The 72,089-nt window shown below is 41.5% G+C and overlaps 2 protein-coding genes, 1 long non-coding RNA gene and 1 pseudogene across 8 annotated transcripts in view; 1 reads left to right on the top strand and 3 right to left on the bottom strand.

Moving 5' to 3' along the window:
- Nucleotides 1-11,185: 11,185 nt before the first annotated feature.
- On the bottom strand, nt 11,186-15,647 carry LOC127556818 (uncharacterized). Of its 6 annotated transcripts, XR_007952523.1 has the most exons (4): nt 15,433-15,647; nt 13,659-14,127; nt 12,940-13,282; nt 11,186-12,846 (listed from the first exon to the last, which is right to left on the bottom strand). It is a non-coding gene; the product is annotated as an uncharacterized LOC127556818 (long non-coding RNA). The 6 variants fall into 6 exon arrangements; XR_007952522.1 differs by lacking the exon at nt 13,659-14,127 and having other exon boundaries at nt 12,940-13,531; nt 15,494-15,647; XR_007952521.1 differs by lacking the exon at nt 13,659-14,127 and having other exon boundaries at nt 12,940-13,470.
- Nucleotides 15,648-23,912: 8,265 nt separating this feature from the next.
- Nucleotides 23,913-33,638, bottom strand: LOC127556810 (zinc finger protein OZF-like; annotated as a pseudogene).
- Nucleotides 33,639-45,905: 12,267 nt separating this feature from the next.
- LOC127557680 (small ubiquitin-related modifier 2-like) lies at nt 45,906-54,026 on the top strand. The gene is made up of 2 exons (XM_051990987.1): nt 45,906-46,119; nt 49,542-54,026. Exons 1-2 carry the CDS (start codon nt 45,906-45,908, stop codon nt 49,829-49,831), a joined length of 504 nt encoding a protein of 167 aa, XP_051846947.1. The 3' UTR covers nt 49,832-54,026.
- A 1,944-nt stretch (nt 54,027-55,970) lies between these two features.
- Nucleotides 55,971-72,089, bottom strand: part of LOC127556803 (zinc finger protein OZF-like) — a 66,221-nt gene continuing 50,102 nt past the window's right edge. Inside the window, exon 5 of the mRNA XM_051990245.1 lies at nt 55,971-59,200. Coding sequence (XP_051846205.1) covers nt 57,231-59,200 — 1,970 coding nt within the window. The 3' untranslated portion in view covers nt 55,971-57,230. The remainder of the gene's footprint in view (nt 59,201-72,089) is intronic.

Raw genomic sequence — 72,089 nt, forward strand, 5'->3', positions numbered from 1 at the left:
GTGTGATGCAGAAAGGGAAGCCTCTGAAACAGGGACTGTTTTTTTTTTCTTCATAATCTGAGAAATATTGGTCCTATTGGGTGGTTCTCTTGCCCCTCTAAATTCAGCTTAATTCTCTTTCCTCTCCCTGTTTAAAGTCCTCTAATATCTGTAACTTTTTTCTCGCTTCACTCCCCCTTCATTTTATGCTATTTCTGCTGGACTTTCTTTATACCTCTTTACTGAGTAGATAAAAATACATGTATCATATGGGACATCAAGAGAAAAATGGAAAAGTATATTAAATAAATTTAGTGTTTGAACACCACCACAACCTCTTTCCTGTATATCTATAGGTCACTGCTGGTTTTATACACTATGATCTAGATCAGTGCTCTTTGGAGGACTACGTTCCAATGGCCTTCACTTTCTTACCTCATAATTTTTGTTAACCTTTCTCAAGTTCCTTGTAACAATGTCATCTGTATCAAAGTGAATCATTAGAAATAGTGATCATCCAGTTTGATAAATCTTGGGAAGTTCTTGGTTGTAACTTGACTATGTGCCTCAGGAAGACATAAATCTCTTCTATGGTTTTGAGTTTGAGAAATAGCTGCCTCTGTATGCCTGAGAAAGGATCCATGAGCTAAAACTATTCTTCCTTCTGTCTCTGACTCTTACAGCATGACTTATTACCTAATGATTTCTCTGGAGGAGAGAAATTTGGATGACAGAATAAAAGGAGCTCCAGGTGGGAAGACCACAAGCACTTATTATGCATCTACTATGTGCTTGCGCCTGTGCCAAGCTTTACTGCTATTATCTCACTTTATTCTCACAACAGCCCTGAAAGATAGGTGCTATTATTATCTCCATTCTACACTTGAGGAAACTGAGGCAAGCAGTGACTTTCCAAGAGTCACACAGCTAGTAAGTATATTTGAGGGCAGATTTGGATTCAGGACTTCTGGATTTCCCAGTAGACTATCTCCTACATCACCTAGTTATCTCTATGTGAAAAAGATAATGGTCCCACTAAAGTACATTTCCATGGAACTTTGTGCAAAGGGCTATAAAAGTATACATACCCTTTGATGGAGTAAAACCATTTCTAAGTCTGAATCTCAAAAAGACAGAAAAGGGAAAGGACCTAAATGTATGGAAATATCTGCAACAGCACTTTTTGTGGTGGAAAAGAATTGGAAGTTGAGAGTATGCCCATCAATTGGAGAATTTCTGAACAAATTGTGGCAAACGATGGTATTAGGATATTATTGGGCTATAAGAAATGATGAGCGATATTTCAGAAAGATCTAGAAAGACTAACATGGCCTGATAGAAAGTGACCATAATCAGGAAAACATTGTATACAGTAAAAACAAGATTGGACAATGAAGAACTATGGATGGCTTAACTATTCTCAGCAACACAATGATCCAAGACAATCCCACAGGACTAATGATGGAAAATGTTATACACCTCCAGAAAAAGAATTAATGTTGTCTGAATACAGACAGAAGCATACTATTTTTTACTTCCTTCCTCTTTCCTTTTTTCCTTCCTTCCTTTTCCTTTTTTCCTTCCTTCCTTCCTTCCAGATCTTTGTGGTAGCAAAGAATTGGATATTGGGGATGTCCATCAATTGGGGAGTAGCTGAACAAGTTGTGGTATATGATGGTAATGGAATATTATTGTGCTATAAGAAATGATGAGCAGGATGATTTCAGAAAAACCTAGACTTATCTGAATTGATAGAAAGGGAACAGAACTAGGAAAACGTATATACTATTAACAACAATATTATACCAGAAAGAATTGTAGATGACTTCACTATTCTCAGCAATACAATGATCCAAGACAATCCCAAAGGACAATGAATGAGAAATGCTATCCATTTATTAAAAAAAAAAACAACTGATATAAGCTGAATAGACATACTATTTTTCACTTCCTTCTTTCCTTCCTTTCTTTTTTCTTCCTTCCTTCCTTCTATTTTTCTCCCTTCTTTCCTTTCTTTTTATTTGCATCTTCTTGCAAAAAAATTACTAGTATGGAAATGTTTTACATGGTTGTACTAATATAACCTATATCACACCGCTAACCATCTCAACATGAGTTAAGGCTCAGCTGCTTTATCATTTTTGAATATCCCTCTGCTGCTGTAGTCCTTATCTTCAATTGATGAAGTCTTCCCAGGACTTCCATTTTCTTTTTTACATTTTTGAAGGCATTCCCCTATATTCGGTGTTTTCCATTTTGTAGCCCTATGCCTGTCATTTGTCCTCATTTTTAACTTTTTTTTATTTTGTTGTGATTTTAGCTTATTTATTTATTTTTTATTCATATGATTTTTTGCTCTTTTTTTTAATCAGATTAGCTAAGTGTTCATCAATTTCATTAGTTTTTTCAAAAAACCAAATGTTAGTCTTATTCATCAATTTATGGGGAGTTCTAGTTTATTTTTCTTCTAAATTTTTGTGTCTCCTCTTTTGTGCTTATTTTAGATTTGTTGTTTTTGCAATTTTGAATGCATGTTCATTAGCCTCTTCTTTTTCTATTCAGTTAATGTATGATCATAAGGATATTATTTTTTCCTTGATGACTAAATTAACTGCATCCCAAAATTTTGATAAATTGTTTAACCCTATCATCCTTCCCAATGGATGGGCATCCCTTCAATTTCCAGTTCTTTGCCACTACAAAAAGAGGTATTGTTTTTATAAAATGGAGCCTTTTTCTTTTTAATCTCTTTGGGGTTGGTTATTGTTGCCCTTAGTTCTCAAAGATCAAAATGATATCACTAAGTTAGAGTGAAGTTATAATGTGTCCAACTGTGGCTGATTGGACCAATACCAGCTCAGAATCATCTACCACAGGTCAGATGGAAATAATCCCTATGACCATTTGGGGTGGATTCCCTAACTTTACACATCTCCCATTTCTTCTGAGCTAATTCAATTTGACTTTAAGTGCGTGCACATTGCATATAGGAATGGTGTGTAGAATCAACTTTGCAGTTTTTGTACAATTTTAGTGTTTTGACCCCAGGATGGAGATATGCATCTGCAATGGTAATTAGGCCATAGTTGGGTAAACAGACATTTTTAGGGCAACTTTTGTAGCACTTCCCTTATGCCGGGAGGTGAGCATGTGATGCTTAAAAGGTTGTTCAGATACCCAGAGAGTTGCTGAATCCCACTGCTGCTTCCAGCATTAGATGATTTTATGGGTGATCACACATGGGCTTAATCCCATGGGACTATATATGACATGAGCTGTTAAATGTTTATTAGCCAAGCCAATGGAATCCTTCTGTAATCTCCTTGCCCATTTCCTAGCCCTTGATATGTATTCATCATTTACATATTTTACAAGTTCTGTGTGTGTGTATGTGTGTGTGTGTGTGTGTGTGTGTGCATGCACAAGCAGTTGTGTGCTTTCTCCCTTATAATAAACTGTGGAAGAGTATAATCAGTGAATTCCATGTGGTGTGTATGTGAGGAAAACCAGGAATCATTTGCAGGCAATTAATTCTTCAAGATATTGGATAAAAAATCTTTTTAAAACTAATCTGCCTGTGGAGTGGTTACTAAAAATAACTACTCTAATAGGGACTAACAAATAACGTTTTTGTGAGGATGCTGACCCACATCTCATAGCCATGCCTTGAATCATAAAGAGATTTTGATGGGGAAAATGTAAATAAGTGATGCCCCAGAAGATACACATTTTTGCTATTAAATTTCACTTTCTTTGATTCAGCCTAATATCTGAGCCTGTGAAGCTCTTTCTAAATTCATTGGGTTGAATCTCATAAAATGAAATTAAATATAAAGTCATAGACATGGAATCTAAATTGATATTACATGAATTTAGGAGGGAAGCATGAAACAACTGTGTGCAGAAAGGAGTGTGTCTAGGAAAAATGTGGGGGTATTATGGATTGTAAGTTCAAAATAAATTGGCAGGGTCATAAGTCAACCAAAACCAGTTCTGAGAAAAACATCAGGTAGGGAGTTTGAGCCAGAACAGCTACCAATTTACAAAGTAAGTTTCCTTAAGTGAGATCAGGAAGAGCAGAAAACTGAGTCAGAAACAAAGCATTAACCACTTTCTCTTAATTTGTTGTACAAATCAGACCACGAAAGTTGAGCCTATTCATTTTAGCTAAAAAAAAAAAATGATATTATGATCCAATAATGTGTAAATGACAGAAGGCATCCTCAAGTCACACAAGCAGAGTCAGTGCAGAGAAATCCCTGACTTTGTCTATAGCACAGAAGGAGTCATGTCTTGGGCTCTTCTCAGGTGAGAATAAGATGACATAAATTCTCTCCAGGTCCCTCAGGCTCAGATTGAAATTCTGCTCACTACATCAAGAACATGATTCCTATGGATATTTTCCTGAGCATTACCTTCTTGGCCCAGACAGAAATCGGGATTCAGGGAAACCTCTTCCTACTTTATCTCTACAGCTTCTTGTTCTTCACTAGTCAGAGGCTGAGGTCCATAGATCTCATTCTTATGCAGCTGACTTTGGACAACTCCTTGGTATTTCTGTCCAAGGGCTTCCTTCAGGGATTGGTAACTTTGGTAGTGAAGAATTTTCTGGATAATATTAGCTGTAAAATTATATTCTACCTTCATAGAGTGGGTCAGGGGTTTTCCCTCAGCATAACTTGCCTCCTGAGTGGTTTTCAGGCCATCATCATCAGTCCCCAGAATCCTAGGTTCACAAAGCTTAAAACCAGAATCCCTTCTATTCTCCTCTCCTGGATTTTCCCCATGCTGCAAAATAATATTATACTTGAGAAACTTAAAGGACCAAGGAACACCAGAAACACCTCAGAAACAAAAGAATACAAGTTATGTTCAATTGTTATGATTCTATTAGTGCCCAGCTCTATGCAGTTGTGTTCTCCCTACCTAATGCTGTATGACTTTCATCAGCTTTACCAGTGGCTACAAGGTTTATCTCCTGTACAAGCGTAAGAGAGTCCAATAGCTTCCAGATTTCTCCCCAGAGACCAGAGCCACCCAGATGATCCTCCAGCTGGTGAACACCTTTGGTCAATTTTTACTTGCTCAATTTGATCTTGGCAATGTGTAAGCCCTCAAGGACACCTAGACCTTGCTGCTGCTTAGCTCTGCTTTCTTAGCTTCCTCTTTGCCAAGGGTTAGCCCCTTTGTGCTGACCAGCAGTGGCTCACAAATCCTGAAGTACTACAGGGTTGTCCATGGAAGAAAAAGTCCTCATAATGAACCTGACTACAGAAATACCCAGTCCCTAATTTTGTTCAGCATAGATTTTTGGCCATTCGCAAGCAACATTACCCCTGTGAAACTTGAGCCTCAGCTCAATTTTCCAAAATTGCGTCCAGCACTCCATTAAATTGATAGTTTTTTTTCTGTTTAAAAAACCTATTTATTTGTTTTTAACACACATTGCTTTGTGAATTCTACTGGGAGAGCAAAACCAGTGTAAAAGGGAAAACTATGACATTGTTTAATGGATGGAAAAACTTTTCAACCTGAAAATACCTGAAGGTTTCCAGGAATTCCTGAGCTGTGCTTTACTTGAGGCCTTTTTGGGGAGCTCTTTTGCTGGGATATGAGCAAAACTTTATTTTCACCTAACCCTTCAGCCCTCGCACTCAAAACAGCCCCAGCCCCAGCCCCTGCCCCAGGTAGGGATGTACAATTAGAAATTTCTTTCTCTAGGGAACGTAATTATCATGATTTTATCTGTATAATATGTATATTTCAATTTTACCAAATGAACTGTTGAATGAATATTGAACAAGCTACAGGAAGCTTGACATTCTGAAAATATTATATGGGAAATTAGTCAATTGTCTAAGATACAACATAAAATAGCTGATTCTCATAATGACAGTATTGATCCTCATGATATTGCAAACAGGTTGTTGAACTGGATCAATCAACTTTATCCTCTTAATAATGTATCAAGCTTGCTGTTACATTTTTTGTCTTGGATGTTTTGTTACCTTGGCATGTTTCCTTCTGCCCCATTTTCTAAGATACACTTTAAACTCCTTAGATGAGCTTCAAGTATTCCTTCTGTATCTCAAGGTAGCACAAAAGAATAGGGAGAGGTTGAGGGCCAGCTCCGAGGAGGCAGAGGATTCAGACCAGCTCAGGTTTTCCCTGTGGCTTGTGGTGAAGATATATAAACCCTTATCCTCAGAAGAATAAATGGAGTTTGCTTTTCTCTCCCACCTGACCTGCGTTTCATGTCAGCTTGTCCTCCAATCCTTCCTGTGGTGTTCTTTTTCTTCTTTAAAATATATAATAATAATAGTTCTCTCTGGGAGAGAGAGGGTTTCTCAGGGGAGGTTTTCTGGAGGCAATGTTGCCTTAGTTGCAGTTCAGATCAATAATTACCCCCAAATGCAGCCAGGTGATAAAAGTTCAGATCTTTTATTATCTCCAATATAGCCCAGTTAGCTTAGAGACCTATCTTTCTGCTTAGTTCCAAGATCTCCCTCCGAATGTCTCCAAATCCAAAGGTTAGTCCTTCAGCCCAGCCAGCCAAGTGGAAAATGGAATGAATCTCTCTCTAATTGGGCCTCTTTATATATCATTTCCCAAAAGTTGACTCCTCCTTCTAGAGGCACACCCAAGGGAGGTGTGAATTCACAAAGTTACAAAGTTTACTTTGTGAATCTTCCATACTTGTGAACTCCAATGAGTAAAGGTGTGAACACAAGCATTGTATCAATTAGTTCTACTTAGTACCTTGTTTCAGGTTCTGGCCCAAAATATCTTTTTGTAAGATCAGATCAATTATCTATCAACTCTAATGAGTTAGCAGTTTGTAAAGATTCCAACATTTCCTGCTTTCTTTTGTTTTAGAACACAGGGTGGTCATGACCTCCCTGACTTCTCAAGGAGGTGAGAACCCCCCCCCCAAAAAAAAAAGGTGATCACACCTTCCCTGACACCTTAGGAAAGGAGATGAAAACACCAAAGGAAATAGGAAATCAAATCAGGTTAGCAGGTTTCTGAAGGGGCTCACTTGAAACAGGTACGCATAAATCCATCAATATGGGCCAGAACTTTGAAACAGATATACATGGTATACATAAATCCATCAATATGGGAGGCATTACAAATAATTTACATAAGCACATAGCAATATAACACAGGCTGGTAGTAATGTAACAAATAACATGAATCAACATGAAAATGTAAGTACTTCAATAGTCTCATCAACAATTTTTCATCTCAAGAAATCCAATGATTCTTGCAATTTACATAAAATGTGTAAGCACATAGCAATATAACACAGGCTAGTAGTAATGTAACAAATAACATGAATCAATCTGAAAATGTATACATGTCCATAAGTCCTAGAAATAGTCCAAAAGGAATCCATTGTCCATTAGTTCATGTGCCAGGAATCCAATAGTTCCTGTAAGCTCTGAAGTACTGCAATAGTCTCATCAACAATTTTTCATCTCGAGGAATCCAATGATTCTTTCTGGTTTTTCAAGAACTAAAACAGTTTCATCTTGTGTTAGGAAAACTAATGATTCCTGAAGATTTTAAAGTTCTTTTAACAGTCTCATTGTCAGCCATGCTCTTTCAGTGTCAGATGTTTCTTAAATCTCCTTTGTTTTGAAGTTTTTCTCTTTCTGTTTCATCTCAGGGAATCCAATGATTGTTGCTGGTTTTTCAGGAACTGAAAGCTGAAGATTTTAAAGTTCTTTTAACAGTCTCATTGTTAGCTCTTTCAATGGTGAGCACAATCAGCAACAGAACCACCCGATATTTCTTGGGTCTTCTCCTTCGTTTCAAGGGTCTGCTCCATCTCTCTGCAATGGACAAGGCGAATGTGGCTTGTTGGCACCCAACTGATTCCTTCTCCACCTGTAGAGATACAAGCAAACCCTCTCCCCCAAGCAGTTAGCCTATCTGGTCCCTTTCATTCACCGCTTTCTGGATCTCTCCATATCACCTGGTGATTATCTAAAGATAGTGGAGCTGCTCGCACTGGACACTGCTCTTCTGATGGGTTATAAAACCTGTCTGCTGGAGCCAGTGCATCTTTATCAAAGATTTAAAAATTAATGGTATAGAGAACTAAATTTAGAAGTTCTCTAGGGTTCCCCATGGCTCCCCCTTTCTTTTGTTTTTGGAGGAGTGTCTCAATGTCCCTGTTTCTTCTTTCTACAATTGCCTGACCTTGAGAATTAAAGGGTATGCCAGTAGTGTGTAAAATCTTATACTGTGCACAAAAGTGTTCAAAATGTTTGGAGGTATATGCAGGTCCATTATCTGTTTTTATTTCTTGTGGCACATCCATAATTGCAAATGCTTGAATGAGGAATTCACTGACCACTCAGACTGTTTCTTTTGCTGCTGGTATTGCAAAAGTAAATCCAGAAAAGATGTCTACTACAACATGGATAAAAGACAGACGACCAAAAGATTTATAATGGGTCACATCCATTTGCCAGATTTCATTGGGTCTCAAACCACAAGGGTTCTGCCCTGGGGGGAGTGTAGGAGGGTGGAAAGGAAGGCAAGCTGTACAGCTTTTTACTATGCTCCTAGCTTCCTCTTTTGTTATCCCAAATTGTAAACGCAAAGCTCGAGCAGCCTGATGATATTCAGAATAGGATTCCTGGGCCTCCTGAAATAAAGGCGTACTGGCTAACATAGTTAAAAGGCTATCTGCCTTTGAATTTCCATCAAAAATGGGACCTGGAAGTACACTATGTGAGTGGACATGCAAGATATAAATCTTACCTGGATGCTTTCTCACTTGCTCCTGAAGTTCCTTAAAGAGCTAATATATATTAGAAGCTGCAAATTTTATTTGGGCTGTGGCAATTCTTTGTACCACACCTACTGAATAGGCTGAATCAGATATTATATTTATGTCTCCTAGGTAATAAGTGAGAGCTAGCATGTTCGCATATAATTCATTCTGCTGAGTGGACTGAAAAGGAGTTCTGACTACTCTTTTAATGGTTAAATCATGAGAGCATACAGCACAAATATTTTGTTTGGCTGCATCTGTAAAAATAGTTGGTCCTTTAAGAGGAACCTTAGAAACCTTCTCCTCAAAAATCCATTGCCAATTATACAGTAGTCTGGTTATCTTTAATGGAGATCCATGTGCAAAATTTGGAGCCATGGCCAATAAAATTTGCCACTCTGGGATGGTCTCACAGCATACATTAATTTGTGTGTTTGTATAAAAGGTGTATATTTTGTCAGATCTTGTCCCAGATAATTGTACTGCTCGCTTAATGGCCTTTAATAAAATTCTAGCCACAAGCACTGGGTAAGGAGTAAGGCTTTGTTCTGGTTGTGCTGGGAGGTTCACCCACTCTATCACACTGTCTCCTTGATGAAGAACTGATGTGGGTGCCTCTTTCGTAGCAAAAACTGATATTTCCAAGGGTTTTTGAGCTACTCTTTCAACCACATTGGATAAAGCCAGTTCAACTTCTCTCAAAATCTCTCGAACTTCTTTTGTAAGCTGGCATGGTGAATTTAAAACAGTGTCTCCCCTAAAAATGTCATTTAGGGGTTGCAGTTGATTGGTAGTTAAATCTAATACTGGCTGCATCCATTGGATATCTCCTGTTAATTTTCAGGAATCATTTAAGGTGTTCAACCTCTCTGTTCTTAAAGACAGTTTTTGTACTGTAAGTGCCTTAGGATATATTTCATATCCTAAATATTGAAAAGAAGCATGCCTTTGAATTTTTTCTGTAGTGATATGAAGTTTGTAGTTTCTTAGTGTTTCTATGGTCTTTTGTAGACATGCTTCTAACATTCGCTCCTCAGGTGCACATCCCAATATATCATCCATATAATGTAATAACATTACTTTTGGAAATGCTTTTCTTACTGGAGTAAGAGCAGCAGCAACATACATCTGGCACATAGTAGGGCTATTTTTCATTCCCTGTGGCAAAACTGTCCATTCATATCTTTTATAAGGCTCAGCTAAATTAACACTGGGCACTGAAAAGGCAAATCTTTTCATATCCTCCTTATCCAGAGGAATGGAATAGAAACAATCCTTGATGTCTATAACCCAGAGAGGCCATTCTCTAGGCAACTGTGTAGGAGATGGAAGTCCAGGGTGAAGAGTTCCCATAGTTTCCATCTGTTCATTTACCTTAAATCACTTAACATCCTCTATTTTCCAGGTTTCTTTTTATAATAAATACTGGAGAATTCCAAGGATTTAGTGAAAGTTCTAAGTGTTCTTGGTCAAGTTGCTCTTGCACTATATCTACTAAGCCCTGAATTTTATTTCTTGTTAAGGGCCACTGTTCTACCCACACTGGTGTATCAGTTTTCCACTGAATAGGAACCGGTGAGAGTGCTGGCAGGCCTTCAACAGTAGCCCTGCCTAAAAAGCCGAAGTACTTAATTTTAATCCTATCTGCTGTAAAATGTCTCTTGCCCACAGATTGATGGGGATTTTTTCAACCACAAAAGGAGTAAAAACATCACAGCTGCAGTCCAAAATATTCCTGGACTCTGCTGCTTGAAGTCAGAATCTGGGCAAACATCATCAGATTGTCTATGAGGGGTATGTAACAGTAAACCAGATGCTACTACTTCTCCTGGTTGATAAATCACAGGTTGTCTATCTGTGTTAGTGACTGGGATATTAGCTACAATTTCCCCAGTTTCCCACATCAGTGTGTAGATGGCCACTGTTTTGTAAGCACCCTCAGGAGGTGAAATGGTCAAGCCTACTGTGTCTGGAGGCAAGGGATCCATAGGCTGGACAGGAACAGATTTCACCTCTCCAAGGGATATCTCAGTAGTCTCTACTGCATACAACTCTGTTTTTCCTAATTGCAATCCCCTCTTCCCCTCCAGAAGATGATTGGGGATCCTCATGTCCAACTCGGGGACATCCACCAAGCCCCACATCAGGAACCTCAATTCAAATAGGACAACAGCATATCTTTCCATCTTATATTGAGGACTTTATTGAAAGTAATGCCTGTATCCCTCAGGAAAACAACTTGGACAAGTCTAGGAAAACAGTCATGGGGCATCAAAATAAAGGGATCTTTCTTTAAACTACCAATTACAAATTATTGAAGATAGCATGCCTAATGAGAATTACTCATTAAAAGAAGCCAAAATAAAGAGAAAAAAAGATAAAAATGTAAAAAGAGCAAAATCATAAACTACAGAGATATCAAAGGAACAGAATGTTTTTATTCATTCAATTTTTCCAGAGAAACTCTAAAAAACAAATGAAGAGCCCCATACCAGGAACCTCAATCCAAATTGGGGAATTTGACACCTTTTCGGAAGATGATTGGGGACCCTCAGGTCCAACTCAGGGACATCCACCAAGCCCCTCACCAGGAACCTCAATCCAAATAGGACAACAGCATATCTTTCTATCTTATATTGAGGACTTTATTCAAAGTGATGCCTGTATCCCTCAGGAAAACAACTTGGGCCAGTCCAGGAAAACAGTCATGGGTCATCAAAATCAAGGGAATCTTTCTTTAAACCACCAACTCCAAATTATTGAAGATAGCATGCCTAATGAGAATGACTCATTAAAAGAAGCCAAAATAAAGAGAGAGAAAAAAAAAAGAAGAGATAAACAACAAGAGCAAAATGATAAACTACAGAGACATCAAAGGAACAGAATGTTTTTATTCATTCAATTTTTCCAGAAAAACTCTAAAAAACAAAAGAAAAGCCCCATACCAGGAACCTCGATCCAAATTGGGGAATTTGACAGCTTTTTGGAAGATGATTGGGGACTCTCAAGTCCACCTCGGGGACATCCACCAAGCCACGTAGCAGGAACCTTAATCCAAATTGGGGAATTTGACCTTTTCGGAAGATGATTGGGGACCCTCATTCCAACTCGGGGACCTCCACCAAGCCGCGCACCAGGAACCTCAATCCAAATTGGGGAAATTGACACCTTTTTGGAAGATGATTGGGGACCCTCATGTCCACCTCGGGGACATCCACCAAGTCACGCAACAGTAAGCAACAAGCAAATTGGCGAATTTGACTCCTTTTCAGATGGATTAGGGACTCTCACTACCAACTTGGGAAAATCCACTGAGCCCACCACCAGGAACCACAATCCAAATTGGGGGATTTGACACGTTTTTGAAAGATGATTGGGGACCCTCATGTCCACCTCGGGGACATCCACCAAGACACGCAACAGTAAGGAACAGGAAAGTTGGAGAATTTGATCCTTTTGAGAAGGATTGGGGACTCTCACCACCAACTTGGGAAAATCCACTGAGCCCACCACCAGGAACCTCAATCCAAATTGGGGAATTTGACCTTTTCAGAAGACGATTGGGGACCATCAATCAAACTCGGGGACCTCCACCAAGCCCCGCACCAGGAACCTCAATCCAAATTGGGGAATTTGACCTTTTCAGAAGACAATTGGGGACCATCATTCAAACTCGGGGACCTCCACCAAGCCCCGCACCAGGAACCTCAATCCAAATTGGGGAATTTGACCTTTTGGGAAGATGATTGGCGTCCATGGATCAAACTAGGGGACCTCCACCAAGCCCTGCACCAGGAACCTCAATCCAAATTGGGGAATTTGACCTTTTCGGAAGATGATTGGGGACCCTCATGTCCACCTCGGGGACATCCACCAAGCCCCGCACCAGGAACCTCAATACAAATTGGGGAATTTGACCTTTTCAGAAGACGATTGGCGACCACCAATCAAACTCAGGGACATCCACCAAGCCCCGCACCAGGAACCTCAATCCAAATTGGGGAATTTGACCTTTTCGGAAGACGATTGGCGACCATCAATCAAATTCGGGGACCTCCACCAAGCCCCGCACCAGGAACCTCAATCCAAATTGGGGAATTTGACCTTTTGGGAAGACGATTGGCGACCATGAATCAAACTCCGGGACGTCCACCGAGCTCCGCACCAGGAACCTCAATCCAAATTGGGGAATTTGACACCTTTTTGGAAGATGATTGGGGACCCTCATGTCCACCTTGGGGACATCCACCAAGCCACGCAACAGTAAGCTCCAGCCAAATTGACGACTTTGACACCTTTTCAGAAGGATTGGGGACTCTCAAGTCCAACTCAGGGACCTCCACCAAGCCCTGCACAAGGAACCTCAATTCAAATTGGGGAATTTGACCTTTTCGGAAGATGATTGGGGACCCTCATGTCCACCTCGGGGACATCCACCAAGCCCCGCACCAGGAACCTCAATCCAAATTGGGGAATTTGACCTTTTTGGAAGACGATTGGCGCCCATCAATCAAACTTGGGGACCTCCACCAAGCCCCGCACCAGGAACCTCAATCCAAATTGGGGAATTTGACCTTTTCGGAAGAAGACTGGTGTCCCAGATCAAACTCCGGGACCTCCACCGAGCCCCGCACCAGGAACCTCAATCCAAATTGGGGAATTTGACACCTTTTTGGAAGATGATTGGGGACCCTCATGTCCACCTTGGGGACATCCACCAAGCCACGCAACAGTAAGCTCCAGCCAAATTGACGACTTTGACACCTTTTCAGAAGGACTGGGGACTCTCAAGTCCAACTCGGGGACATCCACCAAGCCCCGCAACAGGAACCTCAATCCAAATTGGGGAATTTGATCTTTTCGGAAGATGATTGGGGACCCTCATGTCCACCTCGGGGACCTCCACCAAGCCCCGCACCAGGAACCTCAGTCCAAATTGGGGAATTTGACCTTTTGGGAAGAAGACTGGGGACCCTCATGTCCACCTTGGGGACATCCACCAAGCCACGCAACAGTAAGCTCCAGCCAAATTGACGACTTTGACACCTTTTCAGAAGGATTGGGGACTCTCAAGTCCAACTCGGGGACATCCACCAAGCCCTGCACCAGGAACCTCAATCCAAATTGGGGAATCTGACCTTTTTGGAAGACGATTGGCGCCCATCAATCAAACTTGGGGACCTCCACCAAGCCCCGCACCAGGAACCTCAATCCAAATTGGGGAATTTGTCCTTTTGGGAAGAACACGGGTGTCCCAGATCAAACTCCGGGAACTCCACCGAGCCCCGCACCAGGAACCTCAATCCAAATTGGGGAATTTGACACCTTTTTGGAAGATGATTGGGGACCCTCATGTCCACCTTGGGGACATCCACCAAAACACGCAACAGTAAGCTCCAGCCAAATTGATGACTTTGACGCCTTTTCAGAAGGATTGGGGACTCTCGAGTCCAACTCGGGGACATCCACCAAGCCCTGCACCAGGAAACTCAATCCAAATTGGGGAATTTGACCTTTTTGGAAGATGATTGGGGACCCTCATATCCACCTCGGGGACATCCACCAAGGCCCGCACCAGGAACCTCAATCCAAATTGGGGAAATCTGACCTTTTCGGAAGATGATTGGAGATCCTCATTCAACTTGGGGACCTCCACCAAGCCTGCACCAGGAACCTCAATCCAAATTGGGGAATTTGACCTTTTCGGAAGATGATTGGGGACCCTCATGGCCACCTCGGGGACATCCACCAAGCCCCGCCCCAGGAACCTCAATCCAAATTGGGGAATTTGACCTTTTCGGAAGATGATTGGAGACCCTCATTCAACTCGGGGACCTCCACCAAGCCTGCACCAGGATACTCAATCCAAATTGGGGAATTTGACCTTTTCGGAAGATGATTGGAGACCCTCATTCAACTCGGGGACCTCCACCAAGCCTGCACCAGGATCCTCAATCCAAATTGGGGAATTTGACCTTTTCGGAAGATGATTGGAGACCCTCATTCAACTCGGGGACCTCCACCAAGCCTGCACCAGGAACCTCAATCCAAATTGGGGAATTTGACCTTTTTGGAAGACGATTGGCGCCCATCAATCAAACTCGGGGACCTCCACCAAGTCCCGCACCAGTAACCTCAATCCAAATTGGGGAATTTGACCTTTTGGGAAGAACACTGGTGTCCCAGATCAAACTCCGGGAACTCCACCGAGCCCCGCACCAGGAACCTCAATCCAAATTGGGGAATTTGACACCTTTTTGGAAGATGATTGGGAACCCTCATGTCCACCTTGGGGACATCCACCAAGCCACGCAACAGTAAGCTCCAGCCAAATTGACGACTTTGACACCTTTTCAGAAGGATTGGGGACTCTCAAGTCCAACTCGGGGACATCCACCAAGCCCCGCACCAGGAACCTCAATCCAAATTGGGGAATTTGACCTTTTCGGAAGATGATTGGGGACCTTCATGTCCACCTCGGGGACCTCCACCAAGCCCCGCACCAGGAACCTCAGTCCAAATTGGGGAATTTGACCTTTTGGGAAGACGATTGGTGACCATCAATCAAACTCCGGGACCTCCACCAAGCCCCGCACCAGGAACCTCAATCCAAATTGGGGAATTTGACACCTTTTTGGAAGATGATTGGGGACCCTCATGTTTACCTTGGGGACATCCACCAAGGCACGCAACAGTAAGCTCCAGCCAAATTGACGACTTTGACACCTTTTCAGAAGGATTGGGGACTCTCAAGTCCAACTCGGGGACATCCACCAAGCCCTGCACCAGGAACCTCAATCCAAATTGGGGAATTTGACCTTTTCGGAAGATGACTGGGGACCCTCATGTCCACCTCGGGGACATCCACCAAGCCCCACACCAGGAACCTCAATCCAAATTGGGGAATTTGACCTTTTCGGAAGACGATTGGTGACCATCAATCAAACTCGGGGACCTCCACCGAGCCCCGCACCAGGAACCTCAATCCAAATTGGGGAATTTGACCTTTTCGGAAGTTGATTGGGGACCCTCATGTCCACCTCGGGAACATCCACCAAGCCCCGCACCAGGAACCTCAATCCAAATTGGGGAATTTGACCTTTTCAGAAGATGATTGGAGACCCTCATTCAAATCGGGGACCTCCACCAAGCCTGCACCAGGAACCTCAATCCAAATTGGGGAATTTGACCTTTTTGGAAGACGATTGGCGCCCATCAATCAAACTCGGGGACCTCCACCAAGCCCCGCACCAGGAACCTCAGTCCAAATTGGGGAATTTGACCTTTTGGGAAGAAGACGGTTGTCCCAGATCAAACTCCAGGACCTCCACCGAGCCCCGCACCAGGAACCTCAATCCAAATTGGGGAATTTGACACCTTTTTGGAAGATGATTGGGGACCCTCATGTCCACCTTGGGGACATCCACCAAGGCACGCAACAGTAAGCTCCAGCCAAATTGACGACTTTGACACCTTTTCAGAAGGATTGGGGACTCTCAAGTCCAACTCGGGGACATCCACCAAGCCCTGCACCAGGAACCTCAATCCAAATTGGGGAATTTTACCTTTTCGGAAGATGATTGGGGACCCTCATTCAACTCGGGGACCTCCACCAAGCCTGCACCAGGAACCTCAATCCAAATTGGGGAATTTGACCTTTTTGGAAGACGATTGGCGCCCATCAATCAAACTCGGGGATCTCCACCAAGCCCCGCACCAGGAACCTCAATCCAAATTGGGGAATTTGACCTTTTCGGAAGATGATTGGGGACCCTCATATCCACCTCGGGGACATCCACCGAGCCCCGCACCAGGAACCTCAATCCAAATTGGGGAAATCTGGCCTTTTCGGAAGATGATTGGAGACCCTCATTCAACTCGGGGACCTCCACCAAGCCAGCACCAGGAACCTCAATCCAAATTGGGGAATTTGACCTTTTCGGAAGATGATTGGAGACCCTCATTCAACTCGGGGACCTCCACCAAGCCTGCACCAGGATCCTCAATCCAAATTGGGGAATTTGACCTTTTTGGAAGACGATTGGCAACCATCAAGCAAACTCGGGGACCTCCACCGAGCCCCGCACCAGGAACCTCAATCCAAATTGGGGAATTTGACACCTTTTTGGAAGATGATTGGGGACCCTCATGTCCACCTCGGGGACATCCACCAAGCCACGCAACAGTAAGCTCCAGCCAAATTGACGACTTTGACACCTTTTCAGAAGGATTGGGGACTCTCAAGTCCAACTTGGGGACATCCACCAAGCCCCGCACCAGGAACCTCAATCCAAATTGGGGAATTTGACCTTTTCGGAAGATGATTGGGGAACCTCATGTCCACCTCGGGGACCTCCACCAAGCCCCGCACCAGGAACGTCAGTCCAAATTGGGGAATTTGACCTTTTCGGAAGAAGACTGGTCTCCCAGATCAAACTCCGGGACCTCCACCGAGCCCCGCACCAGGAACCTCAATCCAAATTGGGGAATTTGACCTTTTCGGAAGTTGATTGGGGACCCTCATGTCCACCTCGGGAACATCCACCAAGCCCCGCACCAGGAACCTCAATCCAAATTGGGGAATTTGACCTTTTCGGAAGATGATTGGAGACCCTCATTCAACTCGGGGACCTCCACCAAGCCTGCACCAGGAACCTCAATCCAAATTGGGGAATTTGACCTTTTTGGGAGACGATTGGCGCCCATCAATCAAACTTGGGGACCTCCACCAAGCCCCGCACCAGGAACCTCAATCCAAATTGGGGAATTTGTCCTTTTGGGAAGAAGACGATTGTCCCAGATCAAACTCCAGGACCTCCACCGAGCCCCGCACCAGGAACCTCAATCCAAATTGGGGAATTTGACACCTTTTTGGAAGATGATTGGGGACCCTCATGTCCACCTTGGGGACATCCACCAAGGCACGCAACAGTAAGCTCCAGCCAAATTGACGACTTTGACACCTTTTCAGAAGGATTGGGGACTCTCAAGTCCAACTCGGGGACATCCACCAAGCCCTGCACCAGGAACCTCAATCCAAATTGGGGAATTTGACCTTTTCGGAAGATGATTGGGGACCCTCATTCAACTCGGGGACCTCCACCAAGCCTGCACCAGGAACCTCAATCCAAATTGGGGAATTTGACCTTTTTGGAAGACGATTGGCGCCCATCAATCAAACTTGGGGACCTCCACCAAGCCCCGCACCAGGAACCTCAATCCAAATTGGGGAATTTGTCCTTTTGGGAAGAAGACGATTGTCCCAGATCAAACTCCAGGACCTCCACCGAGCCCCGTACCAGGAACCTCAATCCAAATTGGGGAATTTGACACCTTTTTGGAAGATGATTGGGGACCCTCATGTCCACCTTGGGGACATCCACCAAGGCACGCAACAGTAAGCTCCAGCCAAATTGACGACTTTGACACCTTTTCAGAAGGATTGGGGACTCTCAAGTCCAACTCGGGGACATCCACCAAGCCCTGCACCAGGAACCTCAATCCAAATTGGGAAATTTGACCTTTTCGGAAGAAGACTGGTCTCCCAGATCAAACTCCGGGACCTCCACCGAGCCCCGCACCAGGAACCTCAATCCAAATTGGGGAATTTGACCTTTTCGGAAGTTGATTGGGGACCCTCATGTCCACCTCGGGAACATCCACCAAGCCCCGCACCAGGAACCTCAATCCAAATTGGGGAATTTGACCTTTTCGGAAGATGATTGGAGACCCTCATTCAACTCGGGGACCTCCACCAAGCCTGCACCAGGAACCTCAATCCAAATTGGGGAATTTGACCTTTTTGGGAGACGATTGGCGCCCATCAATCAAACTCGGGGACCTCCACCAAGCCCCGCACCAGGAACCTCAGTCCAAATTGGGGAATTTGACCTTTGGGGAAGAAGACGGTTGTCCCAGATCAAACTCCAGGACCTCCACCGAGCCCCGCACCAGGAACCTCAATCCAAATTGGGGAATTTGACACCTTTTTGGAAGATGATTGGGGACCCTCATGTCCACCTTGGGGACATCCACCAAGGCATGCAACAGTAAGCTCCAGCCAAATTGACGACTTTGACACCTTTTCAGAAGGATTGGGGACTCTCAAGTCCAACTCGGGGACATCCACCAAGCCCTGCACCAGGAACCTCAATCCAAATTGGGGAATTTGACCTTTTCGGAAGATGATTGGGGACCCTCATTCAACTCGGGGACCTCCACCAAGCCTGCACCAGGAACCTCAATCCAAATTGGGGAATTTGACCTTTTTGGAAGACGATTGGCGCCCATCAATCAAACTTGGGGACCTCCACCAAGCCCCGCACCAGGAACCTCAATCCAAATTGGGGAATTTGTCCTTTTGGGAAGAAGACGATTGTCCCAGATCAAACTCCAGGACCTCCACCGAGCCCCGCACCAGGAACCTCAATCCAAATTGGGGAATTTGACACCTTTTTGGAAGATGATTGGGGACCCTCATGTCCACCTTGGGGACATCCACCAAGGCACGCAACAGTAAGCTCCAGCCAAATTGACGACTTTGACACCTTTTCAGAAGGATTGGGGACTCTCAAGTCCAACTCGGGGACATCCACCAAGCCCTGCACCAGGAACCTCAATCCAAATTGGGGAATTTGACCTTTTCGGAAGATGATTGGGGACCCTCATGTCCACCTCGGGGACATCCACCAAGCCCCGCCCCAGGAACCTCAATCCAAATTGGGGAATTTGACCTTTTCGGAAGATGATTGGAGACCCTCATTCAACTCGGGGACCTCCACCAAGCCTGCACCAGGATCCTCAATCCAAATTGGGGAATTTGACCTTTTCGGAAGATGATTGGAGACCCTCATTCAACTCGGGGACCTCCACCAAGCCTGCACCAGGATCCTCAATCCAAATTGGGGAATTTGACCTTTTTGGAAGACGATTGGCGCCCATCAATCAAACTTGGGGACCTCCACCAAGCCCCGCACCAGGAACCTCAATCCAAATTGGGGAATTTGTCCTTTTGGGAAGAACACTGGTGTCCCAGATCAAACTCCGGGAACTCCACCGAGCCCCGCACCAGGAACCTCAATCCAAATTGGGGAATTTGACACCTTTTTGGAAGATGATTGGGGACCCTCATGTCCACCTTGGGGACATCCACCAAGGCACGCAACAGTAAGCTCCAGCCAAATTGACGACTTTGACACCTTTTCAGAAGGATTGGGGACTCTCGAGTCCAACTCGGGGACATCCACCAAGCCCTGCACCAGGAACCTCAATCCAAATTGGGGAATTTGACCTTTTCGGAAGATGATTGGGGACCCTCATATCCACCTCGGGGACATCCACCAAGGCCCGCACCAGGAACCTCAATCCAAATTGGGGAAATCTGACCTTTTTGGAAGATGATTAGGGACCCTCATGTCCACCTCGGGGACATCCACCAAGCCCCGCCCCAGGAACCTCAATCCAAATTGGGGAATTTGACCTTTTCGGAAGATGATTGGAGACCCTCATTCAACTCGGGGACCTCCACCAAGCCTGCACCAGGAACCTCAATCCAAATTGGGGAATTTGACCTTTTTGGGAGACGATTGGCGCCCATCAATCAAACTCGGGGACCTCCACCAAGCCCCGCACCAGGAACCTCAGTCCAAATTGGGGAATTTGACCTTTGGGGAAGAAGACGGTTGTCCCAGATCAAACTCCAGGACCTCCACCGAGCCCCGCACCAGGAACCTCAATCCAAATTGGGGAATTTGACACCTTTTTGGAAGATGATTGGGGACCCTCATGTCCACCTTGGGGACATCCACCAAGGCACACAACAGTAAGCTCCAGCCAAATTGACGACTTTGACACCTTTTCAGAAGGATTGGGGACTCTCAAGTCCAACTCGGGGACATCCACCAAGCCCTGCACCAGGAACCTCAATCCAAATTGGGGAATTTGACCTTTTCAGAAGATGATTGGGGACCCTCATTCAACTCGGGGACCTCCACCAAGCCTGCACCAGGAACCTCAATCCAAATTGGGGAATTTGACCTTTTTGGAAGACGATTGGCGCCCATCAATCAAACTTGGGGACCTCCACCAAGCCCCGCACCAGGAACCTCAATCCACATTGGGGAATTTGTCCTTTTGGGAAGAAGACGGTTGTCCCAGATCAAACTCCAGGACCTCCACCGAGCCCCGCACCAGGAACCTCAATCCAAATTGGGGAATTTGACACCTTTTTGGAAGATGATTGGGGACCCTCATGTCCACCTTGGGGACATCCACCAAGGCACGCAACAGTAAGCTCCAGCCAAATTGACGACTTTGACACCTTTTCAGAAGGATTGGGGACTCTCAAGTCCAACTCGGGGACATCCACCAAGCCCCGCACCAGGAACCTCAATCCAAATTGGGGAATTTGACCTTTTCGGAAGATGATTGGAGACCCTCATTCAACTCGGGGACCTCCACCAAGCCTGCACCAGGAACCTCAATCCAAATTGGGGAATTTGACCTTTTCGGAAGATGATTGGGGACCCTCATGTCCACCTCGGGGACATCCACCAAGCCCCGCCCCAGGAACCTCAATCCAAATTGGGGAATTTGACCTTTTCGGAAGATGATTGGAGACCCTCATTCAACTCGGGGACCTCCACCAAGCCTGCACCAGGATCCTCAATCCAAATTGGGGAATTTGACCTTTTCGGAAGATGATTGGAGACCCTCATTCAACTCGAGGACCTCCACCAAGCCTGCACCAGGATCCTCAATCCAAATTGGGGAATTTGACCTTTTTGGAAGACGATTGGCAACCATCAATCAAACTCGGGGACCTCCACCAAGGCCCGCACCAGGAACCTCAATCCAAATTGGGGAATTTGACACCTTTTTGGAAGATGATTGGGGACCCTCATGTCCACCTCGGGGACATCCACCAAGCCCCGCACCAGGAACCTCAATCCAAATTGGGGAATTTGACCTTTTCGGAAGACGATTGGTGACCATCAATCAAACTCGGGGACCTCCACCGAGCCCCGCACCAGGAACCTCAATCCAAATTGGGGAATTTGACCTTTACGGAAGATGATTGGGGACCCTCATGTCCACCTCGGGGACATCCACCAAGCCACGCAACAGTAAGCTCCAGCCAAATTGACGACTTTGACACCTTTTCAGAAGGATTGGGGACTCTCAAGTCCAACTCGGGGACATCCACCAAGCCCTGCACCAGGAACCTCAATCCAAATTGGGGAATTTGACCTTTTCGGAAGATGATTGGGGACCCTCATATCCACCTCGGGGACATCCACCAAGCCCCGCACCAGGAACCTCAATCCAAATTGGGGAAATCTGACCTTTTCGGAAGATGATTGGAGACCCTCATTCAACTCGGGGACCTCCACCAAGCCTGCACCAGGAACCTCAATCCAAATTGGGGAATTTGACCTTTTCGAAAGATGATTGGGGACCCTCATGTCCACCCCGGGGACATCCACCAAGCCCCGCCCCAGGAACCTCAATCCAAATTGGGGAATTTGACCTTTTTGGAAGACGATTGGAGCCCATCAATCAAACTCGGGGACCTCCACCAAGCCCCGCACCAGGAACCTCAATCCAAATTGGGGAATTTGTCCTTTTGGGAAGAACACTGGTGTCCCAGATCAAACTCCGGGAACTCCACCGAGCCCTGCACCAGGAACCTCAATCCAAATTGGGGAATTTGACACCTTTTTGGAAGATGATTGGGGACCCTCATGTCCACCTTGGGGACATCCACCAAGGCACGCAACAGTAAGCTCCAGCCAAATTGACGACTTTGACACCTTTTCAGAAGGATTGGGGACTCTCAAGTCCAACTCGGGGACATCCACCAAGCCCTGCACCAGGAACCTCAATCCAAATTGGGGAATTTGACCTTTTCGGAAGATGATTGGGGACCCTCATATCCACCTCGGGGACCTCCACCGAGCCCCGCACCAGGAACCTCAATCCAAATTGGGGAATTTGACCTTTTCGGAAGATGATTGGAGACCCTCATTCAACTCGGGGACCTCCACCAAGCCTGCACCAGGAACCTCAATCCAAATTGGGGAATTTGACCTTTTTGGAAGACGATTGGCGCCCATCAATCAAACTCGGGGACCTCCACCAATCCTGCACCAGGAACCTCAATCCAAATTGGGGAATTTGACCTTTTTGGAAGACGATTGGCGCCCATCAATCAAACTCGGGGACCTCCACCAATCCCCGCACCAGGAACCTCAATCCAAATTGGGGAATTTGACACCTTTTCGGAAGATGATTGGGGACCATCAAACTCGGGGACCTCCACCAAGCCCCGCACCAGGAACCTCAATCCAAATTGGGGAATTTGACACCTTTTTGGAAGATGATTGGGGACCCTCATGTCCACCTTGGGGACATCCACCGAGGCACGCAACAGTAAGCTCCAGCCAAATTGACGACTTTGACACCTTTTCAGAAGGATTGGGGACTCTCAAGTCCAACTCGGGGACATCCACCACGCCCTGCACCAGGAACCTCAATCCAAATTGGGGAATTTGACCTTTTCGGAAGATGATTGGGGACCCTCATTCAACTCAGGGACCTCCTCCAAGCCCGCCCCCAGGAACCTCAATCCAAATTGGGGAATTTGACCTTTTCGGAAGATGATTGGGGACCCTCATTCCAATTCGGGGACATCCACCAAGCCCGCACCAGGAACCTCAGTTCAAATAGGGGAATTTGACCTTTTCGGAAGATGATTGGGGACCCTCATTCAACTCGGGGACCTCCACCAAGCCCCGCACCAGTAACTTCAATCCAAATTGAGGAATTTGACACCTTTTTGGAAGATGAATGGGGACCCTCATGTCCACCTTGGGGACATCCACCAAGCCACGCAACAGTAACCTGAAGCCAAATTGGGGAATTTGACACCTTTTCAGAAGATGATTGGGGATTCTCAAGTCCAACTCAGGGACATCCACCAAGCCCCACGTTGGGCGCCAAAATGTGGTGTTCTTTTTCTTCTTTAAAATATATAATAATAATAGTTCTCTCTGGGAGAGAGAGGGTTTCTCGGGGAGGTTTTCTGGAGGCAATGTTGCCTTAGTTGCAGTTCAGATCAATAATTACCCCAAATGCAGCCAGGTGATAAAAGTTCAGATCTTTTATTGTCTCCAATATAGTCCGGTTAGCTTAGAGACCTATCTCTCTGCTTGGTTCCAAGAGCTCCCTCCGAATGTCTCCAAATCCAAAGGTTAGTCCTTCAGCCCAGCCAGCCAAGTGGAAAATGGAATGAATCTCTCTTTCAGCTCTTTCCTTTGCTTGTGCCTCTGCTTTCTTCAGCCTCCAAACCAGCTGAACTCTCTTCTGCCACTAGCCAGCCAAGTGAAAAATGGAATGAATCTCTCTCTAATTGGGCCTCTTTATATATCATTTCCCAAAGGTTGACTGACTCCTCGTTCTGGAGGCACACCCAAGGGAGGTGTGAATTCACAAAGTTACAAAGTTTACTTTGTCAATCTCCCATACTTATGAACTCCAATGAGTAAAGGTGTGAACACAAGCATTATATCAATTAGTTCTACTTAGTACCTTGTTTCAGGTTCTGGCCCAAAACATCTTTTTGTAAGATCAGATCAATAATCTATCAATTCTAATGAGTTAGCAGTTTGTAAAATTCCAACACCTTCCCCCACACCAAGGTCTAGCAGCTCACAGGCTGCCTGGCTGCTAGGGCTGGATGGGCAGCAACATGAGATAATTCTAAGAAAATCAACTGAATTCATGTTATTTGGCAATTTTCTCTCATATTTCAAAAATAGTATTCATACCATTATTTTTAGTCTGATTTTTCTCATTTGGGAATTTAGGGGAAAATATTTTCTTAGAAATACTGATATTTGAAAAAAAAATTTCTAGAGAATTATGTAAATGTTCCTTAGAAAATGAACACCTCTTTTGATCTGGACTCTGTAAAATTAATGTGAAAAATTGTAGCTAGAATGTTTGAAAACTTAGCTGTTTGATATATCTTCCTTTAAAAGGAATATTAATTTTTTAACCAAATAATAAATTCTTATGCCCAATTCTTTACTTTTTACATTTGTCAAATGCAAGATTATAATTTATATAATATCTCACACTGTGTGGGACAATGACCACCAACCCAAAATAGTTCAAATAGACATTTCTCAGAGTCAGAGCAGAAAGCAGTTGATTCCATTTCTGCAGGAATGGGGCATCACCTCAAATAGTGCAGTCTAGTGAAGGGAGTCAAAGTACAGGAGACGGAGCAGGACTTTTTACACTCTGGACTGAGCAATTTTACCACACAATGCACTCCAGGTATCCCAGATTTTGTATCAGAGCTCGCAATGTGTCATAGGAACCCACTCCACTTAAGAATAGTAACTATACATTACAAAGCTTGTTGATGTAGCAAAATGGTTTGTTCAAGACTAAGCAAGGGTACAAGGGGAAGAGTTTTTCTGGAACTACAGCCCTAAAGTATGGCATTCTTCTGGGGGTCAGCTTTCTGAAAAGGCCTCACTTCCCCGGGAACCCACCTGATACAATTCAGCAAGATAAGATCAAAATGGAGACGCTTCTTTCGACACCAATCTTGGGATTTCAGAGAAAAACTCCAATCTTTTTCTGCCCTTTATACAAAGTATAAAACTGCAATGTCTAATGAGATCTGTGCTGTACAAAGAAGCCTTCCCTCATTCATTATATTCACATCTTTCATCCGCAGCAAGATTTCTACAAAGGATGAGATCCAGGTAAAAGCCTTTCTGCAAATACATTTTGTATCATGCTTCTTTCCAGTGTGAATATTGTGATTTATAATGACCTTTATGTTCCAGGTAAGGGCATGTCTTCCTTCAGCACATTTGTAAGTCTTCTCTCCACTCCATATACTCAGATATAAACTAAGAGATGAACCTGGGCTATAGACTTTCCCATGCCAAGTCCACAGGAGATTTCTTCCCAAGCAGAAAATCCCTGCTGACTAATAAGCTCTGTTCTCCATCTTTATATCTTTATCCATGATTGCAATCTTCTACGAATTTTCTGGAGACAATTCAGGGATGAAGTGAGCCTGGATTTTTTTCCACATGAATTATATGAATGTGGGTTTACATGTAGTATAGGATCTTCCATGTTTAGTCAGGGACTAATAGATATTGAAAACTTTACCATGATCCAGACACTCAAAAGTTTTCCCCTAATGTGCACTCTCTGTTGTTAAACAAGATTTAAGCTTTGCCTGAAGGTTTTCACATTCATGAGGTTTCTGTCCAATTTGGATTTTTTCATGTTTATCAAGACTGTTGCATCATGTGAAAGTCTTTCCATAGTCACTACATTCATAAGGCTTCTCTCCAGTGTGGATTCTGTGATGGGAAGTAAGATTGCTGCGCTGTATGAAACCCTTTCCACATTTATTACATATATAAGGCTACTCTCCAGTGTGGATTCTCTGATGTTTAGCAAGACTGGAGCAATATGTGAAAGTCTTTCCACATTTGTTACATTCATAAGGCTTCTCTCCAGTGTGGATTCTCTGATGGATAGCAACATGGGAGCGTTGTGTAAAAGCCTTTCCACATTCATTACATTCATAAGGCTTCTCTCCACTGTGGATTCTCTGATGGTCAGCAAGATGGGAGCGCTTTGTGAAAGCCTTTCTACATTGCTTACATTCATAAGGCTTCTCTCCAGTGTGAATTCTCTGATGTTTAGCAAGACTGGAACAATATGTGAAAGTCTTTCCACATTCATTACATTCATAAGGCTTCTCTCCAGTATGGATTCTCTGATGGTCAGCAAGATGGGAGCGCTTTGTGAAAGCCTTTCTACATTGGTTACATTCATAAGGCTTCTCTCCAGTGTGGATTCTCTGATGGTCAGCAAGACTGGAGTGTGATGTGAAAGTCTTTCTACAGGTATTACATTCATAAGGCTTCTCTCCAGTGTGGATTCTCTGATGGACAACAACACTGGAGTGTGATGTGAAAGTCTTTCCACAGTCATTACATTCATAAGGCTTCTCTCCGGTATGGATTCTCTTATGTGTATTAATATAGGAGCGATATGCGAAAGCCTTTCCACAGTCATTACATTCATAAGGCTTCTCTCCAGTGTGAGTTTTCTGATGTTCATGAAGACTGTCATTCCGTGTAAAAGTCTTTCCACATTTGTTACATTCATAAGGCTTCTCTCCAGTGTGGATTCTCTGATGTAGAGCAAGTTTAGATTTGCATCTGAAACTCTGTCCACACTGATTACATTCATAAGGTTTTTCTCCAGTGTGGATTCTCTGATGTTGAGCCAAGTTGGAAGAACATTGGAAATCCTTTCCACGTTGATTACATTTGTAAGATTGTTTTTCTGGGTGAATTCTCTCATGTTTAGCAGGAGTAGATCGCTCTCTCAAAGTCTTTCCATATTTCTTACATTCATGAGGTTTCTCTCCAGTATGGATTCTCTGATGCTTGGCAAGGGAAGAGAGTACAAGAAAAGTTTTATCACATTCATGACACTCAAGTGTTTTCTCTTGAGGATATATTTTCTTATCTTTAGAAACACTGGAACTCTTTCTTAAAGCTTTTTTGTGTGTGTCCCATTCACAATATTCTTCTCCAATGTAGTTTCTTTTCTGTTCAGCAATAACAGCCCTGTATTCACTATATTGAAAAAGATCTTTCCATGAGATCATTTTCAGATTTGCACTCATCTTCTTCATATCAAACCATGTCTCTGCATCAGAAAGAAACAGACACACACATGTATAAATATACCCTCTAATGCTGGCTGATAATAAAATCCACTTTTAATTGATCCAGGCAAAAAGTTTCAAACTGAAATGGACAGATTCAATCATTTTTAAATGCTATTGGCTCACACCAATAAAGGCATTCAATTAACACAAAATTTCACCTATAACACAATGACATTGGACCCCCACAACAAAGCTGAGACAAAGGCAAGGTGAAGTTCTCATAATTTAGAAACCAGGTTATGAGCTCTGAATGGCTGAATAACCTGATCCAAATTCCTACAGCAGAGATTAAAACTCAAAATTGGAAACTGAGGCTTCTCAAGCCATTGCACTACATAGATGTGCTCCATTTTGCTTCCAATCATTTTTTTCAAATTTAATCTCAAGCACCACCTAGCTGTGCACCACTGGGAATGTCTTTCTTTGCCTCAGTTTTCTTTTAGAGTGAAGGTAATTATTGTATCCACTTCCAGGTTGTTGTGAGCCTCAAAAGAGATAATATCTATAAAACTCTTGTCACACAGTAGGCACCATATGCTTGTTAATTACTATTATTGTCACTATGATTTTGATTCTCTCCACCTCAACTCTTCCCTCATAAACTTCCCTTCCCTTCTGTCAATATGTTGAACATGATGCATTTCCATTAAAAAACAAAAACAAACAAACAAAAAAAAAAAACCACTTTCCTTTCCCTGGATTAGCTAAGAATAAGTGTCATAAACTGTTGCTTATCTTCAAGCCATCTCCAAGTTTATATGCTGGATTTAAAACTTCGTGACAGCTTCTCTTTGTATACCCAGGGCTTAATGCAATGCAGAGAATAGACCAGGTGCTTAATCAATGTTTATTGATTGGTTGACATTACCCAAGGCTAATCATATGGCCTAACCACACTCAGTGCTTGCATGCTGGTCCCTCTGAGATAACAAAACTATGTTTCTATTTCTGTCTCTTTCCTGCTCCCTCTCACCTATGAACAAATTCCATAATGAAGATAACAAGGGCCTAGGGCTCCTGGTGCTTTTATGGAATAACCGGAGTCTTTCCCTCCATATCCTTAACTTAAGGAAAGCTATCAGTTATGTAGTGAATGACTTGGATTTAAGAAAGGGGGGCTGCTTAAGGTCTCCGACCTTACTTTTCCCCACAGAGCCATCTGCATCCCGTGGCCAGATACAGATCACGATTACTGCAGATGGCTTTGGATGCAGATGGCCAGGGGAGACCTGGCCTTCTTAAGGTAAGGTCTCCAACAGGTCTCCTGTGACTTAGGCCCCATCCAGTCATTAAGGCTAGAGAACAATGTTAGCAAAGAATCTCCTCTCTTACCTGGGCTAAAAAAACCTCAACAAATAAAAAGGAATGAATGAAGATTCGGAAGAACCTCAGGGGTTCTGGCCAAAGCAGAAATTACTCCAATTTAAACTCAGTATGAGTCAATGAGGATCCAAACAAAGACCAAATGAATTTAGCAAGGGATCTATGGGTAGAGTCAATGAGAATCAGACTGATTTTGATTTAAGATTTGCTCATTAAGAAAGGAATTGGGGCAGCTAGATGACCAGTGGATAGAGTACGAGCCCTGAAGTCAAGAGGACCCAAGTTCAAATTTGACCTCAGACACTTCCTAGCTGTGTGTCCCTGGGTGAATCATTTAACTCGAATTGCCTCAAAAAAAAAAAAAAAAAGGAAAGAAAGAAAAAAAGCAAGGAAAGCAAGAAGGAAATCTATTCAGGGCTGGTTCAGTGGTGAAAAAGGGGAGAGGGTGAAGAATGCTTTTAAGAACATTTGTAGGTAAAGGTATATGATATCCTAGGTGAGCAGAGGGAAGGAAGGAAGGAAGAAAAGAAAGAAGGAAACAGGAATGAATGAATGAACAAGAATGGGAAAGAGAGAAAAGGGAGGAAGGTAAGGAAGGAGGCAGGAAGGGGGTCTTCCAATTGATCAATTCTAGCCTGTGGCCGGCTTTACTCAGAGGTTGCTGCTTTTCCCATGTATCTGTTTAACTGTAGCCTGCTTGGGGGAGTTGGCAGAGGATGAAAGGGGGGAAAAGAACAAAGTAAAAGCGCATAGCAGAGAACAGAAGAAAAGCTACAGGAAACCAAAAAGTGATAGATGGTTCTGAATACAATATCTTTCATTTATGGCTTATGGAAATTTATTATTACACATTTCGAATCCTCCCTTAGGTTCTGCTGAACATAAAACATTATTAAAATTTGTTCTTTTCTTTCTTTTTCTACTTTGTTTTTAGTTTTAAATAAATATCAAAAAAGTAAAAATAAATGCTTTTTGGCTTAAGGAAGGCCTAAGAAAAGTCATATTAGACAGCCTGAGCCCTCTTTCTTTGGTTGTAGATAGTTGGATAGCCCCAAATTTCCAACAAAGACTTTCACGAGGATCGTTAATGCTTCATTAGAAGGGAACTGAAAGGCCATGGAGTTCAACCCCCTCATTTTACAGATGAAGAGACTGAGGTTCAGAGGTTCAGTGAGGTACTCAGGATCTCACTCCCACAAGAATCTGAAAAAGGATTCCAAGCCAGTTTTCCTACCCACATGCCCATCATATAAAGAAGCCTCCTGGGACAGCAGCCTGCACCCCACCATGCAACTCACTCACCAGGACAGGAGTTCCTCAGGTCTCCTCTCTCCACATTAGAGATGAAATCTTCTCTGGGAACTGGAAGTCCTGGGGAGGGGGAGGATAGTGGGTGTGAACCTTGAAACTTGTCATTATTCCTCATTAGAATAGGGCCAAGGTGTGAGGCCCACTGGGTGGATCCAAGGGCAACTCAAAGATGATTTTCAGGGTGCTTATTGCCAGGGAAAGAGGGCAGAGGGGAAAGGAGACCATGCAGGCAATCTGGAATCAGAAGATCCTGATTTTGCTGCCTCTTTCTCAGCAGGATGGCCACATCCCATGGCTTCCATTTTCTGGACATTAGAAGCAGCTGGTAGCACAGAGAAAGGAGCACCAGGCCTGCAGTCAGGAACCCCGAGTTCAAATTTGGATTTAGATAAATCCTGACTGTGTGACTCTGGGGAAGTAATTTCATCTTTTTGCTTCAGCCTCCAGACTTATAAAATGGGGATAAAGATGGTGGCCAAAACAAAGGGTTTTGGTGGAGATCAAGTGCGATAATGTGCATGAAGGAAGCTCTGAGCATAAGGCCTGCAACCCAGCTAATATATGGAAAGACCTCCTCCCTTCCCTTTCTCTCCCTGTATCTCTAAAAGTCTTTGGGGAATGTATGAAGGAAGAACAAGGGCCCACTTGCTGTGCTGGGAATTTATGAGTTACACCGGGGGCAGTGGGGTAAAAATGTTTGATTTTTTTTTTAACCAAAAGAACCTTGCAAAGACAAAATGGTTTCCCCAAGAGGAAGGGGTTCCTTCTCCTATCCCACGTTCAGTGAAAAGGGGCAAGATCAGTTTTTTCAGTAGATTTGCAGACAAAATTGCCAGGTTGTCATCCTATAATGCAAACACCACACATACAACAACCAGGAAGCAGGAGGACCTGTCTCTTGGGGACAGGAGGCAGCCCTTGGGCCTTTCTGAGAACTGGTAAAAGCCTGACTCTCTGCCCCCTAGGGAGGGGATGGTGACATTCCTGTTGATGGCAGTTCCAGAGTTCCAAGGGAAGCACTCCTTACCCAGGGAGAGCAAGTTCTCGGCATTCTCCAGCATGACCTCCTTGTGCAGCTCTTTCTCATCTGGGTCCAACAGACCCCACTCCTCTGGGCTGAAGTCCACAGCCACATCCTTGAAGGTCATCAATTCCTAAAACACCAACACCCAGAGGACTTAAGAATTGAAAGACGCTTCATAACTGACCTAATCCAATGCTCCTCAACATACAGAAGGGACCTGAAGCAAGGAGGAGGGATCTGCTCAAAGGTGACAGCTCTTACAGGATTCAGAGCCAGCACTGAAACCAAAGTCCCCCAAAGACCAGTGGAATATAGAGAAACACATCTTATATTTTCTGGTGGAATAAAATTGAAAAATGTCTTACTAGGAAATGGTATTGCCTGTGGAATCGGGGAAGTTATGGGTTCTATCAGAGAGAGAGGATTTTTGGAGGTGAAATCAGACAGTGCTATGTTGAGAAAATGGCATGAAATGTTTGTGTGAAGCTACCAAGTATTATGTGCTATAGCGCTAAAACATTTCCATGATGACTGAGGAGGAAAAAAAAAAGATCCCGTGAATTTTCCAAAAGCCAGAAATTAAGTCTTATTCAGATGAAAACAAGATGCTTCCTCCCCAAGAGTTTTTTATTTTTCCAAAAGCAAGTACAGATAGTTTGCAACATTCATTTTTCTAAGATTTTGTGTTCCTTATTTCAGAATCACACACTTGGTAAGGGATCTGGCCCAATGGTCATCAATTTACAAAAGCAAACTGAAGCAGAGAGAAGGGATTTACTCAAAGGTCACATCCCTTACGAGAACTCTTGGAAGCCTAGTCATGCAAACTGTACACAGCTGCTGACATATTGTCTTCCATGTTAGAATGGAACCTTCTTGTGGGCAGGGACTGATTTTCCCTTCTTTGCATCTCCCATATATATTTATACAGAGCCTCTTCCCTTTCTAAATGCCGTTGCTTTGACTAAAGCAACGGTAAAAGGAGAGAAAGGCTAAGTATGAGCTGAGTGTGATGGAGTTATTCTAGAAGTACCTAATTGCAGTTGACAAATCTCAGGAGATAAAGAAAATAAAACGGAATAAAATAAAACCTACCAGCAAGCAAAGAAACACTGGACAGCTCCTGAACCATGGGTAGCATTTATAATGTAGGTTTCTTTTGTCGAATCTGCTCTTATGCTCTGCTGGTTACCTGAAAATTTTTTTTCTTTTCTTATTGTTTGAATACACGGCAGCTGTTGAAATACACGGGAACCACCTGACAGTGGCTGCTGGAGATCCAACCCAGAATGGATCATCTCTTGGAGAGGATGATACAAAGAAACTGAGAGGCCATTTGCCTGACCTCTCTTCTCTTCCGTCTGACTCCAATTTATCTCATTCCCAGTCCCCAACACCTGTGTCAGCAAAGGCTGCCCTGCAACTCCTTCAGATGCTATGGATCCACAGCTGGGGAGGCTCTCGGGGAATTGACCTGTCCCTTAATATCTTATTTTGTATTTAAGGTTAAAACAAATTATAATAGGGGCCACTAGATGGGGCAGTGGATAGAGCATTGATCTTGCAGTCAGGAGAACCTGAATTCAAATCCCACCTCAAACACTTACTACTTTCTAGCTGTGTGACCCTGAGCAAAGTCACTTAACCCAATTGCCTCAGCAAAAAATAAATTAATATTATAATAATAACCACAAAAATGGTAAAGACAAGAGATTCAGAGAGATTTGGGAAGCTCTGTGTGGTAGGAGCTGAGCAGCAGCAGGGGGACAATTTCTGCTCTGCTACCAGCCACGGAAAGGACAAGAGCTGGGGAAGCTTATTGTCTGCTCCAGACAACAGGGTCAAGGGTTTGAGGAAAGTCAGTGGCTGCAGGAGGGAGCCTGACCACAGGACACAGAGAGTGGCTAGAAGAGGTGTCTGTGTGTGTATGTGTGTGTCTAGTGGGGAGATGGTGCTGGACTAAAGCAAACACATGATACCCATAGGACAGACACTAATGAGTGAAGGGGTCACCCTTGTCAGGGACCTGTATTGAGGGAAAATGTAAACAAACATGTGGGGGCAGCAACTGGGGGAAGCGAGTTAGTGCTCAAGATGCCAAAGGGACAGTGAATCAGTCCAAAACATGCAGAGAGGAAGGCAGTGTTGTTATTACTGCATTCACTTTCCTGCCCATTTTTGTAAAGTAAGGATCCACAGATAAGCGAGATGACCCTCCTACAGGCCATCCTCCAGACCCGAGGAAATGGCCTCTTGGGGTGATGTGGCCACATATATGGGCAGAATACACTCACCTGAGGTGGGGGTCTGCAGCTCTCAGGGGCCATTCCCTCTGGCTCCAGGCTCCCTGCGTGGGCCAGGCCTTGGTCCTCTGCAGGCTGTTGGGAGGGGATGATTATAACTGAACAGATGTCTTTCCCTTCTTTTCCTGGACAGGGGGCTAGCCTACGGAAATTACAGAGGGTGAGGTTCCAGGGGAATTACTAAGCCCCTGGCCCTGCTCTTAGGGCAGAGACCCCAACCAACAGGGAGAGGGAGGCTGAAAGGAGAAGCAGATTGAAAAATCTAAATGGTGGAGTCAAGATGGGAGAGAAGAGGCAGGATATTGCCTGAACTCTCTTGAGTTTCCTATGAAATAACTTTCAATTAAGAGTGAATGACAGGACCCACAAAAGGATGATGAGAAGATTTTCCAGCCTTAGATAATTTAGAAGGTCTGCAGGAAAGATCAGTCTTACTTGGGTAAAAGGGGAAGAGAGCTCCAACACAGATCAACGACCAAAAATGTCCAGTGGTCTCTGGTAAGCCAAGATTGCGAAGGTAATTAAACTGGTTCAGGGGAAGACAGGGTAGTGAGGTGCAAAGTCACCAGCCTCATCTCCTCCTCCAGAGCCATCTGGCTCGAGTGGCCAGATATAGATCAGGATGACTGGAGATGCCCTGGAAGCAGTGGAGACCTTGATCTTAAGCTAAGCTCTCAGTCTGAAGGAGGCAACACCCATTGAGTGATTAAAGTTGGAGAAGAAATGAAGCCAAGAATGTTCTTTTACCCAGTCAAAAACAAGTCTGGGAGGGAAAAGTGCCCAGGGCTATTGGCCACAGGGGCAGTCAGGCGTTTACATAAAAGGGACAGGGAATAAGATGACTATAGTGGGATGGTATAAACTTGAAGTTGAGCTCCCCTTCTCTTACTCCTACTGTTCTGACTCCCTCTCCCCCACCTTCTTAGAGATCCAAGAGGCAGGAGGGATTTAAGATGGGAGGATAGTGTTTAGAACATCAATATCCCCCAAGTCAGAAATCTCCCTGCCAGTGATACTTAGTCCTCCCAGCATCCCTTCTCCCCAAGAGACATATTATCTAGAAAGTAATGTGATTAAGGAATCCAGTAAGGAGGTAAGAGCTCTGAGATGGAGCCCCCAGGGAAAAACCATTAAAAAAACCTAAGTTTGGCAGACAATCTAGTCTGAGATTCAGCTCCCAGGATATATGGTGAGGAAAGGGGCAGGGAACTGGGAAGCCTGGTAAAAAGGAAGAAATTTAAGTGACCAGAAGTGATTTAGGTGAGTAGTTGAATCAGGAAAAACAGGATGGTTGAGTCCTGAAATCTAAGCAGAAGAAGGGGGAAGATTCCTAAGACTCTTGGGTAGGTTGTAGGCTTAGAATCCTGAAAGGTAATGTGGAAACAGTGAGCCACATGCCTGGGAAGGAGCCGAAGATCTGTGGATCCAAAGAAGTTGGCCCAGGAAACAGCTTCAGTTCCTGCAACCAAGGAGGGTTCCTAGGGGCAGAAAGGTAGAACCTGTGGAACCTCATAAGAAATAATGTCTGAAGTCTCACAATCAATTGACCAAATAGGAGCTGGAGGCAGAGCTAAAACACCTGGGTCCAGAAGTGGAGGCTGAAAGTGGGACTCCTTCCTGGCTTATTGTGAGGAAAACCTGCCTGTGAGCAAACATGACCCAATGGTAAGCTTGAGGAAGAGGGCAACACTGGATATTTGTGAAGTGTTTGGGACCCTGAAAAAGAGGTAGGGGCCAAGAATTCGTTAAGTAACCAGACCTGGAAGGAAATTGTTCTGACAGATGGGGAGGACACTGGCCATCAGGGCAGATAGGAAGTATGAAGGCTTATGCAAAGGCAGCCAGTAGAAGGCAGAACTTGTGAGGAGCCCTGGCTCAGACCTAACTGGGTCCTACCCCAGGAGGGAACATTTGCAGTAAGTGGAAAATGGAAGATCCAATAGAATGCCCAGAGATCTCAATTCCAAGCCTTTCTGCTTCCCATTAGTCTATTCCAGGAAAGCTTCTGAGGCTCAAGAGCCCCAAGCAGCCTAGCATCTGAAGCCTGGAGGGTGGGACCTCACTCCCAAATCATGCAGGATGAGGACTTCTGAATGCTGCCTGCTTCCCCTCTTCTAGCCCTGCCCATCATCACATGGCCAGTGGCCACTGGAATAGTTCTTCTCCAGCCCTAGACTCCTCACAAGGAGGCTCCCAAACCCCACCCTAGGACTCTTATTTCACTTGGCCACTTATCGACCACGCTGCTCATCTTATCTCCCATGAGCTCCCCCTCCCCCAGACTTCCATCACTGGATGTTTTGTTGGAGGAAGGATACAGGACTTTTATTTTGCCACTGGACTTGGCAGAGCACTACACTTACATCCCATTCAAACACAAATCAAGACATCTCTTTTATCTGTGGTCCTCTTCTAGAATAAAACATCATCTGAACAGAATCAGCAACACCCAGGGAAAGAACACTGGGAAATAAGTATGGACTGCTTGCATTTTTGTTTTTCTTCCCAGGTTTTTATCTTTCTAGGTCCAATTTTTGTTGCGCAACAAGAGAACAGTTTAAAATATATACACACATATGGTATTTAAGATATACTTTAACATGTTTAACATGTATGAGACTGCCTGACATCTAAGGCAAGGGGTGGGGGGAAGGAAGAGAAAAGTTGGAACAGAAGTGATTGCAAACGTCAATGTTAAAAAATTACCCATGCATATGTTCTGTCAATAAAAAGCTATTATTAAAAAAAAGATTAAAAAAATAATAAAACATCATCATCAACAGAAACTTCTTAGATTAAGAAAAATGAAAACTTTCTAGAAGCCTTTCCACAGTGAAACCATTATGATTTTCATGTCAACCTCATATTATATTTGTAATGAATATTTTATGTTATATTCCTAATGAATATACTAATAATTTAGATTTCTCAGAGCTGCCTTTTCTGGGTTAGGAGGCAGGATTCACAAGGCAAAGTAAATTTATCAAACATTCTGATAATATGTATTCTTATGCTGTATTGTACTTATGTACAATCAGTGAATTGATTTGAAAACTATAGAAAACTATTCTTATGACAGAATTCAGGTTCTGTGCTTTGAAAATGGGGTGGTCACAACCCTCAAGAATCAAAACAATCAAGAATTGCTGTATAGTCTTCCTGTGGAAAATCAATCTAACTAGGGGATTGATTGTATTGTTACTTATTTCCCCCACCCTTCCCACGTAGGATTTGTGTATAAAACCTCTGTCTGTTGTGCAACAAGTGGACATCTGCCCAGGAGAACTTCCAATTTGCAAGCTGTATTCCTCACTGAGAAAGTGGTAACTTAAACAAGCACTTAATTTGTAAAACCTGCCTCTATTCCACTCCCCACACATTCATTACATTTATGAGGCTTCTCAATAGGAAAAACCTTCTATCTATTAAGATTTAAATTCCAACCAAAGACCTTCCCACACTGATTGAATATGTATGTTTTTATTGCTTTATATATAATAGCAATTATTATGGCTGTTATTTTAAAATTTTTTAAACAATTCTTACAGAAAATTCCACATAGAATTTTCTTAATTATTACTTTGGGTTTTGTAATTTTGTAATTACTAATTAATCTTCTGCCTCCGTTTCTGTATTTTAGAGATAAGGAAAATAACAAACCTAATCTATAAGGCTAAATAAGTTCAACATAAATGCCTCCTTTCTGTCAGAGGCTGAATGACAGGGATTCTCCAAAAAAAGGTAAATAACAATCTCCGCCCACAACAAGGTCACAAAATAATGTCTCCCACAACAAGCTAAGAAATAACCTGCAAACAAGCTACAGGCAAGATAAAAAGGATATCATTTAAAAGAAGGAAACACTGGAAGCAAGAGAGCTTATGGATGAAGTGAACTGTGTGAAAGGTGTCTCACAAGATGGAGACAATGTTCTAAAAATTGAGAGAAGGTTAGCTACACCCCAAGCACAAGTTTCTTTCTCCAGAGAGCACCAGTTTTGCAAAGAATGGGATCATATAACCCTTTTCTTGTGGGACTAAATTAGGGCTATCTTGGCATTAAAACTCCCATATAACATAATTTAATAATCCTAAAAATAGGATTGGGTTAGAAGTTTTTCTTCATTTAGGACTTAGAATGGGAGGTCATTTCTGCTGACTAATCAGGGCAAAGGTCCAACTTATAGGGAGTGTTACCCCAGACCTTTATGTAATCCTTGTCTGCTGGCTGTCTCTTACCTCTCTTCACTGCCAGACCACCCCAGGTGGTTGGGAGATGCTCAGATCTCCCAAGCTCTGTCAAATTAAAACTCCTTTGTTTTCTATCTTAAGATGACACTGATTTGTTAAAGTTGAAGGTCTTCTGCCCCACAGTTAAAGGAGAAGAAAAGTTTCAGCTGGAAAATGAAGGTAATTAGGAGGCACAAATGAGGAGAGCATATTGCTAGAGAATAGCCAGAGAAATGTCTTGAAGGCAAGAGATAGGGTATCATCTTCCTGGAATAGCAAGGAAGCCATTGTCATGAGATCCCAAAGAACTAAGGTGTAAAAACCCTGCCTATAATCAGCAAGTAATAGGAAGAGTTCATATTGGCAGATTGGTAGAAAATCCCTGGTGTTTACTGAGCCTGGGAAAATTGCATCTTTAGGAAAATCACCCTTGTTGGCTAAATGAAGGATGCATTGGAGTCACACAGCCTGGAGTCAGGCCAACCCACAAGCAGGCTGCTGCAGTACTCCAAGGGTGAGGTGACAAGGATCTACAGAAAGAAGGTTGAAAAATCAGCAGAGAGAAGATGGGTGGCAGAAATGTTGCAGGGTTGACATGATGTAAATAGGGGTAAGAAACAGGATTCATGGAGGACATCTTGGTTGTGAGCCTGAGGGACTGAGAGAGTAGTGGGACCCTTAATAGGAAGAAGGAATAGACAAAGAAAAGAAAATGAGTTCAGTGTTACAAGATAATTGTAAGACATCTCAAATTAGAGAACTAGTTCGATATATCTAAAAGACATTTGGGACAGAAGAGATTGAGGTTGATTGACCTCATTTTTTTATATCAAATAGTCTTTTATTTCCAATTACTGTAAAGGCAATTTTTAACACTTAAAAAATTTTTATTCAGTCCAAATTCTCTCCCTCCCCTTTTCACTTCCTCTCACCTTAAGATGATCAGCAATTTACAAAAGTTATATAGGGGCAGGAATGGAAAACAAATTTTTTCAAGAATTTTCACCTCCTGAAAACTGAGTAGGGCAAGAGGGAAGGATCCTGGTCAGGGCTAGCAGTGCTGGTTACAGCTGTGGACAATGACGACTAAGAACTTGCTTGGAAAGTGCAGTATTTTAGGGAGCAAAAATATTTCCAGGACAGCAGTTGAAGAACCCTAAGTGTGACTTAGGTGAGAACTGTTACTGAGGCTGAGTCCTTGGGACAGAATTCAGAACATAATTGTAAGGAGAAGATGAGGTAACCCAGCATGACCCAATATTACCCAGAATTCAGAAATCAAACTTGACTATAATAATGATCATTGTTACAAGCTGCTAACAATAAATGTTTATTTTTATAAATAAGATATATATACACACACATACATATATATAATAAATGTAAAAAATAAAATAAACCTAAATTAAAATGCAGGATGAGTAAAGAAAGAAAAGGAAAAAGAATCTGACAATATCTACTCTGTTATAAAGGAAGATCTGGGTTAACATTCAGAAAATAGTGTGGTTAAAAAAACAAGCCCTTCCTATCTTAAAGAGTAACATCATAGGTAGGGCAAGATTGAAGGATCCTAGTCAGGGCTAGCAATGCTGGCCAGACATTATGCTGGGCTGTGACTGGAGACAAGGAGGAATGAGCACTTGCTAGGAAAGTGCAGAATTTAAAGTAGGAGAAACATTTCCAGCAGTTGACAGACTTTGCAGGTGATTCAGTTGAGAACTATTGCTGAGGTTGAGCCCCGGGACAGAATTCAGAACATAACAGTCAGGAGGAACTGAGGCTTAAGGCACAATTACCCAGAACTCAGAATTCAAACTTCATTATAATAATGATCAATATTATAAGCTGTTAACAATAAAATAAAACCAAATGAAAATTTAGGATGAGTAAGCAAAGTAAAAAGAACCTGACAATAGCTACTTTGGTATGAAAGAAGATCTGGGTTGATATTCAGAAGAATATCGTGAGGGGAAAAAAAGCCACTTTGTCCCAAAGAGCAACATCAAAGGTATACAAACCCAAAAAGAATGCTTGGAAGAATACAAAAAGGAATTCAAAAATCAAATAAGAGCTCAAGTAAACATTGAGGGGAAGGGAGGGGGAAATGAAAGCAATCCAAGAAATCATGAAAAGGAAGTTAATCAATTGGAAATTAAGTTTTTAAAAAGTCCTTGAAAAATAGAATTGAACAAGAGGATTCTAGTAACATTATAAGACACCAAAAAAAAAAAAAATTAAACTCAAAAAAATAGAAGAGATATAGTTAATTATGCTGATAGTTTTCCTAATATTGACCCAACTCTGCACTCCTGGTATAAATCCTTCTTGGTCATAGTGCATTATCCTGGGGATGACTTTCTGTAATCTCATTGCTAATATTTTATTTAAGATTTTTGCATCAATATTCATCAGGGAAATTGGTCAATGATTTTCTTTCTGTTTTCACCCTATCTAGTTTAGCTATCAGCCACCTATCTGTGTCATAAAAGGAATTTGGTAGGACTCCTTCTTTCCCTATTTTTTCAAGTAGTTTATACAGTATTGGAATTAATTGTTTTTGAATGGGTGGTAGAATTCACATGTGAATCCATTTGGCCAGGAGATTTTTTTCTCAGGGAGTTGATTAATAGCTTGTTCTATTTCCCTTTCTAAAATGGGACTATTTAAATAATTTATTTCCTGTTCTGTTAACCTGGGCAATCTATGTCTTTGTAGATATTCCTCCATTACATTTAGATTATCAAATTTGTTGGCAATTGGAAAATGACTGAATAAATTTTGATTTATGAATGTTATGGAATATTATTGTTCTGTAATATGAACTGATATTAAGTGAAATGAGTAGAACGAGATCATTTTACGTGGCAACAAGAAGATCACATGATGCTCAATTTTGATAGACGTGGCTCTATTTAACAATGAGATGATTCAAACCAATTCCAATTTTTCATTGATGAAGAGAGCCATCTACACCCAGAGAGAGGACTGTGGGAACTGAGTGTGGACAACAATGTAGTACCTTCCCTCTTTCTGTTGATGTTTGCTTGCATTTTGTTTTCATTCTCAGGTATTATTTTCCCTTCTTGTGCAGCAAGATAACTGTATAAATGTATATATACATAATGGATTTAAGATATATTTTGACATATTTACCAATGTATTGGATTACCTGCCATCTAGGGGAGGGGTGAGGGAAAGAAGGGAAAAACTTGGAAAAGAAAGTTTTACGGGGATCACTGCTGAAAAATTACCACTGCATATATTTTAAAAATAAAAAGCTTTAATAATTTTTTTTAAAAGATAAGATAAAAATAGAAAAGAACCTGACACATTTCATTAGAAAAACTGGAGAACAGATCAAGGAGAGACAATACAAGAATTGTGAGACTACCTAAAAGCTATTATTTTAAAAAGAATCTGGATACAAGATTTCAAAAAATGATGAAAGAAAATTGCTCTGAAGTTCTAGAATGAGAGGGAAAAGGAGGAAAGAAAATCTACTGTTCACCAACTGGAAGCGGTGAGAGGAGGAAAACTTACAAGAATATCCTAACAAAGCTTCAAAATTCTCAGATTAAGGTGTAAAGGGCTGATACTCTGAATAGGTGCACTGGAATCAGATAACCAGAACTTAAGCCTAATTAATTATTGGACAATAATTCTATTAGCATATGTTTGGAAAAATGGCCCTATTCACTATTCCATGCTGGATCCATCTTTTGGTATACACAGATAATAGTGGGAGGGATTAGAGAGTGGAATGAGACAAGCCAGACTCACTTTGCAGGAGGACCAGGAGAAGGAAGGCTGGTGGAGAGCTTGTGTCAGTTTCATCTCCTTTTCTTCTCCCCCTAAAGACCAAGGAATTTTGCTTATCCTGACTCTGGCTGACCTTGAGGCCTCCAGGGAGGAGAAAATAGTGCAATCTAACCAGAAAACAAGACAGAATAAAATACTACAGAAATATTCAGGACTTCACAAAACCCAGCAGTTTCTACTCTAAAAGATCATAGATTTGCTTACATTAAATTTCATAGAATAAAAGAACTGCAGTTGCATCCAGAATAATTTACCCAAGAAAGTTGAATATAATCTGGAATGAAGGGGAAAAAATGGACTTTTGATAAACTGAAAAGCTTTCAAGGATTTGTAACAAAAAGAGCAGAACTCAATGAAGAATTTAATACAAAAGATCCAGAAAAAAGGAAAACATTAAAGACTAATTCCAAGGCATTCCTTAAGTCCAACTACTTACTTATAGATATGAAAATGTCTTCAGTATAACTGTAGGTAGTTTCAAAGGTTGGGGCCTAGTCATGTATGATGGGGTAGGAAAAGGTAAAAGAAAACAATTCTAAAAACTGGGCAAGTGGAAGAACTAATACTGAGAAAGCAGGTCAATTTCCCTGAATTTTCCAGGAAACGATGTATACATCCAGAAGGATGTAGAAGCCTTCTGAATATATAGAGGCGAGGAAACTGCAGGATGGGGTGGGGGACTGGGAGAGTGGGAGAGAAGATCAAGTGACAGGGATAGGGTAAAATCAGGCTTGAGAAACAGAATGGTGAGTCAATATAAGATGGAAGGACATTCAGTTGTTTGGAGGGAATGTTTAAAGTGGCTCTTTGTGATAGCAAACACCTGGAAATTTTAAATTAAAAATTCCATTATTAGAAATTAGAGACAGTTGGTCTCGCAGTGCTAAGAATTCTGAGACTCAAGAATCAAGAAAGGTTGATTTCAAATCCAGCCTCATACTCTTACTAGCTGTGTGTCCCAGGGCACATTATTACTTCATAGATGTGTGCCTCAGTTTCCCCAATTATTAATAGGGAAAATGCTAAGACCAAACTCACAGATATGTTGTGGGGCTCAAATGAGAAAATATTTATATACTTAGTATAGTACCTGCCACATAGTAAGTATGTATAAATTATCCCTTTCCCCTTTTTCCCCCCACTAAGTGTGCTAGAATTTGAGGGAATAATGAAGGAAGTATAAGGATAAATTTCTTATGCCAGGCAGCATTAGGAACAAGGAGGGCCAATTTATGCTTGATAACAAGAAGATCTATCTAAAGTCCAGACCTATTGCCAACAAGGAAGGGGTTGCCTTGACAGGTGGAGGGTTCCCTTCACTGCACAGCTTCAAAGAAAAGGCTGCAGGGGCAGTTTTCAGAGCCTCTGTAGACAAAATTCCCATCTGGTTAGAAGTTAGACTAGATGTCACGTCTCAGATTAGCTCCTATTAAGAAATTCTTTAATGCTGTATTGCTTTTTGAGCAGTGCAGAAACGAGACACTGACCAAGATCTAACACTCTATTCCTAGATAAGGTCAGAATGAATTCTTGATTCAGATATAGTGAATGATACTATAAACAAATTAGGAGATCAAGGGATAGTCTGCCTCTCAGATCTGTGGAGAAGAAGGACATTTATGGCCAAAGAAGAACTACGGCATATTATCAAATACAAAATGGATAATTCTGATTATATTGAATTAAAAAGGTTTTGCACAAACGAAAGGGCAGCAGGGCTAGCCAAACATTATGCTGGGCTGTGCCTGTGGACAAGGAGGAATGAGCACTTGCTGGCAAAGTACTTTAGGAAGCAAAAACAATTCCAGGACAGAAGTTGAAGAACCCTACATGTGACTTAGGTAACAACTGCTCCTGAGGTTGAAGCCCTGGACAGAATTCAGAAGATAACAGTAAGGAGGAGCTGAGGGTTACCCAGCATGAACCAGAGCTCAGACTTCACTGTAATAATCATCATAATTATAGTCTGCAACAAATAAAATAAAACCTGTAACCTCTCCCTCCGAGGCTGATTGCCAGAGCCATACATACCAATCTTACACATGAAGACCAACCGATTTTAAGGTACCAAACAGTTTTCTTTGATGGTACTCACAGCAGGGGTTAGCAGGAAGCAAGAGCAAGTGTGTGTATGTCTCTGGGTCTCTCTTTCTGAGATTCTCTGAATCTCTCTACATCTCTGCCTCTCTCTTTTTCTCTCTGAATCCTTCTTGCCTATGGACTCAAAGCTGGTTATTACATTTACTCTCCTCTGGGATTACCTTGTGCTTAACCCACTCAGCACTGGAAAAGTGGATCAACAAAAGGGAGACACCGGAGTTAGTGCAGCATCCTAAGAAAAGATTAACACTTGCAAGACACAACCTCCGGCCTCAGAGGCCAAGCCCCTCTCTACCTCCAGGATGCACCCCACCAGCTGACATGGCATATAGGGCAATTCCCAGAAGAAAAGTCACTAACAAAAACAAAAGAAAATTCAGGATGAGTAAGCAAAGGAAAAAGAACCTTACAATGGCTACTTTGCTATAAAAGATCACGGTTAATATCCAGAAAATAGTGAGGTTAAAAAACAAGGCATTCCGATCACAAAGAGTAACATAGAAGGTACACAACAAGCCCCAAAGGAGTTCCTGCAAGAACATAAAAAGAAATTCAAAAATCAAATAAGAGATCAAGGAAATATTCGGAAAGGAATTGAAAGCAATCCAAGAAAAGTTAATCAATTTGAAAGAGGTAACAAAAAAGTGCTTGAAAAATAGGAGAAGAGGAATCGAATGACATTATGAAACACCAAAAAATAATTAAACTAGAAAACATAGAAGAGAATCTGAGACATCTCATTAGAAAAACTGGAGAACAAATCAAGGTGAGATAATCTGAGAATTGTCGGGACTACCTAAACTTATTATTTAAAGAACAATCTGGATACAATATTTCAAGAAATTGTGAAAGAAAATTGCCCTGAAGTTCTAGAACAAGCACAGGAAAAGAAAAAAAATCTAATGTTTACCAACTAAAGAGATCACAGGAGAAAACCTTACAAGAATATCCAAGCAAAATTTCAAGATTCCCAGGTTAAGGAGAAAAAACTGCAAACCAACCAGAAAATAAGACAGACTTTGACACTGCAGAAATAGTCAGAATTTTACAAAACCAGCAACTTCAATTCTAACAGATCATAGGTTTGGTTACATTAAATTTCAAAGAACAAAAGACCTGGAGTTGTGTCCTCAATAATTACCAAGAAATCTGGAATAGAATATGGCATGAGGGGGAAAATAGACATTTCACAAACTGAAAGACTTTCGTGTATTTGTAACAAAAAGAGCAGAATTAATGGAAAGTTTAATATAAAAGGTTCAGGGAAAAAGGAAAACATTAAAGACTAATTCCAATGTCCTCATTATTTACTTCTATATGAGAAAATGTTATCAATATAACTCTAGGTGGGGGGTGGGGGGAAGGGTGGAGAGCTGGTAACATAGTAACCTTCCTCTCTGAATTCAGGAGGAAACAATATATACACGGAACGATGTAGAAGTCTTGTGATTTTATAATGAACGTTGGGGATGCAAGGATGGCTCTGGATGGAGGAACCAGGCGAAGTTGGGAAGCCTGAGATCTAGCCCCGGGTTGGGAGGAGGGATAAGTGATGTTTGAGGGCTTTAAAAGAGGGGCCAGGGAAGCAGGAGGAAAGGAGAGCCCAGGAAAGACGTGGAAGAAAGAAATTCTGACACAGCTCAGGGTAAGGAGATCAGGGACAATGGAGGGGCAGAAGGCTTCGAGGGGACACGGATCCTGGGAAAGCAGCATGACTGTGCCCTAAGGTCTTCCTAGGAGCTGGGGACATTGTCTGGGACCCTCTGGTAGAGCTTAGGCTTGGCGAAGGAGCCAGGGCCTGGGGTCTGATCTGGCAGCAACCCAAGAGTCTGGGGGATGGGGGGAGGGGGGAGGGGGAGGAGAGGCAGAGCCACGCAGGAGTTTTGAATGCCCACGTCCAGAGTGGGTCCTCAGGGCAGGCAGAACTCTTGAATCTATCAGGGGCCCAAGTCTGAAGACAGAAGCGCCACGTTTCTAACAGGGATCCAGGAACAAGGCGGGACTCCTGGGTCCTTATGGGCAAGGTCTGAAATTGGGAAAACGGGAACCGGTGATAAATCCGGGGACGGTAACGTCTGACGTTTGGTTACTATTGGGGTGGGAAAAGCAGGGGAAGGGGGCTGGGAAGGGAGGGCTTGTCCAATAGCGGTGTCTGGCAGAGCAGCAGGTTCCTGGTGCTGCAGGTCACTTAATCTCCCCTTCGCAAAGACAAAGGCAAGTAGCAAAAGCTCAGAGGTGGGGGGTAGATATGCCGGGAGGTGGACGGACCTACCTGGGACTGCAGGAGGCAGAGAGAGCTCAAGTCCAGAAGTCCCAGTTTCCAGCCCGCTCACTGCAGGAGATTTCTCCTGGACAAAAGTTCCCACCTTTAACCGCCCCAGAGCTGTCTCCTTCTATGACGCCCAAGAGCGGGATCTCAGGCCGGGAGCTGCTTTTCCGCCCCAAACCCCGCCCTTCGTCACGTGATTTGTCTTCAACACCGGAGAGGCCCAACGGCTGCCCTGGACTCCTCCCAGGCTTCCAAACTCCCCCCCAAGGGCTCATATTCCACCTGGATCACCGCCCACCAGGCTGTTCCGCTCGGAGATCTCCTCCTCTCCCCAGGCTGCCTCCTTTTCCCACTCTTAGCAAATATGGTCCCAACTGCAACTCGACTTTGGGAACTTTGGGGATTCTATTTACCTTCAAGTGTTAATGCAGATTGGATTGGATTTTCTCCTGATCTAAATTAGAATGAGGGCTCACTTAAAGAAACACTTGTTCTTCCATCCAGTTTTAGGGATATTTGAGCCTCTACGGGGAGATCACTAAAAATTTGACGTTGAGGTCATATGATCAGGAGGAATAAACATCCGGTATAATTGGATCAGAATGACTCCATTCTACTCTGAAGGCAGTAAAATATCCACAGGGTCAAATGGTCGGAAGGATGAAGATTTTTTTATGGAAGACAATTCAGAAATGCATTGAAGTCGTTTCACTGGCAATTTTTCTTCACGTTTTAAAACGAAAACCTTATTTATATTATTGTTATGTTTCTAATCTTATATTGGGATTTAGGAAAACCACCGTATAAAAAATGCTAATCTAAAAATGATTCTGAGAGTGTGATATTGATGAGGTTTAGGTTTTGGGGTTCCCTTTCAGGGAACCAAATGATAAGGGCTAGATTTAGGGAACCAAGATGAGATTAGGGTTTCTGATGGGCAGGGAGTTCAATAAGGTCTAATGGCAGGTTTGGGGTTCAGGGAACCAAATGGAGAGGTTTGACTCCCCTACACCCCCTTGGCATTTTTCAATTAGTTATCTGAGATAGGACATCTGGACTCATATCTTTTGGAATGTCAGAGTGGCCAGATTTGTACAGCCCTAATTATCTCATCCCTAATGAACAGGAAAGGGTGGAGGGCCATAGCATATTGACTCAGGGAATTGGAGATATGATAATTCAAAGAAACTAATGCAGGGAAACTGAGGTAGAACAATTCAAGGAAACTGTGGCATTAACACTTTCAGTATAAAAGTTTCCTTGTTTATATATTTATGTATTTGAATGTTTACTTTTGCTTTGTCTGATAGCATGATGGCAACCTCTGGTTATTTTTTAAAAATTCACTTGATGAATTTTTTTTCTTTTTCCCCAGTTTTATTTTGTGTATATCTTTGTTGTTAAAATGTGATTCTTTAAAGCATTAGAATGCAGGATTTTGGTTTTTTATCCAATCTGATATTCTTTTTATTGGCTTGTTTAACCCATTCACATTTCAAGTTCTTAGAGTTAAGCTTATATTTTCCTTTAACTGTCTCTTAATTGGGGGAAGAAAGTGTCGGCTTTTTATTTCCCCCTCTTCTCTTGTAAAAACAGTGTTAAATTCCTTTGGTTACTTTTATCTTTTTATAGGGTGACCTGTTCCCAGTGACTGTCTTCCTCTCATTTCAGATCCCTTTTCTCATTTGTTAGCCCTTTGTCATTTAGAGTTTAGTCTACTAGTACCTCTCTCCTATTTTTATCTACCTATGTATTTCTTCCCCTCCTTTTTCCCTCTTAGTCAAATAGATTTCCTCTTCCTCTTTTTCCATTCAACTAGTCCAGTTCATTCATTTATTATTAGTTTTTGGGTTTTGTGTGTTCTCTCACTCTCACCATCTTTTCTCTCTCTTTTCTGTTTACTCTAGATCCTCATTTCTGATTTATGACTCCTATTATTCTTCTCTTTTCTTTGTATTCATCATACAATTAAAGCTTTCAAAGTATCTATTCAATTCTCTACCTTCTAGGTAGTTTCTTGCCACAAATTTCCCTTTTCCATTGGGTCTCACTCTCAGAACAATATCAGATATTGTGAGAGGAAATTACCTGTTGGGAAGGCTCTTTCTGCACTTCTAATCTCGAACCTCTTCTGTCGACCTTTCTACATTTTCGTGAAAATGTCATCCCTCTGTCGATGCTCTCCCACTCTTCCTAGTGTCAGTTATTCCCAAAGATTCCAACTCTCCCTTCCAGAATGAGAACATTTTTCAGTTACCAAATACACCAGAGCTCATCCAGTGTAAGGAGCTCATTTCCCTTTACCTGTTGAAGTCTTTGTCAGTGAAAGACTCCCACCTCCAAAGTAAGGTCTCCTTTAAAGATTTAAAAAAATCTTTTCCTCCTCATCTCCCCCACACCTATTCCCCTGTAGGCTCTATTCTTTCTGAGAAATCACTCACACTGTGTACCCTGTTCTCTGCTAGCCCTTGATTTCATCTGGGCATATCATTCACCTCTCTATCCTGTTCCTCTCCCTTCCTTTTATGCACTCTCCCAAAATGTAATGGAGTGCCACAAAATTGTATTCACCATGTAGACTGGCTTTCACCAAGTTCTGTCATTATTCCCCTGTTCAGCTTTTCACTGTCACCTCAACCAGATTTCTATCTTTACCCTATCACCTTGTACACATTTAGAAAGAAGTCTCTTACTGATTTTTTTCTGTTGTCACTATTGCTGCTGCTATCTTTGCCTGCTTCACTTATTGGCAATGCAAATGGTTGCATTTCTATTGTTTGAGATATTCAAAATACAAATAATCTCATTAGTTCTGGTTTTCTTTTCAAACTTTTTTTCTTTTTTAATTTTTTATTAAAGCTTTTTATTTACAAAACATCTACATGGGTAATTTTTCTAACATTGACTCTTGCATAACCCTTTGTTGCAAATTTTCCCCTCCTTCCCCCCAACTCCTCCCCTAGCTAGCAAGTAGTCCAATACATGTTAAATATGTTGAAATACATGATAGATCCAATACATGTATGCATATTTATACAGTTATTTTGTCAAACTTTTTTTCAAGAGAAGAGACTTACAGCAAGGAGTACTATTAGAAATGCTCATCATACACTAACAAAAATGATGGATTCAGAATGCAGAATTTGGACATGGATACTATCTGAATTTATTTTACTTGACTATACATATTTGATAGAAGGAGGTGGTAATTAGTGGAAAAGTGGAAAAGTCCAGTGGAAAAGAAACATGAGGAAAAGCAATTTTAAATAAAAATTTCTTGGGAAAAGAGAATATTTCATTATATTGAATGATGAACAGTTATGTTAGATTTAGAAATTTAAGAGAGTGAGAACATAGAAGATGAGAAAATTTTAGTTCTCCTCCCTCTTTTCATTCTCATACAAAGAAATATGTACATACATAAAATTCATTCATTGGTCCACCCATCATGTTAAATATAGCACTTAGCATCTATTAATTATCCACTATTTTTAATAGCTGCTTCAAAGGGAATGTACAATGGAAAATCACTGGACTCTAGAAGTCTACATTCTAACATTCCCACAGAAAAGACAGCACACACAAACTAAAGCTGGTATTGTTAGAGATTGTAAGCCCTTTCGTCCATGGCGCCTAAGGAAGGAGTCAAGACTGAAAACAATGACCACATTAATTTGAAGGTGGCAGGGCAAGATGGGTCGGTGGTGCAATTTAAGATTAAGAGACACACACCACTTAGTAAACTAATGAAAGCCTATTGTGAACGACAGGGTTTGTCAATGAGGCAGATCAGATTCCAATTTGATGGGCAACCAATCAATGAAACAGACACACCTGCACAATTGGAAATGGAGGATGAAGATACAATTGATATATTCCAGCAGCAGACAGGAGGCATTTACTAAAGAGAACATGCAACTCTACTCCAGAACTATGCTCCCAAGGAAAACAATGCATTCACAATTAGAAAACCAAGATTTGGTTCATCCACATCCTGACTACTGCAGTATAGAGGATAGAGTTATAGGGATGGGCATTTAAATAATTCATGAACTGCCTTCTTGAGCAGTAGATTGAGAGCTTCATTCCAAGTAACAGTGTGGACAATTGTAAAAACCAGAAAAAAGATTTCCCCAACAGAATCTATTAAGATGGGGGGACTGAGAAAGGATTGATCATGAGTGTCAATTTCTATTTTTCTCTAGGTCTCTCTGACTTTGGTGGTAGTTCTGATCATCAAGATACCACTATCATGAAATCTAAAAACTTGAGTGTTGTCTTCTTCTCCCAGACAGGAATTGGGGTTCTAGGGAATTTCTTTATTTGTCTCTTCACCCTTCTGTTTCTCAGTGGACATAGGATGAGATGTATAGATACCATTGTCACTCAACTGGCTTTGGCCAACTGCCTGGGACTTCTCTCAAAAGGCATCCAGACAATGACAGCTTTGGGATTGGTGAATTTCCTGGATGAAATTGGCTGTAAAATTGTTTTCTATCTTCACAGAGCAGCTCAGAATCTTTCACTCAATGTAAACCGCCTTCCGAGTTGCTTTCAGGCCATCACCATCAGCCCCAGCAACTCCATTTGGGCAGATCTTAAAGCCAGAGCTCCCAAATGCCTCATTTCCTCTTGTCTCTTCTGTTGGACTTACCACCTACTTTTTTTTTTTTTTTTTTTTTTTTTGAGGATCAAATGAGATATTTATTTCTTTTTCTTCTTTCATAATTATAACTTTTTATTGACAGAACATATTCCTGGATAATTTTTTACAACATTATCCCTTGCACTCACTTCTGTTCTCACTTTTCCCCTCCCTCCCTTCACCCCCTCCCCCAGATGGCAAGCAGTCCTATATATGTTAAATATGTCACAGTATATCCTAGATACAATATATGTCTGCAGAACCGAACAGTTCTCTTGGTACACAGGAAGAATTGAATTCAGAAGGTAAAAATACCCCGGGAAGAAAAACAAAAATGCAAACAGTTTACATTTATTTCCCAGTATTCTTTCTTTAGGTGTAGCTGCTTCTGTCCATCACTGAGCAACTGAAACTGAATCAGATCTTCTCTTCTTCCAAGAAATCCACTTCCATCAGAATACATCCTCACACAGTATCGTTGTTGAAGTATATAATGATCTCCTGGTTCTGCTCATTTCACTCAGCATCAATTCATGTAAGTCTCTCCAAGCCTGTCTGTATTCATCCTGCTGGTCATTTCTTACAGAACAACACTATTCCATAATATGCATATATCACAATTTATGCAGCCATTCTTCAATTGATGGGCATCCATTCATTTTCCAGTTTCTAGCCATTACAAACAGCCACAAACATTTTTTACCATCTACTTTTAAATGTCTATGTTCTTTGGGGAATTAAAGGAGCAAGGTACAACACAAGCAGGACTGAGATACAACGTTATGGTTCTTATATTCATATTATTCCTTCTACATCTCAAGCCTCCTTACTGACAATTATCTCCCTTCCTGATGCTATTTTTTGGGGACTCATGATCTCTAATAATGGCTACATGGTGTTTCTTTTATACAGACATCACAAGCAAGTCCAGCAAGTTCACCTCACCTGCCTCTCCCCCAGAGACCAGAGACACAAAAACTATCCTCTTGTTAGTGAGCATCTTTGTTTGCTCCTACTTACTCAAGTGCACCTTGACAGCATAGATGTCATTTATAAAGTTCCCACTCAGCTTGATACATACCTCTGCTTTCCTGGCTTCGTTTCCCAGCTGTTAGCCCCTATGTGTTGATCACCACTGACTCACAAATTACCAGGTACTGTTATACTCTTTGTGGGAGGAAAACCCAAATTTTGCTCTGACAACAAGTTAATATTCTCTGCTCATGATGACCTCCTGAAAGCTCAAGATGACCTCCTGAAAGCTCCAGGTGGCGGAAATGAATGCCCACATCAAATGAGACCTGGGTCTGATCTTAAATATTAAACTAGACCAACCTTTCATTTCTTAGAAACAATGAGTGACTTCAGAATATAATGCCAGGATAAGAGTAATTTCAAGTTGATTATTATTAAAACTTTTATTCCTTGTATACTCCTTAGGATCCTAGAATATCAATACAAATATTCCTACTACTACATCAATACCCCACAGATATCAGAAAACAGGAAAAGATCTATAGACAACAATATTCATTAATACTCTTCTCGTGGTAGGATTTAGAAACTACTAGATTATCTTACTATTTGGGAATGACTAAAGTAATTTCATATATTTTTGTCCTGGAATATTACCATCTCACAAAAATAACAAAATGTGTATTTTGAAAGGAAATTTGGAAAATCCCTATGAACTAATGCAGAATGATGTGAATAGAAATAGAAAAAGAATGTTTTCTATTTTCAGCTTTAATCTCAAATTTGTGAAATTGCAGTTTTTAAGAACCATAAAGTTTATACATGTCTCCATTGAATTCTACCTTCTTGCATTTAGGTCAATATTCTGGCCTTCTGAGATCTTATTTGCCCTTGTCTTCTTCACACAAAAGCACCTAGATACACATACATACACACACATATATGTAATTTCTCCAGAGAGAAAAAAACTACACATTATAATAATTTCCTTATACAATTTTGATAAAGGCTGTGGATACCTTTAACTCATTCTTTTATGAGGCAAGAGAGACCCAGTTGAAGTCTCTCTCCAAGCTTAATACAAGTTGCATTTCAGAAGATAACTGATGGTTTCTTTTCATATGTTTTGAACTCTAGTTATAAGAGATCTGGGCAGTTTTATTTTATGTATTTATTTATTTATTTTCTGAGGCAATTGGGGTTAAGTGACTTCCCCAGGGTCATATAGCTAGAAAGTGTTAAGTTAGACCACATTTGAACTCAGGTCCTCCCGACTCCGGGGCTGATGTCCTATCCACTGCACCACCTAGCTATCCCAATTTGAAAATTTCTTAAAATATGATGGCTAAGCTCTGTTTTGGGTCATGGATTTTAGGAAATCCAATTCTCTTTTTTCTCCTTGATGTTTTCCTGATTGGTTGATATACAATTCCTTCTATTTTTCAATATTAGCTCCTGTAATATTTTTCTTTTTCTCAAAGATCATTGATTTTCCTGGGGTATAATCCAATTTTCAGGAAGTTTTTCATTGGCATGAAATTGTGTACTTCATGTGACAAGCTGTTCCATTTGCTCTAGAATTCATTTTCCTTTACTCTCATTTACTGTTAGTATGTAACATTCATGGGGTTAATTTTTGTGCCTTCTAGCATTGCATGATTTTACTCCTTACTTCATTTTCACTTGTGATCAAAAATTATCTATCGACAGAAGAGAAAAAAATTAGAATTAAGACACAAACTTAAGACAAGTTTGTGAGCCATTAACCTGCCTCTGCTCTGATACCTGTAAGGATCTCAGACATTGCAGAAACAGATGTTGCTGAGGGATTATTTCCAGGTGGAGTATTCTTTATGATCTCCAATAACTTACACCTCAGCTCAAGGACTCATTGTGAGAGTCAAGGACTAAGCAGTCTTGATATCTCCAGACAGAAGTCACTTATGATACAGCAAGTTCTCCTTTGGTCTTCTGAAAGCAGCAAATATAGAGGCACCATCATGTGACAGAAGACAAGGTAAGATAAAAATGTTTTCAATTTAAGAATTCTATTTATCGTATATGATACTGTAGATTTTGGGTATTATGAAAATTAAAGTGTTTGCTGACTGGTTTTTGGTTTGTTGTTTGTTTTTTAGAGATTGCACAGAATGCTAGGGAATTATTTGTGAGAAAAATGCTGTGCATTTTACCACGTCTTATGTCTGCACCATTTTACAAGATAGTTCATGGTTGGTGTGCTATGGAAAGTGCAAATTATTAGAATTAATATTTTTAAGTAAAAAAATAGATTTTCAAAAACCTATTTATTTGTTTTCAACACACATTGTTTTGTGAATCCTGTTGGGAGAGCAAAATGGGTGTAAAAGGAAAAAACTAACTCCCATTTAATTGATGGAAATGCTTTTCTCTTTATTTATTTATTTATTTATTTTTTATTTAATTTTTATTTAATAATTACTTTATATTGACACTCGTTTCTGTTCCGATTTTTTTCCCCTCCCTCCCTCCCTACCCCCTCCCCTAGATGGCAAGCAGTCCTTTATATGTTGGATATGTTGCAGTATATCCTAGATACAATATATGTTTGCAGAACCAAACAGTTCTCTTGTTGCATAGGGAGAATTGGATTCAGAAGGTAAAAATAACCCGGGAAGAAAAACAAAAATGCAGATAGTTCACATTCGTTTCCCAGTGTTCTTTCTTTGGGTATAGCTGCTTTTGTCCGTCATTTATCAATTGAAACTCAGGTCTCTTTGTCAAAGAAATCCACTTGATGGAAATGCTTTTCAACTTGAAAATACCTGAAGATTGGGAAATGAATGTAAACTGTTTGCATTTTTGTTTTTCTTCCCGGGTTATTTTTACCTCCTGAATCCAATTCTTCCTGTGCAACAAGAGATCTGTTCGGTTCTGCACACATATATTGTATCTAGAATATACTGTGACATATTTAACATGTATGAGACTGCCTGCCATCTAAAGAAGGGGGCGGAGGGAGGGAGGGGAAAAGCCGGATCAGAAGTGAGTGCAAGGGATAATGCACTTTTTAAAAAAAAAAATTACCCAGGCATGAATTCTGTCAATAAAAAGTTATATTAAAAAAAAAAAAGAAAGAAAATACTTCTGTTTCCAGTAATTCCTGAGCTGCGCTTTACTTGAGGCCTTTTTTGGGAGCTCTTTAGCTGGACTGTTGGGCAAAACCAAGTTTTCACCTAGCCCTCAGCTCCACACTCAGCCTGGGGAACAGCCCCAGAACTAGCCCCAATCCTAGTCCCAGATAGAGATGTACAATTAGAAACTTGTTTCACTTGGGAACCTGATTGTCATTATTTTATCTGTGTAATATGTACATATGCATATTCAACTTTACCAAATGAACTATTGAGCAAGTATTGAACAAGCTGCAGGATGCTTGGCATTCTGAAAATATTACACGGGAAATTAGTCAATTGTCTAAAATACAACATAAAATAGCTGATTCTCATGATGACAGTATTGATCCTGATGGTATTGCAAACAGGTTGTTGAACTGGATCAATTAACCCAATCATCTTAATAATGTATATAGCTTGCTGTTGCATGTTCTGCCTTGGATATGTTTTGTTACCCTGGCACGTTTCCTCCTGCCCTGTTTTGCTCACCACTCCTTACATGAGCTTCAAGCATCCCTACTTTTATCTCAAGGTAGCACAGAAGAACAAGGAGAAGTTGAGGGCTAGCTCCAAGAAGGCAAAGGATTCAGACCAGCTCAGGTTTTCCTGGTAGCTAGCTTGTCCCCTATTCGATGGCTGTGAGAACTCAGGATGATGGCTGACCACCCTTCTGTTCTGTCTCTAGGGAAAAGGATGTCCTTGGAAATTGCAAGGAAGGGAGGAAACTGTCTGGGTGATTTCATAACTAATAGTCCCATGAGAAAAGACTAATGTTCCTAGAAGAACACACTATTGCCTTGGTGAAAGATCTATAAACCCTTGTCCTCAGATGAATAAATGGAGTTTACTCTTATCTCCCACCTGACCTTTATTTCATGTCAGCTTGTCCTTCAGCCCTTCCCCCACCAAGCTCCCAGGCTGCCTGGCTGCTAGAGCTGGATGGGCAGCAACATAAGATAATTCTAAGATAATCAACTGAATTCATGTTATTTAGCAATTTTCTCTCATGTTTCAAAAACATTATTCATACCATTATTTTTATTCTGAATTTTCTCATTTTGCAATTTAGGGAAAAATATTTTCTTAGAAATACTTGTATTTGACAATGATTTCTAGGGGATTATGTAAATGTGCCCTTTGAAAATGAACTCTTCTTTTTATCTGTTCTCTGTAAAATTAATGTGAAAAATTGTAGTTAGAATGTTTGAAAACTTACCTGTTTAACTGGTATATTTTCCTTTAAAATGAATATTAAATTTTTTAACCAAATAACAATTTCTTATCCAAGTCTTTACTCTTTACATTTGTCAAATAGAAGATTATAATTTACATGATATTTCACACCATGTGGGACAGTGACCACCAAACCAAAATATTTCAAATAGATGTTTCTCAGAGTTAGAGCAGAAAGCAGTTGATTGCATTTCTGCAGGAATAGGGTATCACCTCAACTAGTGCAGTCTAGCAGTGGGAGACAAAGTACAGGAGATGGAGTGGAATTTTTTACACTCTGGACTGAGCAACTTTACCACATAGTGGACTCCAGCTAGGAACACACTCCACTTAAGAACAGTAACTATACATTACAAAGCTTACCGATGTGGCAAAGTGGTTTGTGCAAGAGTAAGCAAGGGTACAAGGGGGAGAATTTTTCTGGAACTGTAGCCCCAAACTATGGCACTCTTCTGGGGGGTCAGCTTTCTGAAAAGGCCTCACAAAACCTCAAACCCACACAACACAATTTAACACTGTAAGTCAAAATGGAGTTCTAAGCCACAGATATTTTAAAAGAAAATTAGAACATGGAACACATGACTTATCACACAGATAGAAAGCCAAAGAATTTAGGAATAAACAAGAGAATGAAGAGGAAAATTAAGTAATAAAAACAATTTAAAATCAGATTTAAAAATCTCTTAATCTTTGCTGATTAAGAAGGGAAATTAAAACAATTAGTTTCTCCCATTATAAAGAATTGTCTTTGAACACCAATCATGGGATTTCAGAGAAAAACTCAAATGTATTTTCTAATCATTATACACAGTATAATGCTTCTTTCCAGTGTGAATATTGTGATTTATATTGACCTTTATATTCCAGGTAAGGGCAAGTCTTTCTTCAGCACATTTCTAAGTCTTCTTTCCACTCCATATACTCAGATTTAAACTCAGAAATGAATCTGGACTAAAGACTTTCCCATGCCAAGTCCATAGGAGATTTCCCAAGCAGAAAATCTCTGCTGAATAACAAGCTCTGTCCTCCATCTTTATGCCATTATCCATGATTTCAATCTTCTAGGAATTTTCTGGAGGCAATTTGGGGATGAAGTGAGCCTGAATGTTTTTCCACATGGATTATATGAATGAGGTTTTATATCTAGTATGGAATCTCCCATGTCTAGTCACGGACTAATATATATTAAAAACTTTACCATGATCCAGCCACTCAAAAAGTTTTCCCCTAATGTGCATTCTCTGTTGTTAAGCAAGATTTGAGCTTTGTCTGAAGGTTTTCAAATACATGAGGTTTCTATCCTGTGTGGATTTTCTCATGTTTACGAAGACTATGACGCCGTGTGAAAGCCTTTCCACAGTCATTACCTTCATAAGGCTTCTCTCCTGGGTGGATTTTCTGATGTTTTATGAGGCAGTTTTTGTATTTGAAAGTCTTTCCACATGGCTTACATTCATAAGCCTCTTCTGCAGTGTAGATTGTATGATGGGAAGTAAGATTGCTGCGCTGTGTGAAAGCCTTTCCACAGTCATTATATTCATAAGGCTTCTCTCCAGTGTGGATTCTCTGATGGACAGCAAGATTGGAGCGATATGTGAAAGTCTTTCCACATGTGTTACATTCATAAGGCTTCTCTCCAGTGTGGATTCTCTGATGGACAGCAAGATTGGAGCGATATATGAAAGTCTTTCCACATTTGTTACATTCATAAGGCTTCTCTCCAGTGTGGATTCTCTTATGTGCATCAAGATAGGAGTGATATGTGAAAGCCTTTCCACATTCATTACATTTATAAGGCTTCTCTCCAGTGTGGATTCTCTGATGGACAGCAAGATTGGGGCGCATTGTGAAAGCCTTTCCACATTCATTACATTTATAGGGCTTCTCTCCAGTGTGGATTCTCTGATGAACAGCAAGATGGGAGTGCATTGTGAAAGCCTTTCCACATTCATTACATTTATAAGGCTTCTCTCCAGTGTGGATTCTCTGATGGACAACAAGATGGGAGCGATATGTGAAAGTCTTTCCACATTGATTACATGTATAAGGCTTCTCTCCAGTGTGGATTCTCTGATGGGCAGCAAGAGGGGAGCGATCTATGAAAGCCTTTCCACATTCATTACATACATAAGGCTTTTCTCCAGTGTGGATTCTCTGATGGACAGCAAGATGGGAGCGCATTGTGAAAGCCTTTCCACAATGATTACATTTATAGGGCTTCTCTCCAGTGTGGATTCTCTGATGTTTAGCAAGACTGGAGCGATATTTGAACACCTTTCCACATTTGTTACATTCATAAGGCTTCTCTTTAGTGTGCATTCTCTGATGATTAGCAAGATTGATAGGAGATGTGAAAGTTTTTCCACATTTGTTACATTTGTAAAGCTTCTCTCCAGTGTGGATCCCCTGATGTGCATCAAGGCAGAAGCGCTTTGTGAAAGCCTTTCCATGTTCATTACATTCATAAGACTTCTCTCTAGTGTGGATTCTCTTATGGGAAGTAAGACCGCTGTGCTGCATGAAAGCCTTTCCACATTCATTACATTCATAAAGCTTCTCTCCAGTGTGAATTCTCTGATGGACAGCAAGACTAGAGCGATATATGAAAGCTTTTTCACATTCATTACATTCATAAGGCTTCTCTCCAGTGTGGATTCTCTGATGTTCATGAAGTCTGTAACTCCATATGAAAGTCTTTCCACATTCATTACATGCATAAGGCTTCTCTCTAGTGTGCGTTCTCTGATGGTTAGCAAGATTGGCAGGAGATGTGAAAGCCTTTCCACATTCATTACATTTATAAGGCATCTCTCCAGTGTGAATTCTCTGATGTTGAGCCAATTTGGAATAACATTGGAAATACTTTCCACATTGATTACATATGTAAGATTGTTTTTCTGTGCGAATTCTCTCATGTTTAGCAGGAGCAGATCGCTCTCTCAAAGCCTTTCCATGTTTCTTACATTCATGAGGTTTCTCTCCAGCATGGACTTTCTGATGCTTGGCAAGGGAAGAAAGTGCAAGAAAAGCTTTATCACATTCATGACCCTCGGGTATTTTCTCTTCAGGATATATATTCTTATCTTTAGCTACACTGGAACTCTTTCTTAAAGCATTTCTGTGTGTATTCCATTCACAGTGTTCCTCTCTGTTTCTTTTCTGCTTAGCAACAACAGCCCTGTGTTCACTATATTGAAAAAGGTCTTTCCATGAGATCATTTTCAGATTTACACTCATCTCCTTCATATCAAACCATGTCTCTGCATCTGAAAGAAATAAACACACACGGATAAATATACCCTCTAATGCTGACTGATAATAAAATTATTGACTCTTATTTAACTTCTCCAGGCAAAAAGTTTTCAAACTGGACAGATTCAATCATTTTTAAATGCTATTAGCTCATACCAATAAAGGGATTCAATGAACACAGAGTTCCACACACAATACAATGACATTGGACCCCCACAACAAAGCTGAGACAAAGGCAAAGTGAAAGATCTCATAATTTAGAAATCAGGCTACGAGCTCTGAATGGCTGAGTAACCTGATCCAAATCCATGCAGCAGGGATTAAAAATAGAACCTGGTAAAGGAGACTTTTCAATCTATTGCACTACACAGATGTTTTCCACTTTACTTCCAATCCTTTCTTTCAAATTTAATCTCAAGCACCACCTAGCTGTGCACCACTGGGAATGTGCTTCTTTACCTCAGTTTTCCTGTAGAATGAAGGTAATAATTATACCCATTTCCCAGGTTATTGGGAGCATCAAAAGAGATAATACTTATAAAACTTTGGCATACAGTAGGTACCATATGCTTCTTAACTACTATTATTGTCACCTTGATTCTCTTCACCTCAACTCCTTCTTCCTTCATAAACTCCCCCTTCCCTCTCTCTCTCTCTCTCTCTCTCTCTCTCTCTCTCTCTCTCTCTCTCTATCTCTCTATATATACATATATATATATAATATATATATATATATATATATATATATATATATATATATATATGTCTGTGGAACATAATGCATTTCTGCAATGTTCACTTTAAAATGTAATATTCTCTGTTGAATCTTTGGTCTCTGGAACAGCCTTCATTTCAGTTTAGTGATCACCACACGAGTAGTCAGGGGTTAAAGTCCAAATCCTTTATTGTCTCCTTCAAAGTCCTATCTCCTTCACTTGGGGCTCGGCTAGTTTTCTGGAGGCCTTCCAGATCTTGGTTTCAGTAGAGAAACAAAGGAGGAAAGCCTGCCACCACTTCTCTGCCTTTCCTAGTTCTGATTTTGGCTGAGTTTGTCTGAGCTTATATACTCTCTTATCATAAATGTGAATCTTGTGGAACTATAGTAAGTATTAAGTACATATACTGAACTAGAGAACTGTTTCCTTTGCTTGGATTACTAAGAATAAGTTTCACAAACGCTTGCTTATGCTCAAACCATCTCCAAGTTTTTATGCCAGATTTAAAACTTCTTGACAGCTTCTCTTTGTACACCCAGGGCTTAATGCAATGCACAGAACAGAACAGGTGCTTAATCAATGTGTATTGATTGGTTGACATTACGCAGGGCTCATCACATGGCCTAACCCCACCTCAGTGCTTGCATGCTGGTCCCTCTGAGGGGCCAAATCTATGTTTCTATTTCAGTCTCTTTCCTGCTCCCTCTGATCTATGAACAAATCCCATAGTAAAGATAACAAGGGCCTAGTGCTTTTATGGAATAACCAGGAATCTTTCCCTCCATATCCCTAACCTAAGGGAAGCTGTCAGTTATGTAGTGAGTGACTTGGATTTAAGTGAAGGAGAGTTGCCCAAATCACTGGCCTCACTTTCCCCCACACAGCCTTCTTTGTCCTGTGGCCAGGTATAGATCAGGATTACTGGAGATGGCTTTGGATGCAGGGAGAGATCTGGGCCTGCTTAGGGTAAAGTCTCCAACAGATCTCCTGTAACTGAGGCTGCCCCCATCCACTGATTAAGGCTAGAGAGCAATAGAGGCAAAGAATTTCCTCTCTTACCTAGGCTAAAAAAAAATCTCAATAAATAAAAAGGAATGAATGAATGACTCAGGGAGGATCTCAAGGTTTCTGGCCAAAGCAGAAATGACTGGAATTTACACTTGGTCTAAGTCAATGAGGACCCAAACAAAGAACAAATGGGGTTTAGCAAGGGCCTATGGGTGCTCAATGAGAATCAGACTGATTTTGATTTAAGGTTTGTTCCTTAAGAAAGGAATCAGGGCACAGTGGATAGAGTACCAGCCCTGAAGCAAAGAGGACCTGAGTTCAAATCTGTCCTCAGACAATAATTCCTAGCTGTTTATGCCTGGGGAAGTCACTTAACCCCAATTGTCTCAGCAAAATAAATAAATAAGAAAAAAAAAAAAGAAAAGAAAGCCTAAAGGAAATCTATCCAAAGGCAGTTCAGTGATGAAAAAGAGAAGGAAAATGCTTTTAAGAGTATTTGTAGTTAAGGGTATATGATATCCTAGATGAACAGAGGGATGGAAGAAAAGAAGAAAAAAGGAAACAGGCAAGGAAAGGAGAAGAGAGAGAGAGAGAGAGAGAGAGAGAGAGAGAGAGAGAGAGAGAGAGAGAGAGAGAGACAGAGAGAGAGAGAGAGAGAGAGAGACAGAGAGAGAGAGAGAGAGAGAGAGAGAGAGAGGAGGAAGGGAGGGAAGTAGGCAAGAAGGGAGTCTTGCAACTGATCAATTCTAACTTGTGACTAGCTTTCCTCAAAGGTTGTTATTTGTCCTATGTATCGGTGCTTACCTGTAGCCTGCATGGGGAAGTGGGCAGAGGATGAAAGGGGGACGGAGGGAAAGAATAAAACAAAAAGTGCACAGCAAAGAACAAAAGAAAAACTCAAGGAAAGAAAAAAGCAATGGGTGATTCTGAATACATTATCTTTCATTTATGGTTTATGGAAATTTATTATTATATATTTTGAATTGTCTCTCATGTTCTGCTCAACATAAAACATTTTCTGTCTTTTTCTATTTTCTTTTAGTTTCAAATAAATATCAAAAAAGTAAAAATAAATGCTTTTTGGCTTAAGGAAGGTCTAAGAAAAGTCATATTAGACAGCCTGAACCCTCTTTTTTTTTAAATTGTAGATACTTAGATGGCCCCAAATTTCCAATACATACTCCACTAGGATCACTGATTCTTCATTAGAAGGGAATTGAAAAGACATGGAGTCCAACCCCCTCATTTTATAGATGAAGAGACTGAAGGTCAGAGAATCAGAGAGTTGCTCAAGATCTCCCTAATACAAGAGTCTGAAAAAGCATTCCAAGCCAGTTTTCCCCCCACATGCCCATCACATTAAGAAGCCTCCTGGGATAGCAGCCTGCAGCCCAACTTGCAACTCACTCACCAAGATAGGAGTTTCTCAGGCCTCTTCTCTCCACATGGGTGATGAAATCTTCTCTGGGAACTGAAAGTCCTGGGAGGGGAAGATAGTGAGTGTGAGCCTTGAAACTTGTCATTTATTCCTCATTTGAACAGGCAATGGTGCAAGGACCACTGGGTGGTTCCAAGGACAATAAGGATGGTTTTCAGGGTGCTTATTGCCAAAGGAAGAGGGCAAAGGGGAAAGGAGTCCAAGCAAGCAATCTGGAAGCAGAAGATCCTGATTTTGCTGCTTCCTTCACAGCAGAATGGCCACACCCCACAGCTTCCATTTTCTGGACATTAGAAGCAGCTGGTGGCACAGAGAAGAGAGCACCAGGCCTGCAATCAGGAAGCCCTGAGTTCAAATTTGGATTTAGATATATCCTGACTGTGTGACTCTGGGCAAGTAATTTCATCATTTTGCTTCAGCCTCCAGACCTGTAAAATGAAGGTAAGGATGCAGCCCAAAACAAAGGGTTTTGGTGAGGATCAAGTGGGATAATATGCATGAAGGAAGATCTGAGCACAAGGCCTGGATCCCAGCAAATGCATGGAAAGAACTCCTCCCTTCCCTTTCTCTTCCTGTATCGGTACAGGCTTCTGGGGGATATAGGAAGGAAGAACAAGGGCCCACTTGCTGTGCTGGGAATTTATGAGTTACACCAGGGGCAGTGAAGTAAAAATTTATTTTTTTTACCCAAAAGAACATTACAAAGACACAATGGTTCTCCCCAAGAGGAAAGGGGTTCCTTCTCCTATCCCACGTTCAGTGAAAAGGGGCAGAACCAGTTTTCTGAAGGTTTGCAGACACAATCGCCAGGTTCCCAACCTACAATGCAAAGACCACTCAGAGAAGAACAGGCAGCAGAAGGATGATTTCCCTTGGAGACAGGAGGCAGCCCTTGGGCCTTTCTGAGAACTGGTAAAAGCCTGAAACTCTGCACCCTAGGGAGGGGATGGTGACACTCCTGTTGATGGCAGTTCCAGAGTTCTAAGGGAAGCACTCCTTACCCAGGAAGAGCAAGTTCTCGGCATTCTCCAGCATGACCTCCTTGTGCAGCTCTTTCTCATCCGGGTCCAACAGACCCCACTCCTCTAGGCTGAAGTCCACAGCCACATCCTTGAAGGTCACCAGCTCCTAAAACACCAACACCCAGAGGACTGAAGAGTTGAAACACGCTTCATAACTGACCTAATCCAATGCTCCTCAATGTACAAAAGGGACCTGAAGCATCAGGAAGGGATCTGCCCAATGGTGACAGCCCTTACAGGATTCAGAGTCAGCAATAACACCAAAGTCCCTGCAAAGTCCAGCAGAATATAGAGAAACACATTTTATATTTTCATTTGGAATAAAATTGAGAAATGTCTTACTAGGAAATTACTGCCTATGGAATTGGGAAAGTTATGGGTTCTATCAGAGAGATGAGGATTTTTGGAGGTGAAATCAGACAGTGCTATGTTAAGAAAATGGCATGAAGTGTTTGTGTGAAGCTAGCAAGTATTATGTACTGTGGAGCTAAAACATTTCTATAATCACTGAGGAGAAAAAAAAGATCTTGTGAATTTTCCAAAGGTCAGAAATTGTCTTACCCAGATGAAAACACTATCCTTCCCTGCAATAATATTTTATTTTTCCAAATGCATGTACAGATACTTTTCAACATTCATTTTGTAAGATTTTGTGTTCCAAATTTCAGAATCACACCCTTCTTAATGGATCTGGCCCAATGGTCACCAATTCACAAAAGCAAACTGAAGCAGAGAGAAGGGATTTACCCAAAGGTCACATCCTTTGTGAGAACATTAAGAAGCACTCATGCAAAGGCCTCCCACCTACACTGTATACAGCTGATGTGGACACAGCTGCTGACATGTTGTTTTCCTTGTTAGAATGGAAGCTTCTTGAGGGCAGGGAATGCTTTTTTCTTTTTGCATCTCCTTTATATTCGCACAGAGCCTCTTCCCTTTCTAAATGCCTGTTCCTTTGACCAAAGGAACAGTAAAGGGAGAGAAAGGTAAAGTATGAGCTGAATATGATGGAGTTATTCTAGAAGTACCTAATTACAGCTGAGGGGTCTCAGGAGATAAAGAAAATAAAATGGATAAAAGAAAACCTACCAGGAAGCAAAGAAATGCTGGACAGCTCCTGAACCACGGGTAGCATTTATTATGTAGGTTTGTTTTATTGAATCTACTCTTATGTTCTGCTGGTTAACTGAAATTTTTTTCTTTTCTTATTTTGTATTTAAGATGAAAACAAATTATAATAGGGGCCACTAGATAGGACAGTGGACAGAGCACTGGCACTGAAGTTCAGGAGAACCTGAGTTCCAATCCTACCTCAGACACTTAATACTTCCTAGCTGTGTGAGCCTGGGCAAAGTCATTTAATAACAATAGCTTTGGCAAAAATTATATATATATATAAAACCACAAAAATGGTAAAGAGAAGCGATTCAGAAAGAATTGGGAAGATCTGTGTGGCCTGAGGCAACAGGAGCTGAGTAGCAGAAAGAGGATAATTTTTGTTCTGCTAACAGCCAGGGAAAGGACAAGAGCTGGGGAAGGTTCCAGGCTTCTGCTCCAGACAACACTCAGGGTCAAGGGTTTGAGGAAAGTCAGTGGCAACAGGAGGGAGCTTGGCCACAGGACACAGAGTGGTTAGAAGGGGTGTGCATGTGTGTATGTGTGTGTGTGTGAATGTGAGTGTGAGTGTAGTAGGGAGATGATGCTAGACTAAAGCAAAGACATGATATCTACAGGATAGACACCAATGAGTGATGTGGTCACCCTTGTCAGGGACCTGTACTGAGGGAAAATTGAAACAAACATGTGAGGGCAGCAATTGGGGGAAGGGAGTTAATGCTCAAGATAGCAAAGGGACAGTGATCAGTCCAAAACCTAGCAGAGAGGAGTGCAGTGTTGTTATTACTACATTCACTTTCCTGCCCATTTTTGTAAAGTATCCACAGATAAGAGAGATGGCCAGCCTACAGACCATCCTCCAGATCCGTGGAAATGGCCTCTTGGGCTGATGTTGCCCACATCTGTGAGCAGAATACACTCACCTGGGCTGGGGGTCTGCAGCTCTCAGGGGCCATTCCCTCTGGCTCCAGGTTTGCTGCTTGGGCCAGACCTTGGTCCTCTGCAGGCTGTGTATGTGTGAGGGATGATTATAACTGCACAGATGTTGTGCCCTTCTTTTCCTGGACAGGGGGCTAGCCTATAGGAAATCACAGAGGGTGAGGTTCCAGAAGAGTTACTAAGCCCCTGGCCCTGCCCTTAGGGCACAGACCCCAACCAACAGGGGGAGGGAGGCTAAAAGGAGATTCAGGCTGAAAAATGAAAATGGTAGAGTCAAGATGGGAGAGAAAAGGCGGGATATTGGCTCAACTCTCTTCAGTTTCCTATGAAATAACTTTTAATGAAGAATGGAATGACAGGACCTACAAAAGGATGGTGAGAAAGCATTTTTTAGCCTTAGATAATTTAGAAGGACTGCAGGAAAGATATGTCTCACTTGGGTAAAAGGGAAACAGAGCTCCAACACAGATCAACAACTGAGGCCCAGTGGTCCCTGGCAAGCCAAGATTGGGAAGTTAGTTAATTGAATTGGGAAAGGCATGGTGAGGTGCAAAGTTGCCAGCCTCACTTCCTCCTCCAGAGCCATTTGGATCCAGTGGCCAGATATAAATCAGGATGATTGGAAATGACCCTGGAAGCAGTGGAGACCTTGACCTTAAGCTAAGTTTCAGTCAGAAGGAGGCAACACCCATTGAGTGATTAAAGTTGGGGAAGAAATGCAGCCAAGAATGTTCTCTTTCACCCAGTCAAAAACAAGTCTAGAAGGGAAAAGTGCCCAGGGCTGTTGGCCACAGGGGCAGTCAGGAGTTTACATAAAAGGTACAGGGAATAAGATGATTGTAGTGGGATGATATAAACTTGAAGATGAGCTCACCTTCTCTTACTCCTACTCTTCTGACTCCCTTCTTCTTCCCCATCTTCTACAGACCCAAGAGGCAGGAGGGATTTAAGGCCCCAGATGGGATGAGAGTGTGTAGAACCTCAACGTCCTCTGAATCAGAAATTTCCCTGCCAGTGATACTTGGTCCTCCCAGAATCCATTCTCCCCAACAGATATATTGTCTTGAAAAATAAAATAACTGAAGGATCCAGTAGGGAGATAAAGGCTCTAAGAGAGAGCCCCCAGAGAAAAATCAGAAGAAACCTAAGGTTGGGAGACAATCTAGTCTGTGATTCAGCTCCCAGAACCTATAGCAAAGAAAGGGTCAGAGTGCCGGGAAGCCTGGGTGAAAAAGAAGAAATTTAAGTGTCCAGAAATGATTTAGGTGGAAAGGTGAATCAGGAAAAACAGCAGGGCTGAGTCCTAAAATCTAAGCAGAAGATGGGGGAAGCTTCCTAAGATTCTTGGGTAGATTTTAGGGTTAAAATACTGAAAGGGAATGTGGAAAGAGTGAGCTACAAGCCTGGGAAGCAGTGCAAGATGTGTGGATCCAAAGAAGTTGGAGCAGGAAACACCTTCAGTGCCTGCAACCAAGGAGAGTTCCTGGGGGCAGAAAGGCAGAACCTGTGGAACCTCATAAGAAATTGTGTCAACTGACCAAACTGGAGATGGAGGCAGAGCTAGAACACACAGGGCCAGAAGGAGAGGCTGAAAGTGGGACTTTTGGGTTATTATGAGGAAACCCTATCTTTGGGCAAACATGACCCAATGATAAGCTTGATGAAAGGGGAACACCCTGAAAAAGAGGTAGGGGCCAAGAATTCGTTAAGTAGCCAGACCAGGAAGAAAACTGTTCGGACAGATGGGGAGGACACTGGCCATCAGAGCAGAGAAGTATGAATGCTTATGCAAGGGCAGCCAGCAGAAGCCAGGACCTGTTAGGAGCCCTGGCTCAGACCTACCTGAGTCCTACCCCAGCAGAGAAGTTTTGCAGTAAGTAGAAAATGACAGATTCAAGAGAAAGCCCAGAGATCTCAGTCCCAAGCCTTCCTGCTTCCCATTAATCTATTACAGGAATGTCCTCTGAGGCTCAAGAGCCTCAAGCAACCTACCCTCTGAAGGCAGGAGTGTGGGAACTCACTCCCAAATTATCCAGGTTGGTGACCTCTGAATGCAGCCAGCCTCACTTCCCCCAGGCCTATCCATCATCACATGGCCAATGGCCATTGGAAAGGCTCTTCTCCAGCCCTACGACTCTTATTTCACCTGGTTACTTATCCACCAGGCTGCTCATTTTATCTACCATGAGCTCCCCTTGCCCCATGCTTCCATCACCTGAAGTTTTCTTGGAGGAAGGATTCAGGACTTTTATCTTGCCACTGGACTTGGCAGAGCACTGCCTCCCTTACATTCCATTCAAACACAAATCAAGACATCTCCCTTTTACCTATGGTCCTCTTCTAGAACAAGACATCATCATCAACAGAAACTTTTTAGATTCATAAAATAAAAACTTTCTAGAAGCCTTCCCACAGTGAAAACATTATGATTTTCATGTTATTTGATTTCATATTGTATTTGTTAGGGCTATCTTGGCATTAAAACTCCCATATAACATACTTTAATAATCCCAAAGATGGGATTGGGTTAGAAGTTTTCCCTCATTTAGGACTTAGAATGGGAGGTCATTTCTCCTGACTAATCAGGGCAAAGGTCCAACTTATAGGGGTACCCAGATCCTTATGTAATCCTTGCCTGCTGACTGCCTCTTACCTCTCCTCACTGCCAGATCCACCCTACATGGTGGGGAGATGGACAAATCTCCCAAGGTCTGGCAAATTAAAATTCCTTTGTTTTCTACCTTGAGATGTCTCTGACTTATTGAAGTTGAAGGTCTTCTGCCCCACACAGTTAAAGATTTCCTGTAGAAAGAAAGCTTTCAGTTGGAAAATGAAGGTAACTGGGAGTTCTGTATTACTTGCCATCTTGTTAATCCTCCTTCCCCTCCCCCCACCCACCAAAAAAAAAAAAAAAAAAAAAAAAAAAAGAAGGTAACTGGGAGGCACAAATGATGGAGAACACACTGCCAGAGAATAAGCACAGAAATTACTTGAAGGTGAAAGATAGGGATAGCATCTTCCTGGAATAGCAAGGAAGCCATTGTCATGAGACCCCAAAATGCTATGGTATAAGAATGCAGCCCATAATCACTGAGGAACAGAAGGCGGTCACATTTGCAGGTTGGTAGAAAATCATAAGACACCAAAAAAAAAAAAATAATTAAACTGAAAAAATTGAAGAGATATAGCTGATTATACTGATAGTTTTCCTAACATTGAACCAGCCCTGTACTCCTGGTACTTGATCATAATGTATTATCCTGGAGATTGACTTTCTGTAATCTCGTTTTTTGTTTTTTATTTAAGATTTTTGCATCAATATTCATTAGGGAAATTTGTCTATAATTTTCTTTGTTTTCTCCCTACCTGGTTTAGCTATCAGCCACATATCGGTATCATAAAAGGAATTTGGTAGGAGTCCTTCTTTTTCTATTTTTCCAAACAGTTTATATAGTTTTGGAATTAATTGTTCTTTGAATATTTGGTAGAATTCACATGTAAATCCATCTGGCACCAGAGATTTTTCCTTAGGCAGTTGATTAACAGCTTGTTCTATTTCCTTTTCAAAAATAAGACTATTTAAATAATTTACTTCCTCTTCTGTTAACCTGGGCAATTTATATTTTTGTAGATAATCCTCCATTTCCTTTAGATTATCAAATTTGTTGGCAACTATAGAATGGCTAAATAACTTATGGAATATGAAAGTTATGGAATATTATTCTTCTGTAAGAAACAACCAATAGGATGATTTCAGAGAGGCCTGGAGAGATTTACATGAACTGACTCTGAGTGAAATGAGCAGAACCAGAAGATCATTATACATTACAACAAGAAGACTATAGGATAATCAATTTTGATGGACGTGGCTCTATTCAACTTGATGATTCAAACCAGTTCCAATTCTTCATTGATGAAGACAGCCATCTACACCCAGAGAGAAGACTGTGGGAACCGAGAATGGACAACAATGTATCATCTTCACTCTTTCTGCTGATGTTTGCTTGCATTTTGTTTTTGTTCTCAGGTTTTTTTTTTCTTTCATACCAGATTTTTCTTATACAGAAAGATAACTGTATAAATATGTATATATAAATATTGGATTTAACATATATTTTAACATATTTAACATGTATTGGACTACCTGCCATCTAGGAGAAGGAGTAAGGGGAAAGAATGAAAAATTTGGAACAAAGTTTTGCAAGGGTTAATGCTAAAAAATTATCCATGCATATGTTTTGTAATAAAAAGTTTTAATTTTTTTTTAAAAAGAAAAGAAAAAATAGAAGAAAATCTGAAACATCTCATTAGAAAAACTGGAGAATAGATCAAGGAGAGACAATATAAGAATTGTTGGACTACCTAAAAGTTATTACTTTAAGAAGAATCTGGATACAAGATTTCAAGAAATTATGAAAGAAAATTGCTCTGAAGTTCTAGAACAAGAGGGTAAAGGAGGAAAGAAAAAATTGACTGTTCACCAAGTGAAAGAGATCAGAGGAGGAAAACTTAGAAGAATATCCTAGTAAAGTTTCAAAATTCCCAGGTTAAGAAGAAAATATTGCAATTCAACAAGAAAATAAGACAGACTTCAATACTGCAGAAATAGTCAGGATTTCACAAAACCCAGAAGTTTCTACTCTAAAAGACTTTAGGTCTGGTTACATTAAATTTCATAAAACAAAAGAACTGCAGTTGCATCCAGAATAATTTACCCAGAAAGTTGAATATAATCTGGAATGAAAGGAAAAAAATGACTTATGATAAACTGAAAAGCTTTCAAGTATTTGTAACAAAAAGAGCAGAACTCAATGGAAATTTTAATATAAAAGATCCAGAAAAAAAGAAAACATTAAAGACTAATTCCAAGGCATTCCTTAAGGCCAACTATTGACTTATAGATGTGAAAGTGTTATTAGTATAACTGTAGGTGGTCTGAAAGATTGGGGCTGAGTCTTGTATAATGGGACAGGAAATTATAAAAATTGGCAAGGAAACAATGATAAAAACTGGGCGAGAGGAAGAAGTAAAGCAGGTGTGGTTGGGGGAGAGTGGAGAGCTCATAACATTGTAACCTTTCTCTCTGAATTTTCCAGGAAACAAGGTATCCATTCAGAAGGATGAAGAAGCCTTCTGAATATATAGAGGTGAGGAAACTGCAGGATGGGGTGGGAGAGTGGGAGAGAAGATCAAGTGACAGGAATAGGGTAAAATCAGGTTTGAGAAAGAGAATGGTGAGTAAATCTGAGATGGAAAGACAATCAGTTGTTTGGATAGGATGTTTAAAGTGGCTCTTTGTGATAGCAAACACCTGGAAATTGCAGTGATCTCCCTCCATTCCATATTTATTTTTAATTAAAAATTCCATTATTAGAAATTAGAGACAGTTGTTCTTACAGTGCTAAGAATCCCGAGATTGGACTCAAGAAAGGTTGATTTCAAATCCAGCCTCATACTTTTACTAGCTGTGTATCCCAGGGCACATTATTTCATAGATGTGTGCCTCAGTTTCCCCAATTATTGACAGGGAAAATGATAGGACCAAACTCACAGATATGTTGTGGGGCTCAAATGAGAAAATATTTATATACTTAGTATAGTACCTGCCACATAGTAAGTATGTATAGATTATCCCTTTCCCTTCTTTCCCCACTAACTATTCTGGAATTTGGGGGACCAAGGAAGCATAAGGATAAATTTCTTATACTAGGCATCATTAGGAACAAGGAGGGCCAATTTATGCTTGATAACAAGAAGACCTTCCTAAAGTCTAAATCTATCCCAACAAGGAAGAGGTTGCCTTGACAGGGAAAGGGTTCCCTTCAAAAAAAAAAAAAAAAAAAGCTGCAGGAGCAGTTTTCAGGGCCTTTGTAGACAAAATTCACATCTGGTTAAAAGTTAGACTAGATGTCATGTCTCAGATTAGCTCCTATTAAGCAAGTCTTTAATGCTGTATTGCTTTTTGAGCATTGCAGAAATGAGGTACTGACCAAGATCTAACACTCTATACCGAGGTAAGGTCAGAATGAGTTCTTGATTCAGATATAGTGGATGATACTATAAACAAATTAGGAGATCAAGGGATAGTCTGCCTCTCAGATCTGTGGAGAAGAAAGGCATTTCTGGCCAAAGAAGAACTAGAGAATATTAACACATAGAAAATGGACAAGGAGAAATGAACACTCACTGGGAAAGTACTTTAGGGAGCAAAAACATTTCTAGGACAGCAGTAGAGGAAGCCTACATGTGACTTAGATGAGAACTGCTGCTGAGGTTGAGCCGTGGACAGAATTCAGAACATAACAGTAAGAAGGAGCTGAGGGTTAAGGCAGCATGACCCAAAGCTGAGAAATCAAATTTGACAATAATAAGGATCATTGTTATAAGCTGCTAAAAATAAAATAAAACCAAATGAAAATTCAGTTTGAATAAGCAAAGGAAAAAGAACCTCACAATAGCTACTTTGTTATAAAAGAAGTTCATGGTTAATATCCAGAAAATAGTGAGATTAAAAAACAAGCCATTCCCATCCCAAAGGGTAACATCAAAAGTACACAATAAGCCCAAAAGCAGTTCCTACAAGAACATAAATAGGAATTCAAAAATCAAATAAGAGATACTAGGAGGGGAAATGAAAGCAGTCCAAGAAATTATGAAAAGAAAG

Source organism: Antechinus flavipes, chromosome 3, assembly GCF_016432865.1.
Source record: "Antechinus flavipes isolate AdamAnt ecotype Samford, QLD, Australia chromosome 3, AdamAnt_v2, whole genome shotgun sequence".
NCBI lineage: Eukaryota > Metazoa > Chordata > Mammalia > Dasyuromorphia > Dasyuridae > Antechinus > Antechinus flavipes.

Bases quoted from the DNA above. Each gene is read 5' to 3' on its own strand.
- LOC127557680 (XM_051990987.1), top strand. From the start codon at position 45,906: ATGCCGGGAGGTGGACGGACCTACCTGGGACTGCAGGAGGCAGAGAGA. The intron at 46,120-49,541 runs GTGATTTGTCTT...AGAGATTGTAAG, and splicing joins CAAACCCCGCCCTTCGTCAC to CCCTTTCGTCCATGGCGCCT.